Source organism: Musca vetustissima, unplaced genomic scaffold, assembly GCF_032173495.1.
Source record: "Musca vetustissima isolate MV318-11 ecotype Yass unplaced genomic scaffold, APGP_CSIRO_Mvet_v1 utg67438, whole genome shotgun sequence".
NCBI lineage: Eukaryota > Metazoa > Arthropoda > Insecta > Diptera > Muscidae > Musca > Musca vetustissima.
Genome location: NW_026879081.1, coordinates 197,697 through 259,790, shown reverse-complemented (window position 1 = coordinate 259,790; position 62,094 = coordinate 197,697). Strand labels below are relative to the sequence as shown.

The 62,094-nt window shown below is 33.1% G+C and overlaps 2 protein-coding genes across 2 annotated transcripts; one reads left to right on the top strand and one right to left on the bottom strand.

Moving 5' to 3' along the window:
• Positions 1-14,326: 14,326 nt before the first annotated feature.
• LOC133323887 (uncharacterized) lies at positions 14,327-18,394 on the top strand. The gene is made up of 5 exons (XM_061532789.1): positions 14,327-14,457; positions 14,530-14,671; positions 14,736-14,898; positions 15,016-15,237; positions 18,335-18,394. Exons 1-5 carry the CDS (start codon positions 14,327-14,329, stop codon positions 18,361-18,363), a joined length of 687 nt encoding a protein of 228 aa, XP_061388773.1. The 3' UTR covers positions 18,364-18,394.
• Positions 18,395-23,185: 4,791 nt separating this feature from the next.
• LOC133323885 (nuclear migration protein nudC) lies at positions 23,186-43,067 on the bottom strand. Its single transcript, XM_061532786.1, has 7 exons — positions 43,053-43,067; positions 25,791-25,871; positions 25,458-25,729; positions 25,192-25,393; positions 23,592-23,786; positions 23,323-23,525; positions 23,186-23,247 (listed from the first exon to the last, which is right to left on the bottom strand). The coding sequence occupies exons 2-7, from the start codon at positions 25,863-25,865 to the stop codon at positions 23,196-23,198; spliced, it is 999 nt and encodes a 332-aa protein (XP_061388770.1). The 5' UTR covers positions 25,866-25,871; positions 43,053-43,067; the 3' UTR covers positions 23,186-23,195.
• Positions 43,068-62,094: the final 19,027 nt, after the last annotated feature.

Here is a 62,094-nt window from a genome sequence, read left to right as displayed (position 1 = left end):
GCTATGGCTCCATCTTCACCAATTTCAACAAAACGCAATAACGTCATTCAAGTCTCAATTTGATACATGGTTCCAAATTTCGTGTTAATCGGACAAACATTAGGAGTTTGGAGAGTGAGAGCTGTATAGAAATCTGAACTTACCACACATCATTCTAAACACAATTCAGTATGCTGAGATAAATTTCACCATTTACATAAAATCGGACGAAAATATAAATGGTATCTATATCTAAATCTGAACTGATTTTCACGAAATTTAACACACATCGTTCTAGACTTAATTCAGTACGGCATAGCGTATATAGAGACTTTGGTGCAATATAACTAAATCTGCACCGATTTTCACGACACTTACCAATCATCATTCTAGACACAATTCAGTACGATATGCCAAATTTCTCTCAAATCGAAGGATATATAGGTACTTTGGTGCAACATTTACCTTAAATCGGACGAAAATATATATGGGAGCTATATCTAAATCTGAACCGATTTTTTCCAATTTCAATAGGGTTCGTCCTTGGGCCGAATAAGTGACCTGTGGCAAATTTCATCCAATTCGGATTATAAATGCGACCTGTACTTTGTTTACAATTTAACATGGACGGACGGACATGCATAAATCGACATAGAAAGTGATTCTATGCATATTCTCAAAAAGAACCATGTGTCTATCTCGTTTCCTTTTGCCTGTTACAAATATATTCACAAAGACATAATACCCTGTACCACAGTGTGGTGAAGGGTATAATTATTTTAAAAATCCACGCTTTACTTTTTGTTTCAAGAAATATTTTTAAGAAATCTAAATTTAAAAAAAAATCTTAAAAAAATATTCTTCAAGCATTAGGGGCTTGAAAGACCTTCAAAAAATAATCTTTACAAATTTACTGTTTAAAAGCCATTGATCAAATATTCGTTTAAGGGGACCCCCCCCCCATTCTCGGGGTCAAAATTTTTTTTGATATAATTCGAATCTACACTAATTAAAGAATGTCCCTACAAAATTTCAAATGAAAATCTCAAGAACTCTTGAAGATATAGCCGATTTATTGTGTCAGCATCAAGTGACGGCTGAAGGGCTTCTCAAACTTTAAACGCGTTTTTCTCTAAACATTTTTTTGCGAATGGCGGGCACGATAACTCAAAAACTAATAACCCAATCGATTTCAAATTTTTACACGTTTCTCTGTGAGTGTATAGCTCTCGTATGAACTAGGATAAAGCCAATCGGTGAAGATCTTCCTTATTTTTTAACTTGGGTTTTGGTAAAAAATCGGCGATTTTCCAAAAATATTTTTTCAAAGGTCCACCATTTTGTTAATTTTAGAGCGAAGTCAATAATCCTAGTTCATACGAGAGCCAGACATGTACTCTTTCTAACACCGTTGGAATTTTCGGATTCCGATGTTCCAGTGAGGAGTTATCATGCCCGCCATCAAAAATAAGGACTTTTCTTTAATTACAAAAAACAACAACAAAACAACAACAACAATTTTTTGTAAATTATTTTTCTTCTATTTTAAATCTTCAATTATATATGTGTGAAGTTACAAACCTTAACAAGCATTGGTATTGATTTACCAGCCCATTGAAAATCTTGAAAAATTAAAATCGAGAATGGGGGGGGGGGGGTTCCCTTAATGTTATATCATCTTTTAAGCGCTGAAAATATATTGTATTTTACTTTTATTTATAAATTCGTTTTTTGTTCCCCTCTATTTATTGTTTTTACAACATTGCTAATAAATTTTAGTCATTTAACAAGTATTACCTTTCAAAAAGCCAAAAAGGGTAACATTATTTATTTTATTTATTTCTTTGTTTTTTTTTTTTTTTTTTGCCTAACTCAAGATTTCAATTAAATTATATTTTTTTCCATTGCGATAACATCATGACTTCAAACTGAATATTGAAAAAATTGTGAAAGAAAAAAATCAATTCAATTAAATTGTATTAAGAAAACAAAATCCCCCCATTTTTATCAAAGAACGGAAGATGATTTTTGCCGTCAAAGAACTACGAAAACCTAAATGCACGACAAAATTCATAAGCCGCCAAGAGAGAACAAACAAACAGACAAACCAAAAAAAAACAACAAAATGTCATGCAAATATTTAAATTAATATTCTGCAAATAAACAAACAAACAAAAAACCTCAATTCAACTAATCTACCGCACGCATATCAAACTGCCTGCCGTGTGTGTCTGAGTGTGTATGTGTTTGGTTCTGGGCCCAGATGATAAAATGAATCGTGCATGGCGTGCGTTACTTAACACATCATAAACAATTATCACAAAAAAAAAAAACAAAAACCAACAACACCAATAAACTATACTATACGGCAGTCAGATTTATAGAATTCCAAACAATATCAATAAAACAGAGTGACTGACTTCAGTGAGTGAGTGAGTGATCGAATCGAATGATATGGTTAATAAAAAAAAAGTTGCGGGGAAAAAACTAAATCCAAGACAAAAAAAATTGGCAAAACCATTGCTTAGGGAGGAAACTCCAACCATCTATACTATCTGGCTATACAGGCGTTCATTTGCTTGTTCGGTGCTTTTAACACAAATCCGCATGGAGTGAGACGTGCAAAATTAAATCAAGCCGATGGCGGCACGTCTATCTCTGGCCTAGCCACTGCCGCATATAAGTGCTAATGACGTTGACGTCGTCAATTCCAGCGCCGAACAACAACCTGTTGACAAGTTCACCAAAAACAACAGGAACAATGTCAGAAAGCAACAACAACAAAAACAACCACATTTGGAGGTACCAGCCCCACTCAGCCAAGAATAATATGTTTTACAATAACAACAATTCACACATATCATTGGGGTTTTTTGCGCTAATACAGCAGCTTTGGCAATTGCTACAGAGCAGTCGCTGCTCAGCAGCAGCAGCAGCCGAAGGCAGCACACTTGACAGAATCTGTATCTCAGCGTAACGTTAAAAGCACAAATGAGCAAATTGTTGGCTGGCTATAGATTTCAGTTTAATTCTTGTTGTCGGATAGATCGGTTCTAGTGGACTAAGAAAAGCGGGTCGTTCGTTGTCTGTCTGTCTATTTAATAATACAGTCGCAAACAATTTGTCCACAAGGCAAAGAACACTACACAAAAGAAACCCTCCTTTAGAGATAGGTGTTAACATAATTTGTTGTAGTGTTGTTGTTTTTTTGTGAGCCTTAACTTTTGTAACGGTAAACAAAACAAAAAAAATTGAATATTAAAAAATAACAAAAAACCCGAATCGTTTAATTTCCCTCGCAACAAAACTAAACTAACAAGAATTGTAAAAGCAGACAAAACAAAACTAACCACAAAATTGTGATATTAACAACAATAACAATAATAATAACAACAACAAAAATAAAATTATAATACTTGCCAATAAAAAACACCAAATTTAATTTAACAATACCACAACAACAAGAACAACAAAGCACAAAACAAAAATAAACCGTAAGTATCTCATTTTATTGTCTTCCCCAAAAAAAAACGAAAAAAAACAAAAATGTTTTTAAACTGTCATTCATAAAAATCAAAGCAACAACAACATATTTTTTATAAAAATTAAATCACAACAAATACTGTGTTTTACATTAAAATGATATTTGTGTAACACACATATAAAAAGCCACAACAACAACAAAATCAACCGAAAAAAGTGAACTTCCGCCATCAAACCTGTAACCACAACCAAAAAAACAAAATGAAACAATTTAAATGCAATCCTTAAAAATAACACAACAATAACAAAAACGTTTAGCAAAATTTTAAAGCAAAGGTGTTCAAGAACAACATTCGCCAATCGACAAAAAAATTATAATGAATTTTTGCGCAAAACAGTTAGCCAACAAATTTCGAGCGCTTTAAATGTGTTAACCCGGTGGTTCTTCGTTGTCTTTTATCATTTTTTGCAAAATTAACATTTTCAACAATTTGCCAAAAAACAAATAATTTAGCACTATTAAGAAAAATTGTGAGCAAGAAACCAAAAATTGATATTTAAAAAAAATATGTGTATGAAAGGAATGCAAATTTTGTGAAAAAAATTAAATTATAAAATTATTAAAAATGTGGAAAAAGAAAAAATCTTGAAAATTTGAAAAAAAAGAAACAATAAATAATTTGCTGAATAATTACAGAAAAAGAAAATAAATAAATCTCTTTTTAATAAAGTGAGTTTTGCAGTGTTAAAAAATTATATATGAATCTCTTTTAGTACAACTTTTACAAAAAAAAAAAAATAATAAATTGTGATTTTAAACAAAGGACTTAAGACACAAACTTCAAGGGCCCCACGCACCAAAGGCCATGCATAACAGCATTTGAAGTAGTATTAGTAATTTTTATTTTATTAATATTTTTGTTTTATTAATTTTTTTATTTAATTTTTTTTACTTAACTAAGTGTGATCAAAAACAAAAGACTTAAGACACAAACTGCAAGCAAAAATTTAAAAATCAAATATAAAATCAATGACTTTAAACACAATTTTACGTATTAAAAGCAAAATATTTTGTTTAATAAAAATCTTATACAATCATAACTAATTGTGATTTAAAACAAAAAAAAACTTAAGGCACAAACTTCATAACAGTATTTATTTCAAAAAAAAAAAAAATAAATAAATAAATAAAAAAACTATTTTAAAGAACATATTTGAACAAATGTTATTGCAACATAAAACTAAAGACTTAAGAAACAAACAAATAAATTTTATTTTACAAAATTCGTATAAAAAAATTAAACTAAGTATATTTTAAAAGAAATGAAATAAAAAAAACAAAACAAAAATATTAAGAAAAAAAAATAATTTTTTATAATAATATAAATTATTATTAAAATATGAAACACATACAAATTAAATTATATCTAAATTAATTTAAAACTGTAACTAATTGTGATTAAAATGAAAAAACATAAACTATATAACAATATAACTCACATATTAAAATTTTTTTTAAGGGGACCCCCCCCCCCCCCCCATTCTCGGGGTCAAAATTTTTGTTGACTTAATTCCAATCTACACTAATTCAAGAATGTCCCTGCAAAATTTCAAGTAAAAATCTCAAGAACTCTTGAAGATATAGCCGATTTATTGTGTCAGCATCAAGTGACGGCTGAAGGGCTTCTCAAACTTTAAACGCGTTTTTCTCTAAACATTTTTTTGCGAATGGCGGGCACGATAACTCAAAAACTAATAACCCAATCGATTTCAAATTTTTACACGTTTCTCTGTGAGTGTATAGCTATCGTATGAACTAGGATAACGCCAATCGGTGAAGATCTTCCTTATTTTTTAACTTGGTTTTTGGTAAAAAATCGGCGATTTTCCAAAAATATTTTTTCAAAGGTCCGCCATTTTGTTAATTTTAGAGCGAAGTCAATAATCCTAGTTCATACGAGAGCCAGACATGTACTCTTTCTAACACCGTTGGAATTTTCGGATTCCGATGTTCCAGTGAGGAGTTATCATGCCCGCCATCAAAAATAAGGACTTTTCTTTGATCACAAAAAACAACAACAAAACAACAACAAAATTTTTTTGTAAATTATTTTTCTTCCTCTTTAAATCTTCAAATATATATGTGCAAAGTTACAAACCCTAACAAGCATTGGTATTCATTTACCAGCCCATTTAAAATCTTAAAAATAAAAAATCGAGAATGGGGGGGGGTTCCCTTAATACAAATCTTATAGAGAATTAATTAATTCGGATATAAAACAAAAGACTTAAGACACAAACATCATATCAGTATTTTATGAAAATAAATTGAATTTAAGAAGAAGAAAAAAACATATTAATAAAAATTCTTAAAATAAAATAATTTTATTTTTAATTGTTAAACAAGTTGTGATTTAAATAAAAATACATAAGACCCAAAATTCATAACAATACAATATAAAACCAGTGAGCGGAGCAGTATAATCGGACGGGGCCGACCATATGATACCCTATACAACTTCCACGAAAATCTAACTTTCTATGGTTTTATATTCAGAAGTTGGGAAATATTTCGCGGTACTTGCACCCTCTTGACTGTGTAGAGGTCAACAAATATTTCTAATATTCAATAGACGAGGGCTGTACTTGTCCAGATTCTCTTTACCATGTGTTATTTTGTGATGTTGGGTTTTAAAAAAAGTTAATTTTTCGGTCCACTTCATCCCAAACTGGAATCTCATGGAAAATTTCAAAGCGATCAGCGCTATATTTCTGCCCTATAGTGTGGTAATGGGTTACTAAAACATATCTCAGTGCGTAAGCACCTGTAATTATTTAAGTGTAACTCTTACATCCGAGCACATACGACCATATAATTGGTATAAATTTATAGGTCAACCACTCCTATTGAACATACTATCAATTTGTCGGGTCTAGGTCCTTCAGGAGCATATATATATATATTATATCACACAAAAGTCAGGCTCCATTTGAACCGCTAAATATTGACCAATATTAATCAAAACAGGCAGCTTATACTTTGGCCCGACTCGCTTCTCCATGTAAAATTTCCGTCTGTCCATTAAAATTTGTAAACACGATTTTGCATGTAGGATGGGTTCTGCACAATGAAGACCCCTATTGTTTTTGGTAAAGATCGGTTAATATTTAAGGGATGAAATGGACCAAATACTTAATTTTTCGGTTTTTCTTGTCGCTTCAGAGGCTGCAATTATATTGTATTCTATAGCATATATATTTAGCACTGAAGGACATAGACCCGAGAAGTTGATATTATATCCAAGAGGAGTGGTTGACCTTTAAATTAAGACCATTTATATTGTTGTATGTGCTCGGATGTGGGAGTTACAACTAAATATTTACAGGTATCTCCGTATTCGTATATTATTTAGTAACCCATTATCACTCTAGAGAGCGGAACTACAACGCTGATCGCTTTGAAATGTTCCATGAGGTTCCGGGTATGGTCAAGAACAACGCCTATCATTTTCGGTGATGATCTGACAATAATTTTGGAATGAAGTGGACCGAAAACTTAATTTTTTGTGTTATTTTCGAGTCGATCTATAGACCACAAATGAAAGCCGAACATCACAATGCAACCCACGGTGAAGGGAATCTGGACAATAGCTGTATTGAATACTCGTAATATTCGGAAAATATGTCAGTTTGAGGAAGAGGTGCTGTTTACCTCTAATCGGGCAAGAGGGTGCAAATATCACGAAATATTGTCCACGCTCAGAATATAGAACCGTAGAAAGTTGTGTAGGGTATCGTATGGTCGGCCCCGTCCGACTATACTGCGCCGCTCACTTGTTTTTTTTTCACCACGTAACCCACGGTGAAGGGAATATGGACAAGTAATAAGAAGGACGTACTGAATATTAGTAATATTCGGAAAATATGTCAGCATACGGAGGAGGTGCTGTTGACCTCTAATCGGTCACGAAGTATTGCCTATGTTTGGAATAAAAATCCACAGAAAGTTAGAGTTCCATGGTAGTTGTGTAGGTTATCGTATGGTCGAAACCGTGCGACTATACTGCTCCACTCACTGGTTTTATTATATTTTGTGAGAAAATAATCGAGTTTTATTCGAAATAATTCCCATCTAGGTTGATACAATTGTCATAGCGAATCCCAACACCCTCAGAGTTTTCTTTTTCAGAAGTGAATTTCCCTTGCTTTTTAAAAAGAAAAAAAAACATAATTTTAAATTGTTAAAGAAATTCAATTATTCAAGTTATGTTGTCTTTAAGTCAACGTTCTTACTTCAACTAAAGTCTAACAGATTTGTATTTGTTTACTGTGTGTCTGTAGATTTTAGAAATTTTAAAGTTCATTTTAATAAAATGATATAAAGCACGTATTAAACTAGTATAGATTTATTTAATTTTTTGTTGTTGTTATGTTTTATTTTTGTCACGCTGTCTATTAATTGCCATTGATTAGCTTCTATAAAAATAGTACAACTAGCAGGGTATATTTCACTATTTAAAATACAATGTTATTAGAGCGTCCATTGTGTGGAAGTTTTTTTCTAGTTTTACTTAAATCACGCGGACCAGTGGTCACACTTTGGCAAAAATCTCCTCCAAAAAAATCACACTTATTTCAGGTTTTCTTGAAATGTTTGTTTTCGTTAGTTTTGTTTTTGTTTTTTTAGTTTTAAATTCTATATGCCAAACTACTACTAATGAAATACAAATTGAAATTTTGCATAGAGAATCTATAAAACTTGTTCCATTTTAATATAAAAATCAATTGGGGGGTTTTCTTTGTTTGTCGTTGTTGTTGTTTTTTTTTTTTTTTTTATAGCATGAAATTATTCTATTTGCCTGGAAGGGGGTGGGGTGTTTCGTTCTGTCTTGGAGTTTGGTTATCAGAAAGATGCCTTTCTCTTTAGCTTTTTTTCCATAATATTTTAAATTTTGTTTTAATTTTTTCGGGTTCTTATGTTTTCTACGCTGTTCAGTGTGTTCTATTTTAATTATATATGTCAACCTTTTTATACCCTACTCAACTATGTTGTCAGGGTATTATAGCTTTGTGCAGCCCCAAAAGTTTGTAACCCCGCGAAATATTGGTCCTAGACCCACCTTTAAGTATACCGATCGTCATATCTCGACTAGCTGAGTCGATCTAGACATGTGTGTCCGTCCGTCCGTCTGTCCATTATAATTTGTAAACACGATACAGGCTACAGTTATGGACCAATCTTCACGAAATTTTGCATGTAGGATAGGTTCTGACCCAAACATCGCGAATTTTTACATAGAGAAGGGGATCGGGCCAAAGAATAAGCATGCCTGTTTTGATAAGGATCGGTCAATATTTAGCGGGTCAAATGGTCCCTGACTTTTGTGTGAAAAATTACAAAATTTGTATTCTATAGCGTATATATTTAACCCTGAAGGACATCGACCTGAGAAGAGGAGTGGTTGCCCTTTAAATTAATACCAATTATACTGTTGTATGTGCTCGGATGTGGGAGTTACGCCTAAATATTTACAGGTATCTCTGTATTCGTATATTATTTGGTAACCCATTATCACTCTAGAGAGCGGAACTATAGCGCTGATCGCTTTGAAATGTTCCATGAGGTTCCACTTATGGTCAAGGACAACGCTTATTATTTTCGTTGATGATCAGATAATAATTTCTGAATGAAGTGGACCGAAAACTTATTATTTTTGTGTTATTTTCGAGTCTATTTATTTACCACAAATGAAAGCCGAACATCACAACACAACCCACGGTGAAGGGAATCTGGACAATAGCTGCACTGAATACTCGTAATATTCGGAAAATATGTCAGTGTAAGGAAGAGGTGGTGTTTACCTCTAATCGGGCAAGAGGGTGCAAATATCACGAAATATTGCCAAGACTCGGAATAAACATCCACAGAAAGTTTAAGTTCCGTGGTAGTTGTGTAGGGTATCGTATGGTCGGCCCCGTCCGACTATACTGCTCCGCTCACTGGTTTTTTTAATTTAAAATTATTTACTTATTTATTTATATATATATATATATATTTTTTTTTTTTTTTAAATTTTTGAAAAAATTTGTATTTCTTTGTGCTTTTGGGATTTTCCCATTCTTAAAGTTATTAAAAAAAAATATTATGATTCACGTGCCAATAGGAATTGCCTTAAGTACATACATTGTTTTTATTGTATTTTAATTTATTACTTCTATTTTTTTCCAATTAAATTTTTGGGCTTGTTATGCTGTGGTTGTTGTTTCAGTCTTCGGCAATTGGCTTGTGCCATAAATGCTTTGGCTGGTGTCTTCCGTTTTCATGCAATGAATTCTAATAATAATTCGTCGAAAATAGAAATGCCTTTAACCGTGACATTGTCTTGTCGAAACTTCTTATAGTCAAAGTCATTGAATATCTACATATTCGTTTGTTAATCAATTAAAAAAAAAAAACAGTTTAGAAATTCAAATTAAATGTCATAAATTCGATTTTTGTTTATGATTTGTTGAAAAGGTTAAAATTGTTTCTGATTTTTTTTTTGCTAGGTTGAGCGTTAAATATTTCCACAGCGGTATTTTGTCACAGTGCCGTGCATTTTGCACAACAACACGGAAGGTTAATAGCTCTGAGATGTGATATTTACATTCTTTGGCCTTTGGATATAAAATTTGATTTAATTCAATTTATTTTTAGAGGGTGTGTCAGGGTTCTCTGCTGCGAGATAGCCATTTATTTGCAATTTATTGAAGAAAAATGGAATTATTCTAAAAATCGGAGTATCAAAAATTTTACATTGAGCGATTTCTTTAAATTATGATTCTAGCCGTAATTTTTTCAAGCTATATTTCTGTGAGTTTGGTATTAGGTCTCTCTCTCTGAGTATAGATAATACTTGTCAGACAGTTTTCAGTGTATATCCATGTCTATGTCTTAGTCCGGTATATATTTTGAAGTGCATAGTCCCAATTTCGATTAGGCGAGTTTACTTGCGGCAAGTCTTTGTTTGCTGGAGAGAGGGGCAAGGGGAATAGAAATGAAAAAAAAATTGCTCGGCAATTTTCTGGCAATTCGTTTTGTGTATTTTGTTTGATGTGTCAGTTATTTGAAATACCAATCCAGAACATTTTCGAACATAAGAAACATTCACAAAATGGTAAAAAAATAGTTTTGAAACCGAATTGCCTTGTATAGACGCATGAAGCAAGTTAAAACCAGTGTGCGGAGAAGTATAGTCGGACGGGGCCAACCCTATGATACCCTACACAACTTCCACGAAAAACTAACTTTCTGTGGATCTATATTCTGAGCATGGGCAAAATTTAGCGATTTTTTGAACCATCTGGACCATTTAGAGGCCGACAATTATTACTAATGTTCAGTACAGCCCTTCTAATTACTTGTCCAGATTCCCCAACCGTGTGTTGTGATCTTCTTATTCCCATTGAAGCCTATAGAACGACTCGAAAAACACAAAAAAATAAGTTTTCGATCCACTTCATCACAATAGAATTATCTGATCGGCACCGAAAATTGTAGGCGTTATCCTTGACCATAACTGGACCATCATGGAACATTTTAAAGCGATCATCGCTATATTTCCGCCCTCTAGTGTGGTAAAGGGTTACTAAATACTATCTGAATACATAAGCACCTGTAAATATTTAAGTGTAACTTCCACATCTGAGTACATACGACCATATATTTGGTGTCAATTTAAAGGACAACCACTGCCCTTGGATGTACCAACAACTTTTCGGGTCTATGTCCTTCAGGGGTTAATCTATACGCTATAAAATCCGCATTTTGTAATTTTTCACTCAAAAGTCAGGATCCATTTGACCCGCTAAATATTAATCGATCCTTATCAAAACAGGCATACTTATTCTTTGGCCCGATCCCCTTTTTAAATATTAAATATTAACCGATCTTTACCAAAAACAATAGGGGTCTTCATCGGCCAGAACCCATCCTACATGCAAAATTTCATGAAGATTGGTCCATAACTGTGGCCTGTCTCGTGTTTACAAAATATTATTCTTTGGCCCGATCCCCTTCTCCATGTAAAAATTCGCGACCAGAAAAACCAATAAAAATTAAATTTTTGGTTCATTTCATCCCCTAGATATTGACCGATCTTTACTAAAAACAATAGACGTCTACATTGGACAGAACCCATCCTACATGCAAAATTTCGTGAAGATTGGTCCATAACTGTGGCCTGTATCGTGTTTACAAAATATAATGGACAGACGGACGGACGGACACACATATCCAGATCGACTCAGCTAGTCAAGATATGACGATCGGTATACTTAAAGGTGGGTCTAGCACCAATATTTCGCGGCGTTACAAACTCTTGGGGCTGCACAAAGCTATAATACCCTGACAACATAGTTCTGTAGGGTATAAAGAGAACGTTAAAAATTGCCGCAAGTAAACTCGCCTAATCTAAATCAGGACATAGCCTTGATATTTAGTTTCTCAGAGGATATACATCCATGTCCATGTTTTGGCATAATCCTCATATAAATATTTATATGTTGAAGCCTCTTTGCCGCATTGTTCAATCTATCTTTGTGTAATTTGGCATTTTAGGTTCTTAGAGTATAAACCACACATGGTGTGGTTTAGGCATTTCAGGTTCTCAGGGAATAGCAGAGATTTTTATGCAACTTTCCCTGTCGATTTTAGGTATTTAGAAAGCCTTAGCCGCACAAGTTCTCAGTAATATGGCATTGGAGGTTCTCAATGAATAGCAGATCTTATTTCAAAAGAGTTTACAATATAGGTCAGTTTTCTTACACTACGCCCATAAATTCCATTTTTTTTTTTTTTTTTTTTTTTGGAATAACTTTTAACCCTACGATCAATAACCAAAAAAGTATACGTAGATCAATAACCGTGGTACATTTGTACCCATCCAAAGATAACTCTGTAACTCATTAAAAAATTGGACTATCGTGAGGTTTTTTGTTTTAAATTAGTCTATGCGGATCTGGTCTAGATGTAGGAACTCAAAATTATATATACATTAAAAGAATATATATTTAAATCCATGCTTAAATGATAATCTATCTAAAACAATCATAGTAAATTCGTTATAGCTTTCGAACGGGTTAATCTTTTTTAGTTATTTTTTTATTGGGATCTCATTTAGGTGTTCCTCAACCCTTCTGCAAATTTTTGTGGCCCTAGACAACATGGGGCCATCAGGGCGACTCGTGGAAGTCAGAAACTACCCTGGTTTTCCTTTGGTATACATGGACTAAAACAATTATTATTGCCAATTATTCACATTTTATGAGTTTAAAGATTGCGATTGGCACATTTTTAACACTATTTAATACTTTAATACGTTATTTAATGATAGTTTATATATTTACGCCAATTTATGATTGTAATAAATCAGACTAATTCGATTATAGAAAAAGTTTCAGGCCCAGTATGAAGAATAATTGGATAATTACGGACAATAATCATTGTTTTTGTCTCTGTATACCAAAGGAAAACCAGGGTAGTTTCAGACTTCCACGAGTCGCCCTGATGGCCCCATGTTGTCTAGGGCCACAAAAATTTGCAGAAAGTTTGAGGAACACCTAAATAAGATCCCAATAAAAAAATAACTAAAAAAGATTAACCCGTTCGAAAGCTATAACGAATTTACTATGATTGTTTTAGATAGATTATCATTTAAGCATGGATTTAAATATATATTCTTTTAATGTATATATAATTTTGAGTTCCTACATCTAGACCAGATCCGCATAGACTAATTTAAAACAAAAAACCTCACGATAGTCCAATTTTTTAATGAGTTACAGAGTTATCTTTGGATGGGTACAAATGTACCACGGTTATTGATCTACGTAGGTAATAACTTTAAAAAATTGTAAAAATTATAAAAATGGAAAATATTTATAATTTTTTTCTTCGACAATGTGTGAAAATACCTCAAGAATGATTCCTCAAAATTTGATCCAAATATCTCCATTATTAAACATTTTACAGCATTTTTATTCAAAAAAAGGTACAAATGTACCCGGTTATTGACCGTAGGGTTAATATTGGACTATGTTTTGAGATAGGACCCCACTGCATCAGTAACATTCCTATTTTCGGCATTTTGAAGATCTTAAGCCTCACTTTGCAAAGGAATGGAATGTAGTTTGGTTCTTCGATGTCCGAGAAAAGAAAATACTTTCATGAAAAATATATATATATATATATATATAGATCTCTTTTATATATATATTTATATATATACAATAAAATTTTAGTTTCTAAACTTTCTATGCATGAACCAATCAATATATTATTCAAGAGTGAACTCAATGACCCTTAGAAAATAATTTTCTTTAAAGAAAATAAACAAAAGACTTAAGAAACAAACATTATACCAACAGATAAAAAAATAACATCCGCTTAAGATGAGAAAAAATAACAAATAACAAGAAAGAAAAAACAAAAGACTTAAGAAACAAACTCAATCAATATGTAATCAAATAAAAACAAAAGAACCCTACAACAACAAACACGCACACACCGCAGCATCGCGAATTGCCATTGACTACTTCAGTTTTTTTTTATTGTAAATAACATAAGAAATAAAGTTCCTTTCACTAACACCCATGTGAAATATTTTTTTTTTTTAATTTTAATGTCTCTTACAAAATGGAAATGTGTGTGGTATTTTAAGTACACTACCTCCCCACACATATTCGCATTTATTTATTTTTGATTATTTTTTTCACTTTAATTAATATCATTAATATTTTAAATCGAATACATAACACACAGCATCTTCTTCTTTTTTTGTGAATTTTAGTTTTCTTAATTTTATTTTCGTTTTTCTCATTACAGATGAATGATTACTGGCACATACCACGAGCCTCACTCTCACCATCCTCCGCATCATCTGCTGTGTCATCGGCATCATCAACACAGCGTAGCCACAGATCAAAGCTAACGCCCACACACTATCGGCAAACAGAGCTACAATATTACGACGACACAACACAGTCGGCACAGAGGCAAGGAGGGCGTTCTGGTGGTGGTGGCAGTAGACGTAACAGTGAAATGAGTTCATATCATCAACAGCAACAACATCCTCAACATGCTGTCAGTGTGGTCGGAACACACATCATTGGCAATAAACGGGGTTCCAGATCCTCGCAGGGCAGCAATGATAGTAATAATAGTACAAGAGTAAGAACACAAGCACTTCTCAAAACATAGTGCATTTTTCATTAAAAATCGATTTCATTTACAGAGTGCGGCATCTGGTTCATTGCTGTTGACAGCAGCAAATTTAGAACGCATGACCGAAATTCAACGCAAACAAGAAAAACAATCCCGTCACAACACCCGCTCACCCAATTCCGTTTACAGTGCAAATTTGTTGCATGCTGCCGCCCGCCAAAGGGATCAGCAGCATGCCAAATATCAATTGGCCACTGTTTCGGGTGCATATGTTGCGGATGTGGATCAAACGGATAATATTGCTGCCGCCGCCGCCGCCACGGCGCATGGCATCGGAAACCAACACACAGCCATCGATATTGATCCCAATTTGAATTTTATTAAAACCAAAGATTTGGACACGGTGTCCATAGCTAGCTCAATGCATTTTACAATGGTTAATGGAGAGGCTGGTGCCAATAAGAAGACCAAAAAGGGTCTATGTGATCGTGGTCGCCAAGTGACGGTATTAATTATTAGTATGAGTACAATATTTCTGTTGCTAATAATGGGCATGGTGTATGCATTGGAAAGTAAGTTGAAAGAAAAAAATTTTATTTCAATTTTGTATTTTTTTAATTTGAAGAAGTGGAGTTTTTGGCTAAAGATAAAGTGCCTTTTTATAGGTTCCTCGTATAAATAGCGGGTTTGTAGGTTGTCTTTGCATTAAGGAGCTTTTATATACATCGTTTGTTACAAAAGCTTTCATAGGCATTCATTCGGTAGAAGAAAATTTTTATGGAATCCTTCTACAAAAATTCTTCATAGATCGATTTTAAGGATGGCTTCCACAAGAGCTTTTGTATGTATTCAAAAGCTTTTATATATTTTTAATTTATAAGAAAACTACAAATATTGATTTTAAATACAAAAGAGCTTTTATTGGTATTTTATATCTTAGATGAGCGTTAATGTCTAAAAATTTTAAAGAAATAATTTTATTTCAATGTTGTTGTTTTTTTTTTAATTGGAAGAAGTGGAGTTTTTGGCTAAAGATAAAGTGCTTTTTTATAGGTTCCTCGTATATATAAGGGGATTTGTAGGTTTTCTTTGCATTAAAGAGTTTTCATATGCATCCTTTGTTACAAAAGCTTTTATAGGCATTCATTCCATAGAAGGCAATTTTTATGGAATCCGCCTAAGAAAAATCCTTCATAGAAGGATTTTTAGGATAGCTTCAACAAGAGCTTTTGTATGTATTCAAAAGCTTTTACAGGTTTTTAATTTATAAGAAATCCCCAAAGAATGTTTTTAAATACAAAAAAGTTGTTATTGGCATTTTATATCTTAGACGAGCTTTAATGTCCAAAAAGCTTTTTATAGGTATTCTATAAATAGAGTAGATTGTACAGTTTTCATATATGTAGAAGATCTTTCTAGTATAGCAAGCTGTTTTCTTTTGGAGTTTTTTTTAAAGGGGCTTATAAGCTTTTAATACTGACTTCATTAAGGGGAAAAAACTTTTTTGAGACCTGATTATGGACGAAACATATCACAAGAAAATCTAAATAATTCAAATTTTTGGTGAAGTTATGAGCTTTTTTATATAGAAAGAGGGCAAAAATATGTACAGTACAAATTTGTGTATACAGTCCATTTAAATCGCTTCGTATTCGAAATGTACGAATTCTGCGATCAGAATTATTTTTGATTCTTGTAAACAGAATATAGAGAATAATTTAAAATGATTTTTCTTCGATTTCGCATTTGGTTTTCTTGATATTGGGCTTTTATTTTTTAGAAAGAATGTACTGTATCTCCCGAATGCAAGGATGTAGCGACAACCAGTAAGGAAAGTAGTAAAGTCGGACGGGGCCGACTATATGATACCCTTCACCACTTTGGGTATATTCAACAGATAAATCCGAACAGACGTCGGATTTTTAAAGGATCAGTAAAATAAAATTTGATCCATAAACATGTCATTCTGCAACCGATACTAAATTTTTCCATGTGGTCAGATATAGAAGCTGTATCATAGTGCTGTGCTAAATTTCGTGCAAATCGATAGATATATAGGGACTTAGGTGCACCATTTACATTATATCGGACGAAAATATATATGGGAGCTATATCTAACACTGAACCGATTTTTAGGAAACTTAACAAACATCATTCAATACCATTCATTACTCTGTGCCAAATTTCGTGCAAATCGAAAGATATTAAGGGACTTTGGTGGACGATTTACATAAAATCCGGCGAACATATATATGGAAGCTATATCTAACTCTGAACTGATTTTCAGGAAGCTTAACAAACATCGTTCTAGACCTAATTCATTACTCTGTGCTAAATTTCGTTCAAATCGAAAGATATAGAGGGACTTTGGTACACCATTTACATTAAATCGGACGAAAATATATATGGTAGCTATATCTAAATCTGAACCGATTTTCAGGAAACTTAACACACATCGTTCTAGACCTAATTCATTACGCTGTGCTAAATTTCGTGCAAATTGAGAGATTTATAGGGACTTTGGTACACCATTTACATTAAATCGGACGAAAATATATATGGTAGCTATATCTAAATCTGAACCGATTTTCACGAAACTTTACACACATCATTCTAGATCTAATTCATTAGACTGTGCCAAATTTCGTGCAAAACGAAAGATATATAGGGACTTTAGTACACCATTTACATTAAATCGGACCAAAATATATATGAGAGCTATATCTAAATCGGAACCGATTTCTGCCAATTTCAATAGGGTTCGTCCTTGGGCCAAATAAGTGACCTGTACCAAATTTCATCCAAATGCGACCTGTACTTTGTTCACAAAAATACGTGGACGGACGGACATGCGTAAATCGAACTTTTATATAGTAGAACTTTTCCAAAGGTAATAAATCGATCAACTTTTGCAGGACTTCATTAGATATAACAACTGATTCGGGTCTCTTAATAAAGTACAGTGTTTGGAAGGTGTTCCATACATCGAATTAAATATGAATATGCAATATTTATTAGTATAAAAAATTATTATCTATAATAGACAAAAATGAAATGTTCATATCGAAATATTTGTTTCTTTAAGTAGATATAACAACTGATTAGGGTCTCTTAATAGAGTACAGTGCTTGGAAGGTGTTCCATACATCGAATCCATGACAACAGATATCATGTACAGAGAAGACTTCATAAATTTATAGAAGATTTTCTAAAGGTCTTCAACAGTCAGAGAAATCCCTGCAGGTCTATGTAATATATTGTCTATAGATAACAGCCTTCTATGGGTATTTATATAAAAAAGTGATTTTTATGACTTCTGCAGATAGAAAGCTTACATAGGTTTTCTTCAACGGGCATTAATCTAAGAGGACTTTTATAAATTAAATAAGTTCTTCCAAAGGTCAAACCTTTTACATGACTTCTATTCGGTCTTCTATGGGAATAGTATTATAGATAGAAAACAGACGATTTTTTTAGAAGCCCGTATTTTAAGTCTTGGTAGCCCTTTCACGTGTCATAAGCAAATAACGTACAATTTTTATTTAGTCAATTGTTCCATTATTTTTTCTTTTTTTATTTTTATTATCACTATTTATTTTATTATTTTTTCCATTATTCAAACAAAAAATAATCAACATTCTCTTTTTCCTCTCTATTTTTGTTTTGCAGTGCGTGCCCGTGAAATGCCTCAAAGTTAACTACATATCTGAATAATTGTTAAAGAGATGATGGAGAGCCAGTCTGCTGCACTAACACTCTCAAATTAAAAAATAAAGTGAGAAAGAGTTAAATTTGTTTTTGTTCCATAAAAACAATAACTCTTTTCCAATGAAAGAGAAGATAAGGCAGATCAGCTCTTTTAAGAAGAGATGTAACAGTAGTTCACACAGCTATAGAAATAAAAATAGCAAACAATTATTAATTTATATTTTTAAATGAAAAAAAAAAAAACAATTGTTAAATTGAATATATGTTTTAGTATATAAGTTATTTATTTTCTTAATTATAAAACAAAACAAACAACAAATCAAAGAAAAAATCATTTACAGCATTCAAATGTCATTTCAAAGTTCAGAGCCAAGCAAGAGATACATGGCGATTGAGATAAAATAGATCACTAAAGAAAAAATGGATAATTAAATTAATTAATTTTAATATTAAATTAAATTTATTAAAGATATCACAACGACACAAACAAAGAATTGTGATCAATTTTTGAGGTCTATAAAATAAAAGAAACAAATTATCATTTATACCACATAACATTAAGGCTAATCAAGAGATCACACAAACACACACACACACACATCTCATGACATGACAGCATTCATTATTATTTTTTTTTTTTAATTTTAAGTATATTTAATACTATTGTTTAGTCTAATTTTAGTTACACATTTTTCCATTTGAAATATTTCATAACAAAAAATTCATTTAATTGTTTATTATATACATGAACCAATCAAGAGTCAGAATCAGTTTTTTATTATAAATATTATTTAAAAAATTCCCCTTTAATATAAGTTTAAATATATTTTTAATTTTTTTTTTTTAATAACGAACAAACAAATGTTTTCACAAAATTGCATATTTTTGTAATGGCTATATTTAAGCTAAACTGCTGTACGAATTTTTCTTCATTGTTAATTTTTCGCCAAGAAAATATTTAGATTTATTTTTTTTTTTAAAGTTTTTTTGTTAGGCATTGTTCATATAACATGACTATATAGTAGTATAAAATTTACTACTATTATGTGCAATTTATATGTATTACATGTATTTGAGATAATATAAGAAAAATGAGAAACAACAACAAAACATTTATAAATGCTGATAAATATTATGTATTTTAAATTAAAATAATTAAAATTGTTTATCCCTGTGATATGATATGTTTAATAAAATAAATATAATTCATATATAAAAATTGGAAATTGTATAGTGTTTTTATTTTATTTTATAGTTGATAGGAATGAAATCGAGAAAGTGGCCGTTAAAAAAAATGTCTTCGTTTTAAGGCATTTTGTAATAAGATCTAAATTTTTTTTAGATAAATAATCGTTTGTAATTTCATAATAATTTCTTTAATATTAATAATGGAGAATAATAACAGTCAAATTGCCACCATTATTCTTCCATATTCTTTTCATGAAATTTTGCAAAAGCAAATCGCAAAATGGCTGCCCTTTATAGTTGATATCCTTATGAATTATATCATCGAGGTCTTATCTTAAATCGACGCTGTGATGTTAGGTTCGAAATTGTCTTTCACCTAAGAGTCGCAAAGGAACAAGCTACAAGGATATCGGTGGCCAATCACATCATTAAAATTAGTGGTTTATTTGCATGTTTGGCGAGAAGTGCCGTTTTGTTGAAAACAAAGGTTGCCCAGATCTTTGATAGATGTACTACATGCAGAAAGGTTTCGAAATGCATTCTTTATAGAGATGAGCTTCTATATACATTCTATAGAAAAGGGAGTCAATGGGCCTTCAATTTTATAAGATCTTCTACATGTCTTATATATATATATATATAATAGATGACATAGACCTTTGGGTATGGAGGGACTTCTACACCGCTTCAATTTATTGAAGATACTCCTTTTATATATGGACATTTGGGGAGCTTTTATAGACTTTATTGTAATTATTTAAGGATTTTTTCCCCATTTTTATACCCTTTACCACGCTATGGTACAGGTTCAATCAGTTCAGATTTACTATAGCTACCATATATATTTTAGTTCGATTTTTAGTAAATTGTGTATCGAAGAATCATATTTAGGCCGATGGTCACGAAATTTTGCACAACGTACAGAAGTTAATATAGCCTAATTTGGACCAAGTTTTATTCAAATCGGTTCAGATTTAGATATAGCTCCTATATACATTTTCGTGCGATTTTTAGTAAATGGTACATCAAAGGGCCAAAGTTAAGCCGACTGGCACAAATTTTTGCACAACCTACTGAAGTTAACATAGCTTAACGAGTGCCAAGTTTTATTGAAATCGGTTCAGATTTAGATATAGCTCCTATTTATATTTTCGTCCAAATTTTAATAAATATTGCATCAAAGAGTCAATTTTACACCAAAGGGTCAAAGTTAGGGCAATTGGCACGACATAGTGAAGTAAGTATAGTCTAACATGTTCAAAGTTTTATTGAAATCGGCTCAGATTTAGATATAGCTGTCATATACAGTGGTGGTCACAGAATTAAAACATTTACTGTGGTAAAATTTTTTTGATCAGCCCTCGATTCGTTAGAAGTATTTTTGAGAATTTTTTTATTCAGAACACTTCAATATACTGCACTTAAGAGATTTAGTTTGAAAATAGAAAATTATTGCATGCAATTTTTCCATAAATAACGGTTTTTATGAAAATACATCGATTTTGAAGTGGCCATATAGTTAAAACATTGTGTGATTTTTTACTTTACTGAATTTTTTTGAAAATATTTTTAAAATGGCTCTTTAATTTAGTTAAATTATGTAAACTAAGCTCTGATAGAATCATTTACAGATAAAAATATCTGATAAAATCTATCAAAATTGCCAAAAATTTGTACAGTACACTTAACATTCAGAAAACACCCTTATTATAGAAAATAAAGGTTCGAATGCACTAGAAATTGCTAGAATTAGTAAAAAACAATTAATAATTCTCAAAACGAATAAATATTTGAAATAAAAACTCAGAAAATGGGAATTAGCCTAAAGGAACGATTCAATTTCAATAGCCTTTACTAAAGAAGGCCAGAATATTTTTGCAGTATGTGAGAAAATATCGATTGATATTTGTATTTATTATATCAAATCGTCTGTTCGAGTAGTACAGAATATATTTTATCAAAAAATATATCAGTCACAACAGAACGAACAAAGATCAAAGCCTATGTTGACGAGTAAAGGTTTCTGGCACAGAGCAGCATGATTGATGGTCAACTCTTGACCCTTAAAATCTATTGAACATGACAATATTTTTCCAAAATAATATTTTATGAAGAGAATAACTTCCACTTAATCTATTTTAGTAACAAATTAGGAAAAATTTTACACTTTGACAAATATTTGAAGACTTGTGTTGAACATCAAAAATGCTGCTGTGTGCCAGAAACCTTTACTCGTCAACATAGGCGTTGATCTTTGTTTGTTCTGTTGTGACTGACATATTTTTTGATAAAATATATTCTGTACTACTCGAACAATCGATTTGATATAATAAATACCAATATCAATCGATTTTTTCTCACATACTGCAAAAATATTCTGGCCTTCTTTAGTAAAGGCTATTGAAATTGAATCGTTCCTTTAGGCTAATTCCCATTTTCTGAGTTTTTATTTCAAATATTTATTCATTTTGAGAATTATTAATTGTTTTTTACTAATTCTAGCAATTTCTAGTGCATTCGAACCTTTATTTTCTATAATAAGGGTGTTTTCTGAATGTTAAGTGTACTGTACAAATTTTTGGCAATTTTGATAGATTTTATAGATTTTTTCAGATATTTTCATCTGTAAATGATTCTATCAGTGCTTAGTTTACATAATTTAACTAAATTAAAGAGCCCTTTTAAAAATATTTTCAAAAAAATTCAGTAAAGTAAAAAATCACACAATGTTTTAATTATATGGCCACTTCAAAATCGATGTATTTTCATAAAAACCGTTATTTATGGAAAAATTGCATGCAATAATTTTCTATTTTCAAACTAAATCTCTTAAGTGCAGTATATCGAAGTGTTCTGAATAAAAAAAATCTCAAAAATACTTCTAACGAATCGAGGGCTGATCAAAAAATGTTTACCACAGTAAATGTTTTATTCTGTGACCACCACTGTATATTTTCGTCTGATTTTTAGTAAATGGTACACCAAAGAGTTAAATTTAAGCCGTTTAGTACAGAATTTTGCCAATTTTTTTTTTAATCGGTTCACATTTAGATTTAGCTCCCATATATATTTTCCCCTACTGGATTGATTTAAATTAGTTCACATATAAATACAGATCGCATATTTAATTTGTTTCAATTACATGACAAAAGTCCTTCAAAAATGCGACCTCTGTTAGGATGAATCTACTAAATATACCCAAAGTGGTAAAGGGTATCATATAATAGGCCCGTCCGACTATTCTACTTTCCTTACCTGTTTTTCTTTCCATCCCCTGCCCATTTATATTCTTCACAATTTCAATTCTTTAAATCATCTTCATAATACACAAATGCATATATGTATATTTCAAAGTATATATTATTATTATTTAAAACAAAATGTATTTTTTAATTAAATTAAATATGAATACGCAATATTTATTACTATAAAAAAAAATTCTAGTCTATAGTAGACAAAAATGAAATGTTAATATCGAAATATTTGTTTGTTTAAAAATACGTCAGAGTAAATACAGATCTGTGAGAATGACAGACAGTCCTTTGGCAGTCAGTTATATCTCTCCAGAGATGTAAAGGACAATAATTTGTACTACTACACTAAACTGTGTCACAAATACAGAAGTGTTAGTATATTAATTAAATTTACATTTGGAGAAATCCAATTCAGGATGTTGTTTTTTGAATCTAAAAACAAAGAAAATGATAATTAATAAATATCAAAAATAAATATATTAAAAAGAAAAAAAAAACAAAACTTACTGTTCCAATATTTCCATTTTCTTTTTCTCATCACTGGTGGGTAGACCCATTTCCTTTTGCCTCTGATCGTACATCATCTTTTCGACCAAACTGCGTGTTTCACCTTCGAGATCGGATAGCTTGGATGGTTCGGGATTTATTTTGCGTGTTGAAATTGGGGGATCTGTCATAACCAGACGATCCCACCAATTCATTTTGTTAACCTGGAAGAATCAGGAAAAAATATAAGAATTAAAAAGTTTTATTTCCTTTTTTGATATTCCGCTTACCTTTTCCAATGTGATTAGAACAGTTTTGCTATCTTGCAATACCCACAATGAATCTTCAACTTTAATTTCGGCACACAATTGACCATTAATAATGGGGTCATGACCTTTCAAACCAACTTTTAGTGTTTTCTTTTGTATATCGACTACCAAATCACGTGCTCTCAAATTAAACGATACAGCAAATGGAATTTTAAGCTAGAAAGATACATAATTGAAAGAAGAATTAGTACTGGTCAAAGTTTAAAAAAATGGTTTCGGTCTATACACAAAGAATATGCAACAAATTTCTTTATTTGTATTTTGAGCTAAAACTTCAATAGTTTTAAATGTTTACACATTTTTTGCAGGTCTGTTTTCACCGATATGATCTAATTCTATTAAATATTTTTGACTTTGAACAAATGTATTTTTGTCTCCGGATATCATGGACGTTCAAATTCAAACCGATGCCGAGGAAATTTAATTGCAAAATGTTTTAACCTTTGAGGGGACCCCCCCCCCCCCAAATTCTCGGAGTCAAAACTTTTTATGATTTAATTCGAATCTACTCTAATTCAAGAATGTCCCTACAAAATTTCAAGTGAAATCTCAAGAACTCTTGAAGATATAGCCGATTTATTGTGTCAACATCAAGTGACGGCTGAAGGGCTTCTCAAACTTTAAATGCGTTTTTCTCTTTTGCGAATGGCGGACACGATGACTCAAAAACTAATAACCCAAATTTTTACACGTTTCTCTGTGAGTGTACAGCTATCGTATGAACTAGGATAAAGCCAATCGGTGAAGATCTTCCTTATTTTTTAACATGGTTTTTGGTCAAAAATCGACGATTTTCCAAAAATATTTTTTCAAAGGTCCGCCATTTTGTTAATTTTAGAGCGAAGTCAATAATCCTAGTTCATACGAGAGCTAGACATGTTCTCTTTCTAACAACGTTGGAATTTTCGGATTCCGATGTTCCTGTGAGGAGTTAACATGCCCGTCATCAAAAGTAAGGACTTTTCTTTAATTACAAAAAAAAACTACAAAACAATAACAAAAAATTTTTGTAAATTATTTTTCTTCTCTTTTAAATCTTCAAATATATATATATATGGAAAGTTACTAACCTTAACGAGCACTGGTATTGATTTACCAGCCCTTTGAAAATCTTGAAAAATTAAAATCGAGAATGGGGGGGGGGGGGGTCCCTTAACTCAAACATACCTTTTTTGACCAAAGACCTTTAAATAATTAGAAGCCTATGATTTTCAAAAATGTATGTATCATCTGTTCGTCAAATATTCGGTATAGTCTTATTTCAGTTCACCACAGATCTTAAATAAATTCAGGTTTGACCTAATTACTCCCTAACCACGATTGTTCGCTATAATATACCTTTTGTTGTGTAAAACTAATTGAGAAGCTTTAGAAGTTCCTCTGTCGCATATAAAGTGTGAACAAATTGAAAACTGAAAACGAATTTTCTGAAAATCGTTTTTTAGTTATGACTGTCTTGCAGCAAATGAGTGATATGATATCCATCGTCTTCAAGATGAGTTATGTTGTCCACTTATTAAGTGTCCTTAGGAGTCTTGATTAATAATGAATTCATCCTTACCTCGACTTCACCCAATGTCTGTGTCCACATATATTTATCCAAAGTGCAACCGTTACCGGCATTTGGTAATAATTTACCAACTTCAGATTTTTCGGTTTCATCCTCAACTTTGTCGATGGGTTTTGATTTTTCTTCGTCCACAACGACGGGTGCAGCACCACCAGCAGCGGCTGCAGCTTCTTCCAAAAGTTTTTGACGTTTTCTATATATTTCAAAATAAATATATTAATTATATGATATTTATATGGTTATATTTCCGAACATACTTATCTTCCTCTTCTTTAATAATTTGAGCCGCCTCCTCATCAGTGATATCACAAATTTTACTCTGAGACATTTCCTTTTGTCTCGCCTCCCGTTCTTTACGTTCTTTTTCCTCCTTTTGTTTACGCTGTTCTTCCTGTTTTCGCAATTTCTCTTTGTGTTCAGCCATAGCAATATCAGCTTCTTTGCGTAAAATATCCATGATGAGTTTTTCCCAATCGCCTGTATAGAAATCACTACGTCGCCTTAGGAAGCCAGCGAATGTACGAAGGAACTACATATAGGAGAAAAAACATGTTAGTATAGGATGTAAAACTCCTGTATAGACTACTTACATCGGGCATACCACCGGTATGTTTTTGAGCCATGGCCAATAAAATGTTATCATAGTGTTCCTCTTGTCCAGCCATTTTTCTGTTGAAATAAAAGTTCTTCCTTTTTGGTCGTTAAGAGTTCTTTGAGATTTTTCTGGAAAAGTTGTCCGTCCTCCTGGTTGCTTAGATCAAATTTTTTTTTGTGAATGAAACGTGCAAAAAACGAGAAATGCCCGGAATGATTTGTCATCTGTTCAAAACAAATGCTATGACAACCAGAGTCGGGAGCCGCTCAAATGTAGCCAACGGCAGCACTGAGCAATACGAAAAAAATTAACGGCGTTGTATAAATGTTGTTTGTGTGTTGGGGCAACTCTGCTGTTGGTGTTCAATGACAACAGGGTTGCATTATTGTGTGAATTGCTGTGTTCAATAAGTAAATTCTATAAAATCGTTGTGAAATTTAAATTTCAAAATTTCAAACTGGGTTTTTTATTGAAAAATAACAGTACGTTTACATTGTATCGGATTAAGTTAACCCAGTGGGTTATAATTGCCAATTCCATTACATAATTGTAAAAAAAAATCCTCATAAAGTTGGTTAACCCTGCAAAAAGTTCTAATGTACATGTCGTTTAAAATAATTAATTCAAGAGAAAGGCGGTTCTGAACACACAGAAAATATTTAAAATATATATTCGTAAATATTAGTTTAGATGATGATCTTTTATCAAAAAAGACGCTATAGAGCTTTGATAACACAGCCAAGGAATTTTTTGAGGTTCTCACTCAACCTAGTTCCACCTGGAACTGGAACCCACAATAGACTACCAATGTGGCGTAACAACAAAACAATTCTATGCATTCATCAATTCTTCTCGAATCTATATTCACGCCTAGATTACCTTTAGGCCGCATATATGTCAACGTATACAGTCGTAAGTCACTAAGCTACAATTCTTTAACAATTTCAAAGATTTATTTGAGCCGTCAGCATATATTGGCAGACCGTTCAAAGCCGGGGATGGATGGAATATAACCACGGATGTTGCAATCATTTAATGAGATGAGTGTGACGTTCGCCATGTTCCTATCCGAAATGACCCAAGTCTTAGTCTCGGCCAACGTCTGTCGGCTCAGCCCATTATGTAAAAGCAATAGGGCTGCTAGAACAACATCAACCTTAGGTGAGTATGGTAATTACCTACGTAAATAGGAAAATTGTCGCAACTGAGGCTCGACAAACAAATCAAATATTCCTGCGAAGCCTCTCTACCCTCAAGGGCTAAGTAGAATGCTCGCGTTGAGCCATCCGTTGCGTTATGTGCTATCGAAAATACAACAACCACAAGGAAACGATAACAGAAACGCTCGAAGTTGATGTGCGTTGCGCTTCGGAGTTAAATATATTTTAACTTTTTGCGTGCGTTAACGCGATAACAAAAAACGCTCAACGCGAACATTCTGTTTAGCCCTTCAGCGTGTGACTTTTTGGTGCGGTTTACGATCAGAGAGTGGTAATTTGAATTTAATCTTTCGAAAATGAGATTGAATCCAAACTTACGTGGAAAGAATCGAGAGATGGTTTTTTTTGTTGTAACAGCCCTACTGCATTTGCTCAAAGGGCTTAGGTGAAAGGCGCTTGCGTGTAAAACTCGGGTCGTTTTGAATAGTAGACCTCTTTGTCGCTGAAACTATTAAGCCACATTAAAATTTTAATAAAATAAACGGGGGTGTTCTGGAACTCACACATACACTTTACCTCAGAAGTTGCCTCCTGTTCTGCTTCTCACGTGAATTGAAAATTCACGAAATGCGACAAAAAGTAAACGTCAACATTGTACTGTGCAGAAATAGTGTTGCCACACAATATATAATGTATTGGTTTTTAACATTATTTCTGTTATTTTTTAGTAGTTTAGTTAAATCTAAAGATAATTTTATTATTATTGTTTAATATTTTGTTATTCACAACATAAATACATATATGAAAGACTCTATAATATCATTAATTGATAGATTTTAGTGGAACATTTGGTAACCCTATTTTAGTATTTGGCCCTTTGTGGCCCAATGTTGCCCACAAGCAACAACATGTTTTAAAGCTTATATTTAATATGCAGCTAGTAGATATAATTTATTAGGATTACAGATGTCAAGATCTGATTATTGACGACACATATCAAAAGAAAAAGTCATTCAAAATACAGAAGAGGGTAAATTTGGGTACAGTACTAATTTCTGTATACAGTCCAAATTATTTAAATCGCTTCGTATTCAAATTATACGACTTCTGCCTTCAAAATTATTTTTGATTCTTGTAAAAATGAATATAGAGAATAATTTAAAATGAGTTTTCTGTCGATTTTGCATTTGGTTTTCTTGATATTGTACTTTAATTTTTTTTCGAAAGAATGTACTGTATCTCCCGAATGCAAGGATGCAAGCGATGTCAAATTTTGTGCATATCCTATTTAGGATAGTTGCATTAAATCTGTGAACAGCAATTTATTCTAATATTGAGAAATTCACTTGAAGAAAATGCAACACAAACCTAAGAATCTATTTAAAATTGGGTTTTAATGGCGTTTCATGTTAATTTTGTGATTTTTAACAAATTAAACGTAATAATAACATATTAATCTATCATAAAAAATAATATTTTATATAGAAAAACATGAATACACTCGACTCTTACTATGAAAATGTAAGTGTAAAGAATTCACTTCAAACAGGTGTAAAGTGTGTTACAGAACAGCTCGACGTGTGTTCGAAACACTGAATAGTTTCGTTTGGTGCTCTCAGTAAGGGGCAATTAAGCCACATTAAAAATTAATAAAATAAAGGTTTAAATATGAAACCCTGTGGTTGAATAGTTTCTTTTAACGCTCTCAGTACGTAAATACATACATACATACTGTAGGCTTCAAATATTTTTAACCACTGTAAACCGCTAACATTTAATGTCAAGTTAACAGAAGCAAAAGTAGTAAAATATTTCTGTTAACTCAGTTACAAAAAAAAACAAAATTCCTTTTTGACTGGCTCCATCGCACGGACAGGCAAGCTGGCACACACACACAATCCCTTGCTAAAAGGAAAAAAACAACAACAACAAATCTCCAAGCTAGAATAAGAATATATACACACACCGGAAGATGGATGGTTGGTTGGTCTGTTGTATGATGAAGAGAGCGAGACTGTTTGTGGAAAAAGGTGGTATTTGCGCAGTATGGTGCATGTTTTTTTTTTTGTTTCATTTCGATATTCTTCCATATGAAGAAGTATGGTTGCGAATTTTTTGGTTCTCCACGGCTAAACTTGATGGTGGTGCTCAGTTTTGTGCGGTCTTCTGAAGGAATCAGTCGTTTCAAACGTTCTCAAGCTAAAGCTTAAAAAGCAAAGTCAACCTTACCAACCAGCCAATAAAAAAAAATCAGCCACAGCAGTGTTTTTTGATGTAAAGTGTGGGCTTTTTGCAAAATCATCTTTAGAAAAGCCAAAACCAAGAAAGAAAAAAAGAAGGAAAATTTCAATTTTGAAAGTGTATGCGAATTTGTTAAAATAGTAGTTTTGTTTTAATTGTTACAAAGAAAGTTTCGACCGACCATAGCACAAAACATTGCAAAAAAAATCTAAAAGATTTTTTAGGCGAGAAATTGCTTTGGTTTCAGAGTGGAAAAATACAACAAGTAAGAATGAATAAAAATTCAATACTTCTCGTAAAATTTATTTTAAATGATTTTCAATTTGTGTTATAAAATGTATTCAAAGAAAAATGTACATATTTCCAAATGTCTTGTTCTACTATTACTTAATGGTGTAGAGAATTTTCAAATGACAATACGAAGAAGAGGAAAAAAATGAGTGGTGGTCTCTGAGAAATTTCTGGAATATCTTTACCATTTTTGTTATTGTTTATCCCCGTTTGGGTATTGTGTGTTAATTTACTTACAAAATTGATGTTTTTATTATTAACAAATTAAGAGAATTTTAAACATCTCACATAATAAATCATTAAGGATAATTAAATGGGGGATGGAAGGGGTAGCAATCATCAACACACAAAAATGAGAGTGTTCTACCAAATAAAAAAACATGTTCATTATTGTTCGCCGCTGACAGTTGGTCTTTATGCGCCGCAGAAGGAAAAGAAAAACATAAAAATCGATAAAAATCTTGTCATGTTATTTTTTCTCTGTGAAGATATTTATGTAGAAATGTGTGTGTGTTGTGCGATGTACTCTCCATGCATGTCAGTAGGCCTGCCCGGTGTAAGTTTGATATATTCCATATACATAAATGTTGTATACATAAATATATTTATACGCACGTATGTAAGTATACAGAGTGACAATTGTGCCTCCATAACAGAGCGTATACATAGCGGGGTTTGTACCGTGTTTGGAGCGAATGTTGTAAATAATTGAATGTATGTACATATGTTCACGACATTGAATATACAGAGAATAGTAAAATCATATAGCAGAGTAATTATTTTGTGCTCTGGCTCCTTGTTATTACTCTCTTATTAATTTCTACACGCATTTTATTTAATTGTATGCCGTAGAGAAACCCCCCTGCAGTGTAAATAGGAATCATGGGAATGTATGCCATTGATTGTGTTAGGGTTTTGTTTGTATATTCTGCGATGTTTATATTAAACGTGTTTTAACATATGTTATAGTACGTTTACATTTAATCGGATTTCGTTAACCCAGTGGGTTTCAATTGTCAATTCCTTTGCATATATTTGAAATAAATCCTCATAAAGCAGGTTAATACGGTAAAAAGTTCTAATGTATATGCCGTTTTAGTATTTCCGATTTTACCTCAATATCGGATTAATCAAGAGCTCCTCTTTCATACACATACACTGTTAACTTTTCTTGGACCAGGTTTTCCCGGAGTGATGCAAATGTTGACATATTGCATCAAATTTTGGGCCCATTTCATCCCCCAAATATCATCTCATAATCACCGAAAACTATAGGCGTCCTCCTTGAAAATAATTGCAGCTTCATAATATAATTTGATAATTTTAATGCAGCTCCCATATCGGAGTACATAGCAAATATTATATCAATTCTCCGCTTTATCTCCATCTGGAGTAAATTTACATATATATATATATATATATATATACGCCATAGAACGCAAAATTTATCATTCTTCACACAAAAGCCTTGGTCCATTTGATCCATCAAATATTGACTGATCATCATGTAAACAGCCATACTTAGTAGTTAGCCACATTCGCTTTCCGGGTAAAATTTGTTGATGGTCGGGCGTTGATTGCGTCCTCTTTAGCGAATATAAAAATAAAATAAATATTAGTAAAGGAAGTAAAATAGTTTCAGTCGGTGTTGCCGACAGATATATACTCTCACCCTATGGTTTGCGGAGGATGTTGACCATTTGTGTAGGACGTACCAGAAGAAGTGGACCAAGTGGTCCATCTTCAGGCCCGATTTAGCCTTAATAAAGATAATGGATTGTGCAAAGTATGGTTCAAATCGGACATTTCATTCGCCTGATACTGGATTTTTAAATTTTGAACATGTTGACCCTTTGTGGGGGAGCTAGCAGAAGGATCTAGGCTTGGTTAAGATAAGAGGTTGTACAAATTTTATTTCAAATCGGACATTTCATTCGCATGATACTGGATTTCTAAATATTGAAAATTTTGAACCTCGGTACCAGAAGTAGTGGATCAATGAGTTCCATCTTCAAACCTCATATAGGCTTGGTAAAGATAATAGGTTGTGCAACGTTTGGTTCAAATCGGGCATTCCATTAGCCTGATATTGAATTTGTATATATTGAAAATTATGACCCTTTGTGGGGGAGGTACCAAAAGGAGTGGACCAATGGGTCCCATCTTCCTACTTGGTCTAGACTTGGTAAAGATAATAGGTTGTACAAAGTTTTGTTAAATCGGATGTTACTAAAATTAATTTTTAGCAAATTTTTACTATTTTGTGGGGGAGGTACCAGAAGGAGTGGACCGATATACCCCATCTGCGAACTTAAACTAAGTTTTAAAGAAATATTAAGATGTGCAAAATTTGGATGAAATCGATTATTCCCTTCGAGAGTTATCGTGCGCACCAACCAGACAGACAGACGGACAACGCACGGGCGGACATGGCTAAATCGACTCCAAATTTTTTAAAACGGATTTGGTCCAAAGAAACATGGGTTCTAAAACCAATATTTCGATGAGGCACATTTTCACCATTTCAAAGTGTATGTACCCTCATTAGCCATAAGTCTGAGGGTATAAACAATAGAGGGCTTCTTAGTAGGAAACGGGCTTACATACAAATTTTCGTGACAATTGGTCTATACAAATTATAATGGGCAGCCGGACGAAGAAACATACTCCACTGAGCCAATGTAGATATGACGATCGGGTCCATGACCAATATTTCGCGACGTTACCAACTCTTGGGGCCAAACAAAGCTATAATACCCTACAATATATAATTGGGTAAAGTATAAAAATTGTCCTATGGTAACACTCGAAACATGTTAATATTATTTATATTATTCCATGGAGGTATACTTCCCCATGTGGTCATGCTTAACATCACGTTACTTTGCTATTCTGCTTTGCACGCAATTTATTTCTGTCAACAAATTGAAGTAAACGAATGTTTTTTGTGTTGTTGGATTTGGCGCTCTTTCTCCCCTAGCTTCTCTCCAAGTGGAGGGTATGCCCCAAAAGAGTTTGCGTACAAGAAACTCACTTCTCATACTCATAGAGAGTGAGAGAAACTCTTAACATTAACCCCTCTCTCCATAGCAAACATTTAGCGGCATTTCTGTTTGGCAATTGTTGGTGTTTTTGCTTTGGGGTATATTGTGGTTGTTATTATCATTTTCTGTTTAATTTGTTTTTTGTTTTTGTTATATTGTACTATATTTTTGCCGGCTCAAGCAGAAAATTGTTTTAACCACTAGATTTGGTATTGCGATTTTTCTCTATATGTAGCATGTGTGAATTGCATGCAATAACCTAAACACACACACACAGACATACCGATGCACACATCACTACACATGGTGGGTTATATTGCCAACAAAAACAAATACTTTTTTTTTGTATATTTGTTTAATTATTTTATAAAATTGGAACTTAAAACTGGAACACACACATGAAGAACGAATTACTAGACAAGTTCGTATTTCCCAGAGGTCATTTCAAGGTTGTTTTATTTTGAATTTCGACTTTTGATTTCTTTTGATAAAAAATTGACTTTCATTTGCAAAAACCAGAACAATAATCATTCAAATAATAACAATTGTGTTGATGATGACAATTAGATGTTTTCTCCCATTGTTGTCATAATTCATGGGCGCCACTGCGCCTGCCTTTTATCTATTTGATGTTTTTTGAGGGAAGCGAAGTATTGATGATGCCGTCTGGTGGCATGTGGTTTTACTATATTTTATGGTAGTTTTATGAATCTATGAACATAGGAAGCCATTTACATAATATTCATATGTAACAGTAACCCAGTAATAATTGTCATTTGTTATTGTTTGTAAATGCGTGCGTGTGTTTTAGAAGCAGACAGGATGGCGCGAAACATTAAAATGGGAAATAAAAAATTTATATGAATTCAGTTATTGTCAAAGGATATTATGTAGACAAAAAATCGTCTAGGTTATTCAATGTGGCTTATCTGCCTCTGAAAGACCAGCAGAGTCCCCCGCCAATAGAAGATCTGTCTAATTAGAAGAAGTAATTTGTGTAAAAACTCCTTTAGAATAATACTTTTAAAATTTGTTCTATATTTACAAGGCTATGGTATTTGATGTTAAAGAAAGCTTATGGGTCATGTATACAAACATATAAGGCATTGAAAACCCGCCTATATTAAAGTACTATGGAAACTCTCCCGGCGCTACAGAGGGCTTCAATTCATATGCCGAAGATATTCTATCCATAGAAGATCTTTCGGAGCTCTTCAATGTTACACGCTATTTATATGGAAAGTTGTCTATAGAACACGGAAAATCTGTGGTTGGTTATTTTGAGAGCTGCCTTCAATGGAAATTATGATGTTTGGAAAACCTATAGGGGGTTTATTTCTGTAGATATCTGGACTATGTAATTTTATGTACCGAAAATAAAACGGCATTATTTTATGGGGGAAGAATTTTTTCCACTAGGAAGAATTTTTTTCACTATTCTCACTTCCCACTTCGGTGGGAAAATGAGGCTAAAATCCGTAAAATAATATGAAAACCCCGCAGAGAATCGTGGAACATTATCTATAAAAAGTTCACTCACTTTTTTCTATCTAGAAAACCTGCAGAAGATATACAACACCTACAGATAATTTTCTGTCTATAGCATTTCTGTCAGACCTCTATCTAAGGAAAATCTGTAATTGTTTTTCTTGCTATAGAAAATTCGTGAAGGATCATTTGTCACTAGAAGAATTTTTAAACGTCCATAGACTGTATGGGGAGTCGAGGAGGGTACTCTGTTTCTTATACCTAAAATGGAGGGCTGTGCAAAAAACGTGGATCGATATATCATATTTTCTATATCAAACGTCTTAGGAATATACTAGTCCCTAAAATATATATTTAAAAAAATGTTTCCTTTTTAGTACATAAAAATATCACCACTTTGTTTAGACCTTGAAAAAAATATTTATGTTAGATCTTAAAGAGAAATAGTTGTTAAAATTTAAATCTATTAAAATCTTTCTTAAAACGCATCTTAATAAAAACACGGACTATAAAGTCCACGATTAAACAAATATTGTTTAAGAAATGTCCTGACTTAATTAGTAGTAAAAATATTATTTGGAAACTTGAAAATTATTCATTTAACAATCCACACCTTTGTTAAGCCTTAAAAAAATATTCTTTAAAAAATTAAAAAAAAACTTTAAGTCCTGAAAAATAATTTTATTTAAAATCACAGATTGGTACTTAAAAATAAAATGCATAATTATTTTTTTAATTTTTTAAATGATAATTTACTACGAACTACTTAAAACCCCTAATTTTTCATTTGATTATTGAAAATTGTTGTAATTTAATTGCTTTAAGGGGACCCCCACCCCCACTCTCGGGGTCAAAATTTTTGTTGACTTAATTCCAATCTACACTAATTCAAGAATGTTCGTCAAGTAAAAATCTCAAGAACTCTTGAAGATATAACCGATTTATTATGTCTGCATCAAGTGACGGCTAAAGGGCTTCTCAAACTGTTAACGCAAAAACTAATAACCCAATCGATTTCAAATTTTTACACGTTTCTCTGTGAGTGTATAGCTATCGTATGAACTAGGATAAAGCCAATCGGTGAAGATCTTCCTTATTTTTTAACTTGATTTTTGGTAAAAAATCAGCGATTTTCCAAAAATATTTTTTCAAAGGTCCGCCATTTTGTTAATTTTAGAGCGAAGTCAATAATCCTAGTTCATACGAGAACAAGACATGTACTCTTTCTAACACCGTTGGAATTTTCGGATTCCGATGTTCCAGTGAGGAGTTATCATGCCCGCCATCAAAATAAGGACTTTTCTTTGATCACAAAAAACAACAGCAAAACAACAACAAAATTTTTTTGTAAATTATTTTTCTTCCTTTTTAAATCTTTAAATATATATGTGCAAAGTTACAAACCTTAACAAGCATTGGTATTCATTTACCAGCCCATTTAAAATCTTAAAAATAAAAAATCGAAAATGGGGGGGGGGGGTTCCCTTAAAGAGTAATGTTGCTTATCAACGAGTCATAAAATCCTCGTGCGGCTCATTACATGATAATAGTATACTGTTTTATATATACATATTTATATAAGCTACCATTAGTGTTATATAACCAAGAAATTTTTCCCCTCATTCCTATGCATAACATCATTGACATTTCCTTCCTCTTCAAATTTATTTTACTGACCAACTTTTTGGTTGTTTTTGTTTTTTCTATCGACAGCATTTCCATTTTCCCCATATTTTTTCTTGTTTACCATTTTTCCCAGCCAGATGTTGTTTTCTAGATTTGGCATCTATCCAAGAAACCCAACGCCTACACCAAACAGAATTTGAGGGGAGGGAACCAAGTAACAAAAAAGAACAAACAGCCAACAAAAATGTCGATATCCTTTTTCTCTGTTGTTGTCCTTTGAATGTTGAATGAGAGTGTGTGTGTGGGCAGCACTGGTGGAAGCTGGTTTTCTTTTGAATGGTATTGATGTTTGGTAGTGGGGTAGCTTGATTTCCATTTTCTAAACGAGTAGTATACATATATAAATACCGTGTATGTATACAAATATATGTATGTATATTTGTGTTTTGTTATATAAGGACATTTTCCGTTGTTTATGTAAGAAATTGTTCGTATGTACTAAATTTGTGTTTGAAACATTTACAAGCGTACATATATGTATAAGGATTCTTTTCATGAACAAAACAAATACCAAACATTGTTGTGATTTCATCGTTCGTATTTCGGCTGATGACACAGTGGTTGGAAATTATATATTTCGTAGAGCTATTTTGAAATATTTAGCAGAACAAAGACAAAGCGTTAATTTAAAACCAGTGAGCGGAGCAGTATAGTCGGGCGGGGCCGACCATACGATACCCTACACAACTACCGCACGACTCTATCTGATCATCATCAAAAATTATAGGCGTTGTCCTGTATCCTCATGGAAAATTGCAAAGCGATCAGCGCGTATATCCGCCCTCCAGTGTGGTAATGGGTTATTAATTAATATCTGAATACGTAAGCACCTGTAAATATTTAAGTGTAACTCCCACATCCGAGTACATACGGCAATACAATTGGTATCAATTTGAAGGTCAACGACTCCTCTTGGATATATTATCAATTTCTCGGGTCTATGTCCTTCAGGGGTAAATGTATACGCTATAGAATACAAATTTTGTCATTTTTCACACAAAAGTCAGGGCCCATTTGACCCGCTAGATATTGACCGATCTTTATCAAAACAGGCATGCTTATTCTTTGGCCCGATTCCCTTCTCCATGCAAAAATACGCCGTTGTTGGGCCATAATTATGGCCTCTGGAGCGACCAGAAAAACCGACAAAAATAAAGTTTTTGGTCCATTTCATCCCCTAAATATTAACCGATCTTTACCAAAAGGCCAGAACCTATCCTACATGCAAAATTTCGTGAAGATTGGTCCATAACTGTGGCCTGTATCGTGTTTACAAATTATAATGGACAGACGGTCGGACGGACACACATATCTAGATAAACTCAGCTAGTCGATTTATGCATGTCCGTCCGTCTGTCCATATATTTTTGTGAACAAAGTACAGGTCGCATTTATGATCCGATTTGGATGAAATTTCGTACATGTCACTTATTTGCTATATTTTATGTAAAAGTTCACCAAACTTCCAATATTTTTCCGATTGATATAAAATTTTGTATTGAATTAGGTCTAGATTGATGTATGCCGAGTTTGGTTGGAATCGGTTCAGATTTAGATATAGCTCCCATATACAGTTTCGTCCGATTTTAGGTAAATGGTGCACCGAACTCCCAATATTGGTCTGATTGAAATAAAATTTTGCACAGAGTTCTGAATTAGGTCTAGATTGATGTATACCAAGTTTGGTTGAAATCGGTTCAGATTTAAATGTAGCTCACATACATATACACTTTAGTCCGTTTTTATGCAAATGGTGCTAATAGAGGAGCCTATGTCTGTACACTTTACATGAAATATTGCATAGCGTATTGGATTGAATACATTTCAAGTTTAAATATATAGCTTCCATATATAATTTCATCTGATTTCATTAAAATGATGTACTAAATAATTAAAGTTTGTCCGCTTAGGACGAATTAGTGCACAACGTACCAAATCGAACCTAGAATAACTTGTGATGGATTTAATGTCGAGATAAATTTTGGATAGCGCATAGTGTTGCAGCATACCAAATGGCGGATGCCAGGTTTGCTCAAAGACGTCCATTTATATATATAGATCTTATACATATTTTGCTCGATGATTGACATTAAATGTTTCATATATTTCGGATTGTATCTGTATAGGTTGTTGTTGTTGTGGTAGCAGCCTTATTGCGTTTACACAATAGGCTGAGGTGACAGACGTTGGCCGAGTAAGACTCGGGTCGTTTCGGATCGTAGACCCCTATGTCGTGGAAATGATCTGTTGTTTTATTTTAGTTCAAATATCTACAACTTCAGGCAGTTAATTTAGTTAGATTCCATATCAATGGTCCTCCAAAGATGACATGTCTATTCTATCTAAAGGATATTGTACATATGAGTATCTCTTGTATGTACCCAAAGTGGTAAAGGGTATCATATAGTCGGCCCCGTCCGACTTTTGAACTTTCCTTACTGTTTTTTTTTTCTTGTCTTCCTCCACTGTGTGTACAAATTATTTCCTTAGTAAAAAGGGTTATTAAAAATTATTCTGAAGTTTTTTCTCATTCCCTTTGTCATTTATTTCAAGTGAATGATTGACATTTTATGTGATACAAAAAAAAAAATCTGAAGCACCATTTCAAATCGATTGATTTTTCGATTTTTATTAGATATGCTACTGTTTGTTGTTGTTCTATTTTTTTAATTGAACATAGATAAGATTTGATTTTTTGCTGTTCTTGTTGTTGTTTAATGAACAATAATTGCTCTTCAAAATGCTCGTGGTAATAATTGAATTGGCTTCTTCTTAAATGGAATTGACATTGTCGTTTTTGTGTAGAGAAGCATATCTTTGGACGGCGTAGTCTTCTAATTCAAGTTCTCGAAAATCATCTTGACCAGCTTGGAATTTTTTGGCTATTTGACAAATTTTATTTAAGTGTGGGCCTCGTGAGGTTACAATTGATTAAGAAAATTTGCATTAAATTGTTTCTGATTGATTTCAATTAAATTAGTTTCCTGGGAAATTTATTATTAAGGGGATCGAAATAGCGTTGACATATATATTAAGGAAATACGGACAAAATTACAGTTATTTATTTAAAAACTTTTTTTGGGATTGAAATCCAATTTATTCTTAAGTTTTTTTTTTTTTTTTGATTTTTTATTTCAAACATTTCAACCCACAACGTAAATATGCCATTAAATTGATAATTGCAATTATGTATTATTCTTTTTTTCCTAGTAATTATCAACCCCATGACCACCCGAATGAAAAGTGTATCAATTTCTAACACCTGCAATTACGATAATTTCCACCAAACTTTTTATAAACCCTATTCAAAGAAAATTGTCTTAACAATAAAAACAATTTATATACGGTGGCTATAAGTAACGAGGAATGATTTATAACTTGATAAAATTGACAATGCAATGAGATAGCATTTTTCTATACAAATATACTTGTAGGAATATACGCATGTATTCTAGAGAAATTCGAATCGAGACATGTCTTTCATATGTATGTTTGTAACTTACGAAGCTATTGAATTACCTTATCCGTGTCGGGTAAATATATTTACTTATAGCAGTAGTCGGTATTATATAGCGTACACAATTACATCTATAAAAAAATATCCGTCCTATACCCTCCTACTGATCGGTATTTTGAAGATTTCAAAAATGTTTTTCAACTAAGTTGAATCTACTTTGATATTTTTTGAGTCCACATTGGGTGGCAAATGTTCGCACCCTGTTTCTACATAGCTATCGTACAATACACACAATTTTTCGGAATGTTCCAGAACCTAGCCCAACTTTAAAAACCTGTGTGTGCGTTTTCTGATATTTAGGTTTCTTCTGGCAGCAATTTATCAGATTATAGCCCTCATATAAAATCTTGAACGGTTCTTATATTTAGGTTTCCCCTGGCAGAAATTTCTCATGCCATAGCCCCCATATAAAATCTATATCGGTTTTTGGAATTTTGAATGTCCATGTCGATTTTAGTTGTTATTAAAAAAATCAGTCTAAATACCCAAGAATATTTGCCGACCACTGTACTAGGAGTAATTTAATGATTTTATTTATGATAGATTATAAATACCAATCTAAGGAAGACAATGCCAGTAATAATAACAACAAAATGAGCGACAATCACCCACGGCACATTGCGAAAGATAAGGAAGGTTATTGCCGACAATTACAATGGCATTAAATGATTGTGATTTTTTTTATGGACCGAACGGGACAGGGATGGGTGGTAGATTTTTGTGAGATTTACAACATTCAAAGCAGAATGAAAAATACATAGGTACGAATATACAATGTCAATTAGTTCTCTCATAGATGGCCATAGGTTCCCAATAAGTTTTCATATACATGCGTAAGGGGTATTTTCATAGAAGACCAATAAATTTTCATATAGTTGACCAAAAGATCATTCAATATAAGACTGAGATGTCTTCTCATAGAAGATCAAAAATATATACCAGTTAAAGTAAGATATCTTCTCGTAGAAAACCATCGACGAACCAGACAGAACATTAAAATCTCTTTTCATATAAGAGCAAGGAGTCTTCGCATATAAGACAAAGAGGTTTTCTCAAAGAAGTTCTTCTCATCTTATAGAAGCTCAAGAGATTCTTACCTTTATTCTCCCCACGAAAAATCTCCATGAGGTCCTCTCATAGAAGACCAAAAGGACTTCACAAAGAAGATCTATATGAGGTCTTATAGTAGGTCTTCTCATAAAATACTAAAAGGTCTTACTATAGAAGACTAAATGGTCTTCTCATAAAAGGCCATAAGATTTTGTCATAGAATGCCATAAGGTCTTTCCATAGAGAATGAAGATGTATTCTTATAGAAGATCGTATCATAGTATAAGTTCTTTACCATAGATGACCAAGAGGTTTTTCATTTTTATATAATATGAACCTACAACTTCTCAAAAATGTCTCATTTCAAGTGAAAGACCAAATAAAATAGTATACCCATAGAATACAAAGGAGTCTCCTCATGGCAAATTAAGGAGACTTCTTACAGAAGATTAAGAGGCCATCTCATTCAAGAGCAACATGTCCTGCCATAGTGATCCATCGATCATAGTATACCAAAAAGTCGTTTCTATGAAGACCTCATGGCATAATTATACAAGATAGTCTCATGATGTTTCCATTTTTTTCATAAATTTGCCTCTTAAGCATTCAGCTTTCAATGCTGTCAATGAAAAGGAAAGCTAGAGATACTACATTCCCAACATTATGCGACGCGTTTCGCCGTTGGTTAAACGGCTCATCAGGCATATTGGGCAATGTGGCTTACAAATGTCGTTACTTGATATGTTGTATTTATGTCAAATATTGTTGCGAAATTGCATCTACGAATTAAATTCAACCGTGTCAAGGTTCGGACATTTGGCATCACACCAGAACATTTCTTTTCAGAGAAATTTTTTCTTGTAGTGACGGACATTTTTCCATACAGACTACAATATTTTTCTTCAATGGTATACAACAGCATATTGTGGAACCTTAGGAAGATAAGGAGGTGGCTTTGAACGCTAAGGCGCCGAACAACAATCAACAAATGCCATGGGAACCAGGGTCCAAATCCCAGCCGGTCTCAAGCTGATTTTTTTTAGGGCGAAGGATCATTCGTGTAAATGTTTTTATTAATTTCTCTTTCAAGATGAGCTACATGATCGAACTTGCAATGAAAAGGAAAGCCAGAGAGATACTACATTCCCACTATTCATTTAATTTTTAAGTGACATATGAATTCTATATTAAAAAGGATTGCCATTATAAATTTCTTAAATAAGACTACCTTCCATAATTATGCCATAGAAGACCTGAAGATCTGCCCAAACAAGACCAGATCATAAATAGGCATTTGTTTTGGAATAAATCTCCTCTTTGTTTCATACCTTATTGGGTTTAGTACAACTTCACAATATTTGTTCACCTCAAAAAGTTATGTCAAAAATGTATGTGTATAATTTCTGACAGATCATCTCCAACGAATATTTATTTTCTTTGCAAATTAGAACTATAAATGAAATTGTCAACGGTAGTTTGATGAGAGTAAATAAAAATAAAAAAAAACTAGAAAATAACTTGACTATAATCGCATGATTTCAATTGCATGCGTGTGCGCTCGCGGTATAGTCAGTTAAGGTGACTTTTTATGATTGGAGCTTGTTAACACATTGGTGCACACTCGCACACACATACTCATTCTCATATGCACATACGTCTTCTTTAAATATAAAGCGGAATAATGGAGATTAGATGAAGGTCATAAAATGACAAGTAACGTAAGTTACGTTGACCCATTTGTGATAAATGCATTATATCGTAATTGAGAGAAATTACACAATCGAAGAGAACATTAATGAATGAGAATAATAAAAAATGTTGTAATCTATTTATATAATAATAAAATTGATAGGGGAAATTTACAGTGGAACTTATAGAACTGTAATCAAATTTAGAAATCGAAATTAGAAATCGAATTCGAAATTGTTTGTTAGATATACAATTTGAACCACAAACTTGATTTATTTCAAATCAGAAAGTGATATAAGTTCCGTTCCAGAACCTAAAACAAATCTACTAATTTTTGCAAGTTTTGCAATTTTATACTCGAAACCCGTTCCTGAACCCACAAAACTGGTAAAGCGTTGAACCAAATTTAAGAGAACACAAAACAAAATGGCGTTCTCTTTGTAAACTTTTTAGTAGAAAAATTTGTACAAGTAAAAATGGTAAATAAAAATGCCATCTTCCGAGTACTGGAACAGATAAATTATAAATATTTATTTGTATTTTGTGTGTAATTTTCTGGTGCCCATATTTCCCAACATTTATTTTTTAATTTGTGTGTTTTGGCAAAATAGTTTATGAAAAAATATCCAGGGGGAATCAAGGTTAACAGAGGCATGTTAATAATAAAAACGCCAATACGCGAAAATGTGTGAATTAAATGTAAATAAAATTAGAGGCCTGCACTCAAAATATGTATTTTCATTTTATAAGCTTAAGATATAGCAACAAAAATGTTTAATATTGTTCTCTCTGTTGTTATGATATCGTAACAACAGAGAAAAAAGCCATCTGTTGGAAATCGCTTACGTATCAATTGTCCTATATTTATACTTTTATGTCTTTGGTTTTTTTCCTTGACTTGTAAAATGTTAATGCCGTTGTTAACATTCAATTGTAATTAATTCAAATAAAAAAAATGTCACACTTCCAGTGTAACAATATGGAACACCTGGTTTGCTTTATTTTTTAAAAATAATGAACTTTTAAATAATATAAAAATAAATTATGCAAATATATTTTAACAGTATTCTCACCGCAATAATATGAATCAGTGTAATGGAAATGTGTATTTTAGATTTGAAAAGGGGGGAAATTGATTTTCAATGATTTCGAATCGAACAAATTATAAAAAATAAAAACCTTATATCATTCACCATGAGTTGGACATTTAAAATATCCAAAGCACTGCAACGGAAAATGTAGCTCATGGTCTGGGAGTGGAAAATTTCTAATGGGAATGAAAGCACTTGGTGACTATCGTAAGAAGCGAGAAGAACAAATTCGACATAGGTATGGCATAATTGGGTATTTTTACGGAAAATATTTCAGATAAATTCGACAGCACATCAAAGTTCACAATTTATACGAATTTTCTTTGTGTTCGCAGATAAAAGGGTTTCTAAGCAAGGATCTGGTAAAAGTGGAAGAGGACGACGAAAAAATGCAAAATATTGTTGTAAATAGATGACTCTTTAATTTACTGGAAAAAATGTTCAAACCAAAGCAAATTTTGAAATTTTGTTAAAGTACAGGTGACGATCAGTGTTGCCAGAAGTTGTAAAAATGCTCAACGACAGAAAAAATGCTAAATCAGGCACTGCAAATGCAAAAAATAATAATCCACAATGTAGCTCGGACCGACGCAAATCGGGACAACGCAAGTCGGGGCTCTAGTGTATATTAATATGTCTAATGAAATTCGAATCGATGCATGTCTTTCACATGTTAGATGGTATCTTACGAAGCTATTGAATAATCATTTTCTAGTGTTGTTTAAATATACTTATGCCAGTAGTCGGTATTATATAGCGTACACAATTACGCCTCCAAATATACGTCCTAGACCCCCATGCATGTTTTCAACTGACTCTAATTTGAACTTTTCATATATTTTTACGTAAAATATTTCAGAGGTATTCTACAGTTTTCCACAATTTACACAAATTGTCTTAGTGTGCGTTGATAAAACGGTTTCTGAGGCAGGATCGGCTAAAAGTGGAACAGGACGAAGAAAATACAAAAATATCGATTTTTTATATTAGGGGAAAATATCTGAATTTTTTGAAGAATATTTGGAGGTGAAAAAACTTTGCCTTGTGGTACTTATCTTAGGTTCAAGAAAAAAATGACAAAAAATACGCACAAGGACCCCACATGTCATCACAAAAATGGCCTGATTTTTAAGTGTTGCCACGCCATGACTCAAAAACTGAACCTATGGCGACTCTGTCCTTCGGGATCTTTAATATACTCCCTACCCCCAAATCGGGAGGAAATTCGAAAATACCAGGGTGCTCAAAAATTCGCTCGCGAATGAATTAAAATACATTATTTTCGTTTCGTGCTCATTTTACTAATGAATTTATGGCTATAAATTCTTTACCAAACGAGCATTCGCCAAAGAATGTTCGAACACACATAACAAACGAGTGAGAGCACAAAACAACGATCGTTCGTTTCGTTTGGTGGTTGAAATTCTATCTGACATTTCTGACAATTCTCGCGAATGCTCAAAACAGCAACAACAATAACAACAAACGTTGTTATTCCACACATTTTCTGCTACACATACATTGATTCGTTGTGTGTGTGTGTTTTTTATGATATTTTTGTTTGTTGTTGTTTTTAATAGTGCTCGCCAGCATTCGCGAACATTTGTTTTTTTGAATGTTCTTCAGCAACAAACGCTCGCGAACGAACGAATCGACGAGGCTTGCAGCGAAATTTTATCGTTCGTGAATTTTTCGTAAATTGCAAATGCTTGTTCATTCATTGTAACTTTATCATTCGCGATAAATTGAAATTCGAATTCTCTCCGTGAACATTCGTGAGAAAGAGCATATTTTAATAATTTTTCGCACCCTGGAAAATACAGACACTTATTTTGGAAATTTGGGGCCTTCAGCATACCGAAAATGAGGCGTGGCCTTTATATGGAAGCTATGTGGGAACATGGGCTTATTATACAAGTTATGCTCTGCGAATAAGCTATTTTATTCACAAAGATTCTGGACTTCGGTTGGAAAATCAAAATTCGGTTTAGGACCATCAAAATACTTATAATGGGGTTGGCGATGTTTAGGCGATATTTATAATTTTTGTTACGGAGATTTACCACCCAATGTGAACTTAAATTATAGAATTAGTGCCAAATCGCTTGAAAATCCTGTCTGAAATCCTAAGTAAGTAAATTTGGGGTTAAAATTATATCGTGGATATTGGTAATTTTTAATAGGAAAGACTTGCCATCCAATGAGCACAAAAAATATATAAGAAGACACAATTCGGTTAAAAGACTGGACTCAAGTTCTCAAAATGCCAAAAGTTGTGGGCTACCCCGGGATATTTAATACTCCTTCTAGAGGTCTTCTGATGACAGAAAATCTTTGGACATGGTACCTTATATATGACCATATGACTTCTATAACATATGACCTTCTTTACGTCTTCTATAAATAGACGACATTTTACAGATATTTTGTAGATATATGATTTCTATTACAGAACTTTTAAACATAGAAGACAGAAGACCTTAAGCGGGTCTTTTATAGACCCAAGACCTTATGCAGGCATTCTATGTTAAAGTTAACAGTGCTCTATTAACATTTATAACACTTTGTTCAAATTTTGTTTTTATACCCTTCACCACACTGTGGTACAGGGTATTGTGTCTTTGTGCATATGTTTGTAACAGGCAAAAATCGGTCCAGATTTAGATATAGCTCCCATATATATTTTCGTCCGATTTAAGGTAAATGGGGCACCAAAGTCCCTATATTTGTTTCGATTTGCACGAAATTTGGCACAGCGTAATGATTTAGGTCTAGAATGATGTGTGTCAAGTTTCCTGAAAATCGGTCAAAATTTAGATGTAGCTCCCATATATAATTTCGTCCGAATAAGGTCTAGAAAGATGTGCGTTAAGTTTCCTGAAAATCGGTACAGATTTAGATATAGCTCCCATATATATTTTCGTCCGATTTAAGGTAAATGGGGCACCAAAGTCCCTATATTTGTTTCGATTTGCACGAAATTTGGCACAGCGTAATGATTTAGGTCTAGAATGAGGTGTGTTAAGTTTCCTGAAAATCGGTCAAAATTTAGATGTAGCTCCCATATATAATTTCGTCCGATTTCATGTAAATGTTGCACCAAAGTCCCTATATATCTTTCGATTTGCACGAAATCTGGTATAGCGTAATGAAGTAGGTTAAAATGATGTGTGTTAGGTGTCGTGAAAATCGGTTCAGATTTGGATATAGCTCCTCTATATTTTTTCTTCCGAGTGTATGTAAATTGTGCACCAAAGATCCAAAGTTTGTCTGATTGCCACACAATTTGGTACAAAGAACTGTAGTTTATGTAAATTAATAATATATATATATATATAATATAATTAATAATTAATATATATATAATATATATATATATATAGCAACTCTATATCTGACCAATTGAAAAATTTAGTATAGGTTGCAGCATGACATGTTTATGGATCCAATATCGTGTTTATGGTCCTTCAACGTCTGTTAGGATTCATCTGTTGAATATACCCAAAATGGGGAAGGGTATCATATAGTCGGCCCCGTCCGACTTTACTACTTTCCTTACTGGTTTTTTTATGGTTTATCTTTAATGGAACAAATATGTACTGTCTTATTGTTCAATATTTATTTCATTATTGTTGTTTATTTATACTTCCCCCAAAAAAATAGCAAATAAAGGTTAACGTAAAAAAGTGTATTTGCATTGCGTGACAAACTTTGATTTTTTTATTCCAAATGGATATGAACTAAATCGAGCATTGTCTAAACAATAGCAAAGCAATTAAGTTTGGAGGTGAAACCGGAGGAGAACGAGGGAATATAAAATCACCGGGGATATTAAAAGTTCGACACGAATGCGTGTTGATTTAAGACATACATTTAATAGAAACCATTTGAAAATATGTGTATTATTATTTTATGAAAAGCATTATTTTGAAAATGATATTAAAGGACAATTTACACAGGAACGAAAACATAATAAAAATGTATATACACACATATATACCCAATATTTATTTTTTTTTATTAATTTCTGAGAATTTCTAACTGCGTACACTTAATCACATTCTTTCCATTATCAGATTATCACACTTGGAATATATAAGTTTAATAGCCCCTTTCTCCAAATAGTTTTACTAAAACCTAATCAGGAAGCAAACAACTTGACGTAACATAAACATGAATCAGTTGATTCTCCATATTGGCCAGGCATGCTTTTTTTGTTGTAGTTGTTGTCGTCTTATCAAAAACTAAATATTTTGCGCGTTTTTCATCTATCAATCAATTGTTGAAAAAAAGAAACAAATCTATGAATGGCTTACAGAAACAAATTGTGCAACATTGCCTGATTATGATCGGCGGACCCATACGACCCCACATGTGGCTGTCGCTGCGACGACAGCTGTAATATAGAATTGAACGCAAAATTGATAAGCTAACAGCAAAAAACAAAAAATGCAAATTGATGGACCAATCAGTATAAGTAACAATTTATAGAACAATTGAAAACGTATCGGAAAAAATATTTTTATATGCCAGATTATTTCATGATGAAATTCCATTCTGTATTAAGAAATTGTAATATAAAATATTAAATATTATTGAATACAAAAAAAAAAAAAAATAACAAAAATATTTTTGTTTTTATTCAATATTTTATTATTTACAGAATGTGAAGAAAATAAAAATATTGTGACTTATTTATAGAATTCATTTTTTTACCGAAATTACCGCAATCGTTAATCTATTACGGGTTTTCGTTGGACAGAATATTGACTATAGGTTGACGAAAAAAAATTCAAATATCGATTTACTATATTAGGGGAACATATCTGAAATTTTTTGTAGACTATTTGGAGGTGAAAAAATCTTGCCTTGTGGTACTTAGCTTAGATTCCAGAAAATAATGACAAAAATACGCACAAGTACCCCACATGTCATCATAAAAATAGCTTGATCTTTAAGTGTTACCACGCCATGGCTCATAAACTTAAGCTATGGTGACTCTGTCCTTCGGGAACCTTAATATACTCCTCATGAAAATAAATGCAGGTACTCATTTTCGAAATTTGGCATACCTTGAACATACCGAAAATGAGGACCCCACATGTCATCACAAAAATAGCCTGATCTTTAAGTGTTACCACGCCATGACTCAAACATTTAACCTATGGTGACTCTGTTCTTCGGGATCCTTAATATACTCCTCATGAAAAAAATGCAGGTACTCATTTTGGAAATTTGGCATACCTTGAACATACCGAAAATGTGGCGTGACCTTTATATGGGGGATATGTGAAAAAATTGGGTTAATTGAAACCAGTGATCGGAGCAGTATAGTCGGACGGGACCGACTATACGATACCCTACACAACAACCACTGAACTATAACTTTCTGCGGATGTTTCTTGCTAGCCTAGAAATTTTTTCCTGATATTTGCACCCTCTTGCCTGATTAGAGGTCAACAGCACCTCTTCCTTACACTGGCACATATTCCGAATATTACTAATATTCAGTACAGCCCCTCTGACTGCTTGCCCAGATTTCCTTCACCGTGAGTTGTGTTGTGACGTTCGGCTTATAATTGTGGGCTATAGATCGACCGATAATTATAGGCGTTGTCCTTGATCATAACTGGAATCTCATGGCAAATTTCAAAGCGATTAGCGCTATATTTACAAATGTTGTCATTTTCCATTTGAGGACAAAAATTAAGAATTTGTCGATTTCATCCCCTAAATATTATCCGATCTTTACCAAAAACAATAGGGGTCTTCATTGGGCAGAACCCATCCTACATGAAGAAGAAGATTTGTCCTGAAGATTTGTCCATAACTGTGGCCTGTGTCGTGTATACAAATTATTATGGACAGGCGGACGGTCGGACGGACACACATGTCTAGATCGACTCAGCTAGTCGAGATATGTCGTTCGGTATACTTAAAGGTGGGTCTAGGACCAATATTTCGCGACGTTACAATCTCTTGGGGCTGCACAAAGCTATAATACCCTGACAACATAGTTGTGCAGGGTATAAAAATCTCTTCGAGAACAAATTTTATTCACAAAGATTCCCGATGTTTATATTATCGTCATTCGTTTTGAAAATAAAATTTGTCCTAGGACTATCAAAATACCTATATAGGGGTTGGGTATTTCTATGAAGTCTATACCCAAAGATTAGCCAATATTTATACCCTACACAACTATGTTGTCGGGGTATTATAGCTTTGTGCAGCGCCAAAAGTTTGTAACGCCGCAAAATATTGGTCCTAGACCCACCTTTAAGTATATCTCGACTAGCTGAGTCGATCTAGACATGTGTGCCCGTCCGTCTGTCCACTATAATTTGTAAACACGATACAGGCCACAGTTATGGACCAATCTTCACGAAATTTGCATGTAGGATGGGTACTGGCCAATGAAGACCTGTTAATATTTAGGGGATGAAATGGACCAAACACTTTATTTTTGTCGATTTTTCTGATCGCTGCAGAGGCCGCAATTATGACCCAAACACCGCGAAATTTTGCATGGAGAAGGGGATCGGTCAATATTTAGCGGGTCAACTAGACCCTGACTTTTGTGTGAAAAATTACAAAATTTATATTCTATGGGGTATATATTTGCACCTGAAGGTCCTAGACCCGAGAAGTTGATAGTATGTTCAAGAGGAGTGGTTGACCTTTAAATTGATACCAATTATATTGTCGTATATACTCAATGCGGGACTTACACATAAATATTTACAGGTGCTTACGTATTCATATATTATTTTGTAACCCATTACCACACTAGAGGGCGGAATGATAGCGCTGATCACTTTGAAATTTTCCATGAGGTTTAAGTTATGGTCACCGACAACGCCTATAAATTTCGGTGATGAGCAGATAATAATTTTGGGATGAAATGGACCGAAAACTAATTTTTTGGTTTTTTTCGAGTTGATCTATAGGCCACAATTATAAACCGAATATCACACCACCCACGGAGAAGGGAATCTGGACAAGTAATTAGAGGGGCGGCTGTACTGAATACTAGTAATATTCGGAAAATATGTCATTGCAAGCAAGAGGTACTGTTGAACTCTAATCAGACAAAAGGGTGCAAATATTGCCCAGGCTCGTAATAAAAATCCGCAGAAAGTTAGAGTTACGTGGTAGTTGTGTAGGGTATCGTATGGTCGGCCCCGTCCGACTATACTGCTCCGCTCACTGGTTTTAAGTATGTATGTGTATTAAGAAATTGTAATATTTAATTGAATACCAAAAAATGACAAAAATATTTTTGTTTTTATTCAATATTTCACTATTTACAGAATGTGAAGGAAATAATATCAATGTAACAGAAGACCTGTTACAGAACTTTAATGCACAGAAGATATTTTACGGGTGTTCCTGGACAAGATATTTTACGGGTGTTCCTGGACGGGTGTTGTTGGCAAAAAGAAGATGATTGAATATCTTATTTTTGCCAACAATAAATATCCAACCTTTGATAATATTATAGTCTGCTACGATTTCAACTACATACTATCAACTAATATTTTGTAGGTACTATCCTTCGCCCTCTTTCTTTCATACTTTGCAATGTACTTTTCACTTGAGTATCAATTATATTTAATATTAAGTGGGATGGGATGATTTGCGCCGATAAGGCGCCAATATATATTTTCGTTCATTTTTTTTTTTTGCGTTACAACAAAACCCACAATCCACCACATAATTAATTGATAATTACAAAAACAAATATTGAACTGAATACTCCAAACTGGAGGGTAAATATTTTTGTGTAATTAATACTTGAATTTGTTTTTCCTGATTTACTTTATATTTTTTATTTAATTTTTTTTTGGTTTTGTGTAATTGATTTTGTCGAGTTGTCGTTGTTGTTTTGTCGTTCGTTCGTCCATTTGTTTCGTTTCATTACATTTCGTTATCAAATCAAGCTACTTAGAAAGGAATACGCAATAAACTTGACATTGACAACTAATTATTGTTTTATAGGTTAGGTTTTTGTTGTTGTCGTTTTTTTCTGTTTTTGTTTTTGTTTTTGCGATGGAGAATGTAACATCCAATCAAATGAGAAGAACAACAACAAAAAACAGTATCATTTTGCTTCAATTAACCTGACACGGCGTTTGTGGCGTGAATTAAAAACGTGCGGTTATTTGATTAACAGATGCCTGAGGTAATTGAAACTTACAATGAAATGTAATCCAAAAAAATGGGAAAACAGATTATTTTTCAGTGCGAGAACTATCTAGAAGATCTTCGGAAGAGTAAAATCTGCTGAGTCTACTTGTCATATAAGGTATTTGATTTATAAGAAAAAAAATAATAAAACAAGAGGATACAAAATGTATTTACTGTTCAAAAATCAGGACTAAAATGAAAGTACAAAAACCGTCATGAGTTACCTGTTACACCTCCATACAAATCGACTGACTTTTTATTCACCTTATGTCTTTGTGTATATGTTTGCAACAGGCAAAAGGAAACGAGATGGACACAGGGTTCCTTTTGAAAATATGCATAAAATTACTTTTTGAGTCGATTTATGCATATCCATGTGTCCGGCCGTCCGTCTGTCTGTCCGTCCATGTATTTTCGTGAGCAAAGTACAGGTCGCATTTCTGAACCGAATTAGATGAAACTTAGCACAGCTCATTTGTTTGGCCCAAGGACGAACCCTATTGAAATTGGAGAAATTCGGTTCAGATTTAGATATAGATATATATAAATGACGCATCAAACACACAATATTAGTCCGATAGAGACAACATTTTTGCACTGCATACTGAATTCGATCCAGTTTCTGTGTGAAATATCTGTCTGTGAAAATTTGTCGAAATCAGTTGAGATTTATATGGGCAATATTGCCAATTTTTTAACATAGCTGAAGCGGAGGATCATCCCTTTATAACTCGGGAACTAATTATGTATATGAAAAAAAGAGAATAGTTTTGGGTTAATTGATCTGTCGTTGCAAACTGTTCATGATATTGACCTCCAATCTTTATGTTGGTGGAAATTGTGTCTACTTTAATGTAAAAAAATGTGTAAAAACAGGTTGAGGCGAACCAGTTTTTTTATGTTCTCTATCGATTTGTGACTAAGCCACTCATAGCATGGTCTTCGTGTCAAAATAAAACTAGAAGCCAACAAAATGGGGACTACGGCCCTTATGTATCATTTTTAAAAATTTTAACTGCATCTACCTTTAAATGATGCTGACATTTTGAAGCTCGATTTTGAGTGTTTTTTTAATTTTGCTTCTAGCTTTAATACGCAAACAGGAATTTATAAAAATCGATTATAAGATTATTGTAGTCGCGAATCTGCGTAATTTGATATGTATTTTGTGTATGTAGTATGCACAGCTTCAGAGTAATACTCATCCGAAGGTGCGAATTTTGTGCGATCAAATTTCTAAAAAACCTATTTTTCGGGCCAAATTTTTAGATCTGTCAACTGAATGATATGGGTACCCGCGATCAATAAGGTATTTTACGTTTCGAATGATATAAAATCTTGTTCGTGAAAATCCATCTACTAGAACGGCGGGAACTGGCCTTCCAAAAACACGAAATTTGGCAAAAAATGTTTTTGAAAATATCGCGGATTTATTTGCGTTTTCTGTGTATCATTTCCGCTTCAATAAATGACCTCATACGGATTTTGATCTTTTTCGAAAAGAGAACTTTAAAAACTTCAGCCGAAAGAGAGATGTACGCAATTTATCTCAAAAATAGATTGTGCTGGCACATCCATGGTTCTTAATGGACCACATTGAAATCGGTATAGATCGATGTATTTTTTTAGGGTGCACACCGAAATCGGATGCGCGTTAATGGCATATGGAGTTTTCGGAAATTATTCGCGTTTTACGGTTTTTTGGGTACTTCAATGTAACGTGCGGCACATCTTAGCCGTCAAATGAAATTTCGCAAAATATATATGGATTGGAAGATAAACTTCAGTACTTCCTGGAAACCGCATGCGCATCAAATGATTTTGAGAATTACGCGATTTAGACGCAATTTATCTCAAAAATAGTGTGAGCTGGCACATCCATGGTTCTTAATGGACCACATTGAAATCGGTATAGATCGATGTATTTTTTTAGGGTGCACACCGAAATCGGATGCGCGTTAATGGCATCTGGAGTTTTCGGAAATTATTCGCGTTTTACAATTTTTTGGGTACCTCAATGTAACGTGCGGCACATCTTAGCCATCAAATGAAATTTCGCAAAATATATATGGATTGGAAGATAAACTTCAGTACTTCCTGGAAACCGCATGCGCATCAAATGATTTTGAGAATTACGCGATTTAGACGCAATTTATCTCAAAAATAGTGTGAGCTGGCACATCCATGGTTCTTAATGGACCACATTGAAATCGGTATAGATCGATGTATTTTTTTAGGGTGCACACCGAAATCGGATGCGCGTTAATGGCATCTGGAGTTTTCGGAAATTATTCGCGTTTTACAATTTTTTGGGTACCTCAATGTAACGTGCGGCACATCTTAGCCATCAAATGAAATTTCGCAAAATATATATGGGTTGGAAGATAAACTTCAGTACTTCCTGGAAACCGCATGCGCATAAAATGATTTTGAGAATTACGCGATTTACACGCAATTTAAAATGTATATTTCAAAATATTATATTATTTTAGGATTTATTCCTATTTATAGAATTCTAAGATTTATAGGAAGGGTCTTGATATAATCCGCAAGGTGTATACTTATTCACAAAAAGTGATTATTAATATATATGTCAATTTTTCGGCGAAATTCGGGTAAAATAGCAGAATGACCCCAACATTTTTTTCTGAAATTTCTTGTATACAATTAAAAAAATAAATATTATGACATTATTTTTTCGAACCAAAAACAAATATTTTTCCTCAATATCTTGTTTTATTGTCGCTTTGATTTAGAAACCGCTACACGGACTTGTGTGATTTTGATATCATTTGATTCACCATGGTGTTTAGATTATGTAGATATTTTTAAATTAATTTTTAGGTGTGTGTATGTCATTAGTATAATGAAAATATTGATGTAATCTGCTATATATTTTTTATTTTTCTCATATTTCGCGAATATGTACAACTTTATCGTGATTATTATAATATATTCATATTCTTATTTTACGAAGGAAGATATATATCAACGTTTTTGCTCAATATAATAAACGGCGTAATTTTAAGATTTTTTTCTTATGCCCAAAATTAAAACCTCGATAACTTTTGCGCGCATCAACCAAAAATTTGATCGCGAACGGTTTCGGAGTCAGAACATTTTTCTCTATATGTGTACCAAAAATCATTGATGTGCCACAAAAACAAAAAAGCTGATTTTTTGAAAATGGAATATTAAAAAATTGGCAATATTGCCCATATATAGCTCCCATATATATAGTTTTGTCCGATTTTATGTATATAAAGCACCATTTGTCACAGCGTACTGAATTAATTCCAGATTGATGTCTGTGAAGATTTGTTGAAATATGATCTCCCATATATAGCTTCGTCCGATTTTGGGTAATGGTCCACCAAATTCCCAATTTTTGAGACAAAATTTGGCATTACCTATGAAATTGAAATTAGAATAGAGTGTGTGAAATAAATAGCATAGACACAAACCCTAACGAAAATTCAAGGATATATTGTTTCTAGGCGACGATAGGTGGCAGTCTCATTACCTTGGACAGGCTACAGTAGGTTGTGTTCTCGACTACAAACCGATGTGTCCCAGGATCAAATTCTAGCGAAGGCTAAAAATATCGTTCAAAATATTCTTTGAATATTTGTAAAGAGATGCTTACATCCCCCACAATATTCAACGCAACCTGACATTATAATAACCAACCTGGGCATAGCGCCACTCAGAGGAAAATTGCAACACTAAATAAACATAGACATCAACCTCTGCATAAATTCAAGAATATATCAAAGACATAGAAACCGTAAAGACTCGACAAAATGCATTTTGGCAAAATAGTTTATGAAAAAATATCCAGGGGGAATCAAGGTTTACAGAGGCATGTTAACAATAAAAACGCCAATACGCGATAATGTGCGTATAAAATGTAAATAAAATCAGAGGTCTGCACTCAAAATATATATTTTAATTTTATAAGCTTAAGATATAGCATTAAAAACGATTAATATTGTTCTCTCTGTTGTTATGAAACGTAACAACAGAGGAAAAGCCATCTGTTGGAAATTGCGTACGTATCTATTGTCCTATCTTTATACTTTTATGTCTTTGAATATATTGTTTCTAGGCGACTATAGGTGGCAGTCTCATTACGTTGGACAGGCAACATCAGATTTAGATATAGCTCCCATATATAGGTTCGTCCGATTTTGGGTAAATGGGCCACAAAATTCCCAATTTTTGTCCGATTGAGACAAAATTTGGCATAATATATGAAATTGATTAGATATAGATATAGCTCCCAAATATAGCTTCGTCCGATTTTATGTAAATGGTGCACCAAACTCCCAATTTTTGTCCTATTGAGACAAAATACTGCTAAAAATTTCAAAAGTGCACAAAATTAAAAAAAGTAGTAGAATTGGATGTAATTTGATATTTTGGATTCTGATTAGGTAAAAATTTCCCAACCAAAAATGATCAATGTGGGTCTATGTTCGGGGTAGGCACTAGAGAGCAGCATATTGGGGACGTCGGACACGGTTTTCCTTCGAATTAATCATAACTTGAAACTTTTGAATGTAATGGTGTGCCAAATCTTCACACTTTTTTGAACAATTGTTTCTATATGAAGGAGCTACCAGATCGGAACAAAATTTAACATGTGTTCATAACAGAGATGGAAGTTTCCAAAACACTTAACTTGTTCTGTTTATACCGCGCTTTTTGTGCTAAGCTAAGCTAACTTTCCGAACTGCCCTCGTGTATGTTTGAACATATCGTTCCTATATAAATGTTCCATCCAATTTTAACATATTCCAGAAAAAAAAAATAAAAATGCTAAAAAAAGTGTTAGGTGCTAAATCACTTTTTTTGGTTCTAAAAGAGTTTGAAAAGTGGTAAATTGGCAAAATGGTACCAACTGTATATAGAGGCTCCTTCCCAGTGATTTATAAATACACCTTAGGAGTCGTATATGGACTGTCCTCAACGGTAAACTATAAAAATTTATTAACTTTCAAATATATACAAAATCATTGTTAGATGCCTATAAAGACTCCTTGCCGTTCAAATATGAAGTCTTCTTACCAGTCGCCTATAAAGGCTTCATGTCGATTGCCTCTATGAAGTATTTACCGGTTGGATAAAACCTAAAAAAAAAATTATTTAGCAGTTATCAATAAAGACTCCATACGAGTCGCCAATAAACTCCTTAACACTTACCTAAAAAACCCACCCAACATGTAGTCTATGAAAACTCCTTACCAGTTTCCTATAAAGGCCTTTACCAGTCACATGTAAAAAGCCTGTGGGCCAGGAAGACGGTAAGACGACTTTTTCATAATTCCTTAGCTGCCGTTTTTGTAACTTCTTTGTGGCCGCTGATATTACTCGTGCTGCTGTGTGGATCTGAAGCATGGGTACTTACGCAAGCAGATGAGTCAGCTCTTGGAGTGTTTGAGAGAAAAATTCTCCGGAAGATCTATGGGCCGATCTGCGTCGATGGTGAATATCGCCGTCGAATGAGCCATGAGCTATACCATATATTCTCGGACATCGGCATAGTCAGACGGCCCAGCTCCAAAGGCATATAAAAGCGAGCAACGTGAAGGGGAAGGGCACGAATGCTGTATGGATCTGAATCATGGGTACTTTCGTAAGCTGATGAGGGAAGGCCACGAATCCGATGGAAAGATCAAGTAGAAGACAGCATCTCGGAAAATGATCTTTCAAATTGGATGAGATGCGCACAAGACCGACGCGCCTGGCAATCCATGACATCATTTGTTACCAGTTGACTCCTTATCAATTATCTTTATAAAAAATCTATGAGTCCTCATTTTAAATATTTTAGAACATTGACACAAGTCTATTAGATAATATATAGTTATATATTATATCAATCTAAAAATGTTTTGACATATTTTGACTGCAACAACCAACCGAACATTGCACTCTATACATTTTTTTCCTAAAAATAAAAATATACAACATTTTTTTTCTTCTGACTTTTTTTTCAGAATTATCAAATTGTATACAACAATCACAGACAGAACAAAAAGAAAACAAATATTTTGAAATAACACCCATTCCGACTGATAACAACAATCTAAATTATATCTCTGCTATTGTTGTTATTGTTATAAATTTTTGAATTGCATGAGGAGTTCTCATGACCAAAGCATCATTAAGTTAATTGACTTTTAAGCGCCAAGATTTTCATCGATATATTTTGGTACTAGGTCTTTAACCTTGATTTAAAAAAAAAGTAATCATTCACCAACAACAAAACAAATGAACTTTATTACCAAAAATAATCAAATGAAATTCTATTTATCTCTAGGTATACACATACATATATGTATGTATATACATATGTATCATCGCTGAGTATGTACTTATAACACGCCGATAACATGTGATCTACACATGATGAATGGATACGACGATTGCACACAAATCCAACCCACCCAGTGGGGCAACGCGTGGAAGCTATGCACTCTTTGGCCTATCTAGAGATAAAATTTCTTTTTTTTTCCTTCCAAATTGAATGTATCATGAGTACGTACATATAAGTGTATGTTTATCTTCATTTGATTGAAATCGAATCTTTAAATTTAAAACAATTGATTGGTTGATTTAATGTACGTAATTTAAATCGATTCTGCTGATTCTACGTATAACCGGTTTCATATGGCCTGCTAACTAGTTTAATTGTGTAATTCCTATCGACAGATATTTAAATGGTAATTGAAGACTTTTAATAGCTATAGATACGTTTGGGTGGTTCTAAGAAGAATAATTAGTGCAAACACTTTTCGTACGATGCATAACATCTCCTTGTAGACGAATATAAAAAAATTTCATCTATCGTCTTCGAAGCTGGATATCTGCAAATGAAAACTCCATCAAATTCAAGAATATAGTGTACTTACCGATTATCTATAACAACTCCTTACCATTCATTAGTCCATGAAATCTGCTTTTCAATCTCCAAAGATTCTCATTGTTTAGAAATTAGAAGTACATCTTAACAACGATCGAAAAAGTCTAATTACAATACGGCTACAGGATCTACATCAAATTCGGATATAAAATATATTACAAGTCGTCCTGCCTACCAATCACCAACCCACATGTTTAAACCCATCTTATCAATCGTGTAAAAATACTTCTTACCCATCATCTATAGAGACGGCTTAGCATTTATAAAGTCAACGAAGACCCTTTACAACCGTCCATATAGAAAATTGACCTGTTGTCTATAGAATTTTAACCAGTTGCTGTATTTTCAATTTCTTGTATATCGCAAAGCATAACAAGTATTTAGGTATGCCTAGTAAGGATTATTTCTAGAAAACTTTTAAAGAGTTTTTATAGACTACGGACGCAAAATAGGATTGACAGGAGATAGCACCACTCAGAGGAAAATTGCAATACTAAATAAGCATAGACACCAATCTCTGCACAAATTCAAGGATATATTGCTTCCAAGCGACAATAGGTGGCAGCCTCATTACTTTGGATAGGCTACGACTATGTACAAACCGATGTGTCTCAGGATCGAATTCCAACGAAGGCTAAAAATATCGTTCAAAATACTTCTTGAATATTTGTAAAGAGATGCTCGCATTCACCACAATATTCAACGTCTCCGAGTATTTACCTGATATTATTATAATCAACCTCGGTATCAACATCAACACATGATAACACAAAATAGGAAAACTTGCAACACTAAATAAGCATAGACACCAACCCCTGCACAAATTCAACCATATATTGTTTCTAGTCGACGATAGGTGGCAGCCACATTACCTTGGGGAGGCTACATCAGACCAATCATATACTTAGTTGGAATAAAAATACGAAATGTTTAAGGGAACTAAAATATAATTAAAACGGCGATGCCTTGCGGAAGCCCTTTGTTCCCAAGAGGAACGATATGAAAATAAAAATATTTACGTACGAATTTTTATATGCGAACGCTAATGTGTCTTAAGAATTCTTAATAGACGACTCACATATTCATAGGCAACTGGTAAGGGTTAGGGATACGTAGTCGATCGAAAAGTCGACTTTTTGACATTTCGTGTTTTGCCTCCGACCAAAAAGTCGATTTTTAGACTTTTCGATTTTTGCCTTTGACTAAAAAGTCGACTTTTCGATTTTGTCAAAACTGTTAAAAATCGATTTTGGACTTTTACTGACGTATGCAAAATTGATTAAAAATTAGATTTTTTTATATGAATTAATGAATGATAAAGTGAAGTTCTGAAAAGTATAATTTTTGGGCAATTTGGGCTTTGTGATAATAAAGCAAGTATTTATGAAGAAAATCGAAATTCGATCTTGAAAAGTCGATCAAAGGTCGACGTCGACTTTTAGACTTTTCAATACAAAAATGGTCTGTTCCCGTACTGCAAGAATCTTTTACTACGATAACGAATTTTCATTTATGATATCGAAGAAAATAGTAAAATCGAGTAGGTTCTTGCAGTACGGGAACAGAACAAAATTTACTTATCCCTAGTAAGGGTCTTTATAGGCAACCAGTAAGAACTTTTTATAGACGACTGGCAAATGGCATAAAAAGTCTTTATTAGAATTGGGTTATTCCGAAAAGAACTTGTTCAAAGAAAGTATTCCGGAAAAGGGAACGATCGGTATTAGATTGATACGCATTCGTTCGTTCATCTATTTCCTTTTCATCCAATTATTTATCTAGATCTTGTGAAGTGTACCAATGAACTATAGAAATGATTTGTGGAGCGATCCGAAAAAATCGAACCTCCTTGGGACGAGCTGACGTAAATCTTGTTTTCATATACCTCTGCAGTTTTTAAGGACGAATAGGAAAGACAACTATAGATGACCGATAAACAGTACGTTCAGAGGAATAGTTAGGAGACTGTTAAGAAACTAGAAAGGTGTATTCGCAGGCAATCGGTAAGGAATATGTATAGTCACCATATAAGGGTACAACACAATTTTTGTTATGTTGGGGTTCTTGAGCGCGTTTTTCAACCGAATCCGCTGAAATTTGGTACATTGGGTTCTCTTTTGGTACCAAATGTCTCCACTAAAAATAGTAAATTTCGGTCCACTTTGCATATAAGAGTAGCCCCCATATAAAGGTACGATGGGTTCATATTGGGTACCAAATTTCTCCACTAAAAATTTTAAATATACGTCCATTTTTCGGGTAGCCCCCATATAAGGGCACCCTCAATTTTCGGTATTTCGCTGTAATTTGGTATTTTGTAGTAGCATATGGTAACAAATCTTGGTACCAAAAATTATTAATATTCGCCCCCTTTTAGGGGTGGTTCACATATAACCCCCTTCTTATATTAAAATAGTTAGCTGATTATTTCCTTGCGTAGAGGTTGTCCCCATGTAGGCGTATTCTACCATAGTATAGGGGATAGTCGTTGCTTGAAATAGTCAGTCTTACCCTACAAATTATGGAATTCTAAGACGATTTAGCCATCGGTTGTAATGATTCAGCTTTGTAAGGAAATCGTGATAAAAAACTCGAACCTGACGATAATGTATCGGCCAGCATTTAGGCATCTATCTCCCCCATATAATTATACCTCCTGAAGGAAAGAATTAAGATACAGAACTAAAATATTGGGTTCGAAATTGACATACGCCGGCCATTAATTAGGCATAGCCCTCATATAATTATAACCCCAAATATTCTCTAATTCCTACACTATATAATCTAACTTTGTAATCTAAATTGTAGTAGTTTGAGGATTGTATATTCTACCATGGGTTATTAGTATCAGTCCATGCTTTGAGGGTTTCATTAAAAATTGCTGAATTTCCCTATACATAACATATTACATTTTCAGCGGCAAATCAGCTGATAAACCAAAAGTGTGTCATATGTTTTATTCAGTTTTATGCTATAATTGTTAAATAAGAAAAGTAAACAAATGAATGACAGAAACAGAAAATCGACGTCAAACATTGTCATGCAATGGTGTGGGCGCCGCAATACCCAAACACAGCTATGGAAAATTCCCAAACATTTTTGGGATTTTTTGCGTTGCGTTGAGTTTTTTTTTTGTCTATTTAATAACGTAGACTGATGTCGCCTTTTGTGCAGATATACATACATACATACCCAGTAGTTCGAGTAACTGGTTATGAACTGGTTATTTTACTAATTACCTTTAACTACCACTAGTTACCTCTTCATGCCCTAGACTGGTGAATTTAACATGGGTATGTCATTGGGGAAGTCAATTGTCCCCTGCCTGCGTTACCAGTATACAGTCATTTCGGTAGTAAAAAATGATTGTAGATAGAGACTATAAATCAAATGCCTAGTTACTTATGTATAGAAAATTAGATGTATAACAGTTTGAAAAATTACAATTTGTTCTGTACACCTCTTCCTGTACCGCTATTAAATGTTCACAGAAGGCATGTCAATACTTATTTAGGAATATATTTAGTTTGAAGAATCTGTCAATCTGTGGGGGCTTCTGAAATCTGGAAATGAAGCCTATAGAAAGATTACATTGGTCTATATTGTGTTACAAAAAACTTACCTCCGAATTATCATCTATATTTTATTTGAATATTGAAATTATTTTTTTGCGGAAAACACATTTCTATTCGATTTTTGCTCTTAAAATTCCGAAAATTTCTAAAAAGTCTAAACAAAATGACAAAACAATTGTTCTGTTTTGTTTTGTATTCATACTCAATTCATTACCCTTTTCATTACCAGTAACTACTGAATTGGAATGATATACCTGGACAACTTTTTCAATCGACAAATAAATCCAACAGTCAATTTTGTGTCCCTTTTTGGGGTATAAAGTAACTAGATCTCCAGTAACTAGTTATA

Bases quoted from the DNA above. Each gene is read 5' to 3' on its own strand.
- LOC133323885 (XM_061532786.1), bottom strand. From the start codon at position 25,865: ATGGCTGGACAAGAGGAACACTATGATAACATTTTATTGGCCATGGCT. The intron at 25,394-25,457 runs GTATGTTCGGAA...TGAAATATATAG, and splicing joins ATTAAAGAAGAGGAAGATAA to AAAACGTCAAAAACTTTTGG. The intron at 23,248-23,322 runs GTAAGTTTTGTT...CTTTGTTTTTAG, and splicing joins AAAATGGAAATATTGGAACA to ATTCAAAAAACAACATCCTG.
- LOC133323887 (XM_061532789.1), top strand. From the start codon at position 14,327: ATGAATGATTACTGGCACATACCACGAGCCTCACTCTCACCATCCTCC. The intron at 14,672-14,735 runs GTAAGAACACAA...TTTCATTTACAG, and splicing joins ATAGTAATAATAGTACAAGA to AGTGCGGCATCTGGTTCATT. The intron at 14,899-15,015 runs ATGCCAAATATC...ACCAACACACAG, and splicing joins CCGCCAAAGGGATCAGCAGC to CCATCGATATTGATCCCAAT.